This window comes from Periplaneta americana, chromosome 4 (genome assembly GCF_040183065.1).
Source record: "Periplaneta americana isolate PAMFEO1 chromosome 4, P.americana_PAMFEO1_priV1, whole genome shotgun sequence".
Classification (NCBI taxonomy): domain Eukaryota; kingdom Metazoa; phylum Arthropoda; class Insecta; order Blattodea; family Blattidae; genus Periplaneta; species Periplaneta americana.
The window spans coordinates 163,654,219-163,724,960 of NC_091120.1; the positions used below are offsets into that span (position 1 = coordinate 163,654,219).

The window sequence follows — 70,742 nt, forward strand, 5'->3', positions numbered from 1 at the left end:
ACTTAAACCTATTTATTGGTAACTTTCTCGCCTCCAATGGTAGCTTATTAAATATATTTATGCCATTAAAAAAGCAAGTATTTGAGCTCACACTCAATCTGCACCTTGTGTAATCTAATTTATCTTTATTTCTAGTGTTGAAGGAATGTATATCTGATCTAGTCTGATAAAGATCTATGTTGGATCTAAGGAATATCAAGGTTCTGTAAATGAACAGATTGTAAACTGACATTATCTTTAACTCTGGAAATAGTGGTCTACATGATTCCTTGGTACTTTTTATTGAATATTACCCTCAGTGCTCTTTTTTATAGTAATAAGATGCTATTGACTCCTGTTGCACTTCCCCATATATGAATTCCATAGTTAATGTGAGATCAAACAGTGCAAAATATACCTGTCTGAGATTTTCTGTTGAAACCAATGGCCTTAACTTCCTAAAAACAAAAATTACCCTCGACAATTTAATACATATACTTTCTATGTGTTTGTTTGTTTCACGATATCTACGTAAATCCATGATTAAACTTTCTGTTTATTTAATCATAGAGTCCTGAAACGTTTCTAAATACGTTTTGTTAATTGTAAGTCTCGTGATACAATGCACATACTGGCAGCAGTGTGCCAGCAGTACTGAATGCAGGTAGCATGGAAGTTGCCATGACAACCCACGTCATCATAACTTTTAACCAATGAGGGACTCCTCACGAGACTAGTAAATGTATATACCCCAAGCAGCCGGTAGCCTGCCTGGGCTGCGCGAAGTCGAATGAGTGTAAAACGTACTGTTTCTCTCGGGTTTGTTTGTACCGGTATTTTGTACCAGTTACATTGTGTACCGGTACGTGTATATAAGTGCAATAAAAAGTTTTGATTATATCTGGTGATAATAATAACTTAATTTAGCAACAAAAGCTAAATACAGTAATTTAACTAAAGCAATACGGATCATGATGTTGCTATTGTACATATTCGTGCTTCTAACGTACTCACGACTTTTGGAACTGTGCATATTGAAACTGAGCTAAGTGACAAAACACAACAAAGTATTATTCTACATAATAAAAAGGTAACACGCAATAGAGACATTCTGAAAGGCTTATAAACGCCATTTGTTTACTTGCAAAACTGACACTTTCATTTAGAGGAAATGGTAAGTCGACAATGTTCAACAACCGCGGTAATTATTTAGAACTTTTGGACTACACCGCCCAGTACGACTCTCTTCTAAAAAATCATTTGGAGACATCTACAGTATTCAAAGGTGTATCAAATCGTATTCAAAACGATTTAATTGAATCTGTTGCCAGTGCACTTAATAAGGAAATTAAACAGGAATTACAGAAATCTGATTTTTTTTTTTGCCATATTAGCTGATGAGACAACTGACGTCTCGAATAAATCACAATTGTCTCTCGTTTATCGATATACGATTGAAGGAAGGGTGGTAGAACGGTTTGTGTGCCTCCGTGATGTGAGGGCAAAACAGCGGCAGCACATTCTGATCTTATTTTTAAGACATATTCAAGACTTTTCAAACTGCAGTAAGAAACTGTCGCACAGAGCTACGATGGAAGTAGGCCTACAGTGATCGCCTCTTCATTACATGGTGTCAAGTTAATATTAAGGCATCTTTTCCACAAGCTTTGTTCACTGCTATGCACACTGTTTAAATTTAGCACTGTCCCAAAGTGCTTCAAGTATTCCTGAATGCCGTATATTTTTGCTACTCTTTCTGGGCTTGCAGCGTTTTTTTTCCAAATCATCAAAGCGCACATTTCTTGATGAATTTCTCGGTTGACGATTACCACATGTTTCCCCAACAAGATGGAATAACTCGTCACGACTTACTAATACTTAAGAGTAGTCTTTTATAATAGTATTTTTAATTTTAGGCCGTAGTTGCAGTAGGCCTAATCTTATAGATTTTATAAAAAAAATTGGTACCAAATACCAATGTATTTTTATAATTAGTAATATTATAAGTATTTTAATCAAATATAAATAGTAAGAAGGAAAAGAAAACTTGTCTACGCGACTGCTTGGGTAATCTGTTGGGCCACCGCACGTCACTGGGGGCTGGTGAGGGGAGAGGGAACGTGGAGAACAGAAAGTATATGGGGTAGGAGAGGACTGAGAGAACATAGAGGAAAATGACAGAAAGATCTGAGGTAGTTTGAACTGAGAATATTATTTTCCGAATTTGATTCTTGTAATCTTGCAATTAACTCGTAAGGGAAAGAAGGAATGCCTGAAAATAAATAGCAGAATTTGTAGACATAAGTTCCTTTAAACTTGAAACTTCACATTCGGAATTTTTAACTTTGTTAATTCTGTTTTATCACACGCAAAAAAAAAAAAAACATTTAAATACCTAGCCAGTATTTACACCTTAGCTTCGCCATTGTTAAAGGCTGGTTCACAATAAACCGGGAACGGAAACGACAACGAGAACGAAAATAATGTTAAAATAAATGTACCGGTATTTAAATGTGAGCATTCACAATAGTTAATTGTGAATGCTCACATTTAAATACATTTATTTTAATAATATTTCCGTTCTCGTTGTCGTTTCCGTTCCTGATTTATTGTGAACCAGCCTTAATTTGTCTCCCTTTCTTCTGTTCGTCCTGACTTTAGGATTTCAATCTAATGTTGATATAATAGAAAATCAGTGGCGAAATATAAGTTTCCAAAAGTGGACAAATAAGTCTTCCACATTCGAATTTTGCAAGAGGTTAATAGATATAAAGGTGCCGCAGGAGGAAACTCTTACGCACAGTTGGTTTCTTTGGCATTTTCTGCGTTAACTTTGCTCCATTCGAATGCTGAAATAGAGAACATTTTCAGTCAAATCAGTATCCTTAAAAACAAAGTGAGAAACAGGATGAAAACAAAAATATTGTCGGGTATTTTGAACGTCAAGTTTGGATTACGTTGTGTGAAAAAGTATTGTTACTCATATAAAGTTCCTTCTGAAGTTCTTCGTCTTGTGGGAACAACTGTATCCTATACCTCATCAGAGAATAAGCCTAGTACCCTAGATCATACTGTCTAGACTAGTACTTCTGAAAGGGTATTGAAAACGAGGGACGAGAAAGATGGCAGCATTTATCACCTGGAAATCCGTCAGAATCCGTCAAAAAAAAAAAAAAAAAAAAAAGCAAGACCCACTCAATATATCTATATACAAATAAAAGCAAATATTAACGCAACTTCCTTACCAGTCTTGATTAAAATACCGGTAATAATAATAATAATAATAATAATAATAATAATAATAATAATAATAATTCATCCACATCATCTTCCTCTACTTCTGCAGTTGATGTGCTTTGTTGATCTACGATCCCCCCAAAATTAAACAATCACAAATGACAGCAGCTAAAAAAATCAAAGGACGATGTAAATGGTAATTTCCGCCAGAAAATCCGTCACCCGTCAAAGCCATTCTTATCCTGTCTGCTACATTGAAATTCCGTCAATTTTGATGATGATGATGATGATGATGATGATGATGTGTTTCTATTAGGTGAGTTATAATTTTGTCTATTTCTCTAATTCCTTCTCTCTCAGCTTATTATTACGATACAATACTGTATACTTTTTAAATGTGTTTGTACCAGAGCCTTCATCAGTTACAAGCCGGAGTCATGCGTCGGCAACACTGTAATTAACTGTCAAACGAGGCCTACTGTCCAGAACACGTGTTTGTGCTAATGCCGATTTTCAATGTAAATTAATGTTACAATATAAATGTGTGTCGATGGAATTATGTTCGAGGTCGTACCAAACGTTCATTGTTGATGTATTACAAACTAAGTGCGTGTTGGCGGTAAAAACAAGACAATAAATAAAAATATGGCTGCAGTCTTTAGCAATTTTTACGGTTATTATTAATGACAAAGTGATTGACAATTCTTCTAAATATTAAAATAATATTGTATAAACTACATTTTTATAGTTTTACTTGTGGTTTGTGGTGTATCAGAATTCTAGCCAAATTGTTGGGTCTCGCCTGCTATATCAATAAAGTTATGCCGTTGATTTTCAAGTTCATTGTAAACAGCTGTTTGTTTTGTGATCCCATAAATGTTGCAGTTTTGTTGAAGATTCGGAATGCCTGCTATACATTTGAACTACCTATAATTTGTAGATGCATACACTCACTTTGTTGGTTCATTTATTAATATTATTTCTTTTGTAATAAATTAGTTATAAACATTACACCCCATTATCTCCTGGCCTAGTTGCCTCATGAGTGATGCCTTATTGGTGTTAATTATGAGGTTCAAACCTATCTTCGGACACTTGACTAAACAATATATATATATATATATATATATATATATATATATATATATATATATATATATATATATATATATATATACCAAGGTACGTTATGGTACCGGTACCTATTAAATGTGTACGGGGTTAAATTATAAACTTATAATTACCGCATATTCTTTTCCGTATTGTCCTTTTTCAATACAAGAACTGTAAACGTCATCATCAACTAAAGTTTTATAATGTGTAGCCCTATCAATTTATTTCTTTTAACAATTATTTTGATTTTTCACTCTACTCTATTTTAATAGCTAATAATATTTTTATTATTAAAATTTAGAACTGGTCATTTTATAATTATTTATTAACCTCATAAGCTACTGTACCTAGTACCGGTATATATACAAGGTTCATTATTTTGACTACTGTGGACTGTATATGAATGCGAACAACAAAAATAATACACTATGGGCATGTTCTTAAACTCAGCGCACGCTCGTACGCATCCATCGACAATTTATCAGAACGTTCTGTAACTCAACGCTGAAATCCATCAGCTCGTTCCTATTTCCAGCGCTGTATGCCTCGCTGAACCATTGGCTCCATCGTTCTCTGGAGACTGATGAAAGCGATGGATACCTTCCACTAACCTAAATGTGCAGAGTGCAGACAGCCAAATGAGTTGATTGAATATGGAGCTCGCCGCTTGTAACATTTTAGTAAATAAACTTACGCACGAATCTTCAGATTCCACTGTTTCTAGCGACAGTGATAGCGATATTGATCTATTATCTGCTATCCGCGAGAAACATGTAAAAATACATAATTATTTTTCCATAATATCACAGTATAGCGATTTTGATTTCAAATCGCATTTCAGGTTATCAAGAAGTTCAATAGAGGTAAATATAAAATGAAATTAGATTAAAACATTTAATTTTGTATTATGTTACATAATTATATTGCAACTAAATAATTTAATTGAGTATATTTCTTGCGTTACAGATTTTGATTCAAGATATTGGGAGCCACACTGCCAAACCAGGCCGGACGGGAATTCCCGTCAAAGATTCGCTACTACTGACGATATGGATATTAGCTAATCAAGAATCTTTTCGTTCAGTTGGAGATAGGTTTGGCTTAAGCAAGGGAAATGCCTACACCATATTTATTGACATGTGCAAAATAATGTCACAGAAAATTGGGAAATATATTTCATGGCCTACAGGACAGAATGCAGCGAAAAACGTGAACGATTTTAATTCATTGAGAGGACAAAAAAGTTTTCCGCGTGTTTTCGGCTGTGTTGATTGCTCACATATCCCAATACCCGGACCTATCAATGACAATTCCTTCTACAACAGAAAAGGTTTTCATTCCATATTATTGCAGGGAGTCTGCAATTCCAAGCAAGAATTTATTGATGTATTTTGTGGATGGCCTGGTTCTGCACATGATGCTCGAGTGTGGCAAAACTCGCCAATTTTTGAAAAATTAGATGCAGGACATGTGCTACTTCCACCAAATTCATACCTCTTGGGTGACTCTGCATATCCATTAAGAGAATTCATAATGGTCCCTTTCAGAGACAATGGACATTTGACCCCCAATCAGAGGAAGTTCAATAAGAGGCTTTCCAGTAGTAGGGTTGTTATTGAACAGGCATTTGGACGTTTGAAGGGTTTGTTTAGGAGACTGAAATATTTGAATGCTGTCAGGTTACAGTACACAAAATATATAATATTAACATGTTGCATATTGCACAATGTATCCCTTAGGGATGGGATTGTTTGTGAAGAAATTGACGAATGTTGTTTTGATGATTTCGAAAATGGTCCTGAAAATGGTAATTTGGAACCAGTAGGTGCAGTGCAATTAAGAAACACAATAATGAGTACATTAGTATGATTCTTTATTAATATCATTCACAAATGTAATGGGTCTTCAAGTATAGGATTAAGCAAATGTTATTAAAAATGTTAAATTAACAAATTAAATATCTTCATCGTGTTAATTAACACTAATATTCAAATTGTTAATTTAACAAGGTTAATATCATTAGTCATTCATATTATCATTAATGTAAATACAAACTGACTACGTTATATGAATTAATTGTGTGTTATGGTGTAGTATTAAGATATTGTTATTATTATTGAACTTGTTAAATTAATAAATGAAATATCTTCACTGTGTTAATTAACACGTATAGGATTAACAAAAAGAAACAAACTAGAACTGGCGAAGAATCAATTGGAGGTAGATCATAATGATGAAGTTTTAGGGCACAAAGCTTCCACGTAACGGCAGACAGAATTGCTTCAGGGAAAAAGGTTTAATTTCTTAATTTAACAAGCTTAATAATACCATTAGCGATTTGTTTGATTCTTGATTAATGTTAATCTAACAATGACTATGCTATACTAATTGTGTCCTATGGCGTAGAATTAAACTAATTATATTATTAAGCTTGTGAAATTACTAAAGTAAATATCTTCACTGTGTTAATTAACACCGTGAAGATATTTAATCTGTTAATTTAACAAGCTTAATAATACCATTAGTGATTTATTGATTCTTGATTAATCTTAATCTAACAATGACTGTGTTATATCAATTGTGTCCTATGGTGTAGAATTAAACTAATGATATTATTAAGCTTGTGAAGTAATTATTTTCACTGTGTTAACACCGTGAAGATAATTTTATTAATCTGTTAATTTGACAAGCTTAATAATATCATTTGTGATATTGATATGCAGTCGTTAAAAGTGTGAACCTAATCAACAATAAAAGCAATAACAACAATAAGATTAATATTCTAAACTTACTTCTACATTTATTTTCTACACATTTTTTCTTTTACTCCTTCCTTCCTGAAATTGCTCTTGCTAATTCTAAAATAGCTTCTATTTCCCTCTCCTTCAACCGTAATTTCTCCCTCTGCATTTCTTCCTTCCTCTTCTCCCTTTCTTCATGCAACTTCAGTTTTTTATGCAGATAATCACTGACAGTCATTTTCCTTTTATGGGTGGATCCTGATGATGCTGTTGAAGTTGATGCTGAAGCTGAGGAAGATGATGTTGAAGCTGAAGATGATGATGTTGAAGCTGAAGAAGTTGAAGAAGTTGATGCTAATGATGATGTATCTGTATCATCTTCCATCATACTTCCCCCAAGCAATTCAGTCTGTGGCGAACTAGATGCCTTGTGCCCTAAAACTTCATCCATAATCGAGAAATATTCCCAATTAATTGACCCTTCACCAGTTTTTGTCTGTTTCTTTTTATTGGCCCTGTATGTGGCCAACAAATTCCTATATTTTATATCGCACGCCTCCCCAGAAATGGAAACAGTCGTAGCTTTGGAAATTTCATGTGCAATGTCGTTCCACAGTTTCTTCTTTTTACATGTGGGACGATTGAACGACGATTCATTTTTCAATCTTTCATTTAGCAATAGTTTTGTCAGATTATGCGTCCACTTCAACGCAGCGTCAGAGGAATCCGAAACTCTTTCAACATGCAGCTGGCTAACATCGGATCCGAATTCTTTTAAAGAACCATTTGCCAACGCAGCTTCTATGTAGTTTCTTGTAAAATCATCATCTGAAATGAGATGTGAATACGTGATTATATAAAAAAGTTATAGGTTAGAATGTGAGAGGCTCATTAAATAAGCTCGTCTTTAATTAATTTGCCTACAATACGCAATTATCTGATAGAAATAAGTTACATTACCTGTACGAAGGAGGTTGATATTTTCATCTGTATCTTGAAATATTATTTCGACTCCATTTATTAAAAATTTTGCCATTTCCACTTTCGGAACTTTCAAGCGTCTCTATCGTACCGTTCTGAATTCCAGCGATTCATCGTATCTATCGAACATACATCGATGACGTCACTGAGGGAATTCAGCGCACTTTTTCCAATGCATTTAAGAACATGCCCTATGACTAAGTGGAATTTCTTTTGATTCCAATGGAATTCATTCCATTGTAAAGTGACGAAATTCTAATCTTGCCCGATAGTCGGTTGTTTACTGTTTTTGTGGCCTGTATGGGCAGTGATTTTATACATTCATTTCACAGACATGCAGTCACGTGATTTTGCAAGCGATAAAAGTGGAAAAGCATCCGGTTGCACTTAATAATAATTGTTCTGACCATGAACGTCATAAATTCTATATTACCATAAAGTATTATTCCGTAGATAAAATAGTTTTTGTCATGCGCTCTTGGCTTCGTTATTAAGGATTATTACAGAGTGTAAGAGGTTATGTCATTACCGTCGACTACAACAAGAAGAGAGCAGAAAAGTGACAGTTCACCATTTTCATAGAAACATTATTAAATATTAATTTTATATCGTCTTTACATCATTTATTTGTAGAAAAGCTGTTATTATACGTGTGACGGAAAAGAAGTGATGGCTAAGTGGACAGTGTTCATTGAAAGTTTGTTGTGTTTTGTTTTATCATATTTTAATATAGCTGGATCAATTTCAGACCATCCAATTATATTAGTAATATCATATGACGGATTCCGCTACAATTATTTTGATAAGAATGTTACACCAAATTTGCAGAGATTGAAATACAGTGGGTCCCATGCCGAGTATATGAGGAACGTTTTTATAACCAAGACGTTCCCTAATCATCATTCTATTGCGACGGGTGTATATCCTGAAGTGCATGGAATACTTGCAAATGATGTATATGATCCTTATTATAATAAAGTTCTGAATTATAGTGATGAATTTTGGCATTTCAGTGATGCTGTAATACCGATATGGGTAGGTATAAATTTATCTATTTCCTTTTAAATGTGGTAGAATTTAGAATGTGCATCCCCAATATCGTCGATTAGAGCACCACATTTGGGGGCCAATCTTTGATATCTCCCCACACCACACATGGGACTGACTTCTGATTTGCATTTCGTTAGGGATAACTGGGGGGATAATGTGACAGGGTTGGTGGATTGGTTGAAGGGATATTTAAGTAAAGTGAGGCCGAGCAATGTGAAAAGGTTCAATGATTTAAATACGTTTTGTCTCCCGAATGTAGTATGGGGTGATATCGAAATTTCACCGACACCTACTGTTTCCAACCTAATAGTAATAGGCCTACAGTATTACTTGGACAAGAGAAGTAAAAACTCATCATTTTAAGCTTATAAACATGTTTAATAATCAGTCATACTATCAGTAAAAAAAAGATGTAATTTTGAAAATAAATGCAGGCACACTTTAGTGAAAATATTAAACGTATCATCATCATCATCATCATCAGCAGCAGCAGCAGCCTGTCGAGTCCTAAAAGAACTGTTATGGCCTGAAAAGGTGATTTTCATGCCATCTTTTTATGGGGAATCCCAGAGAACATTTTCCATTTACACGATCTTTTATTATTGCCTTAGGAAACCTATGAGTCAATTCTCCTTCCAGTTCTTCTGATATCTATGTAATCTAGAACTGGTGATGTATTAGGTTCTTGTAGCACATCTTCATTTTTCTTCCGATCCCATTTGGTGTAACAGTTGTTTGGCACATGAATCTCATCTCACATGCTGTTAGTCTCTGCTTTTGTCGCTTTTCCTGAGAGTCTATGCTTTACTCCCATAACAGAGGACTGGTCTAGCCATTATTTTATATAGACTAATAGGAGTAATTTTTTTTTAACTAGGCCTACTGTAATGTTGGTTTCAGAACTCGATTAATGATGCCTATGGATTTATTAAATTTCAAAATTTTCTCTAGTAAATCTAAATTTTCAAGAAAAGATAACTTAGTTTATAATCCAAATAAGTAATCATGTTGAGCTGTTCTAGTAGTTCACTGTTTAGGCAAATTTTGCTTGGTACAGGATTTACCACAAAAGGCCATTATTTTTGTATTTTCTGTGAATATTTCCATAGATCACTTCTGGACTACTAAATTGAACTATGTCCTGACCATTGCAAATCATCTTCAGATGTGGCCAATAAAACTAGGTCGTCTGCAAAAATGATTTTACCAGTATCTAATTTTAAATTTCTATTAATCAGGATGCTTCCATGTCTTCTTTTCCTTGCACCATTGCATTCATGTAAGTATTAAATAGAAGAGGTGAGAGTCCACATCCTTATCATACGCCTGAATTTATTTCTTTCCATTCAGATAGGCCTATTTTATCTCCTATTTTGACGGAAATGAGAGTTTTATATATAGATTATAAATACTGTAGATGATCTGTTGTGGTATGTGATTTTTCACCAATACTGTTCTCCAACCAGGAGATCAACCGTGAAAGGAATGTGCTTACTATTGCGTCATCTATTGGAATGAAATAGACAGACGATATTACCTTTATAACATCAGTTTAAAAACCATGCGCTCTCCTCCATATGTTATTTCCTGTATGGAGAGATTAAAAGACCAGGAGATTAACCGTGATTTAATTTTGTAACTAGGGTAGTATCAATATGTGTGATCAATGCTATGGTTTGTGCTGTGAGAGCTAGCCAATAGAGATAAGAGTATCCACGTGTGTGACCTTAATGATATCTTATGACATCAACATTCATTCATAGCATTATCCCACTTCGTCTCAGTCCCCGAAGACTTTCTCGTGGTTGGAGTGCAGTAGGTCTATATCTAATAATAAATTTCTATGCAGATACAGAAGTCATTATAGTGCAGCCTAATTAAATGTTACAGGCCTACAGTAATATCTCAACTGAAACGTCACATTTATAGAAGCTTTTGAGAAGTAGACTATTTCAGTGAGAATCTAATTAGCCCATAATGTTCGATATTTCGAAACAGATAGTATTTTGAATTGTTTCACTTTGGTAGATACAAATTGTTCTGTGACCTCACTAAAGTAGACAGAAAACAACAGCCACTACATGACAGTACGTTCAGCTCATTTTTATGGAAGTGACTTACTCCACTGTCATTCTGACCTCAGTGTTTATAGGTCTAATTTGAGTTATGCAAAAAGTTGCACTATTTTTAGGCAAGTGCAAGAAATAAAAATTATATCTTGTGTATCTTTTATTTGGAAGGAGGCGACAATGTTTTTTTTTTTTTTGTTAGTGTCATAAGGATCCCTAAATATGGCCATGGATGCAACACATTTGTAATACTAAGATTGGATAAAAAGTGATGGCAACAGTTCGATATTTCTGACATGGCTTTATTCACAGGGGTACAACATTTACGTACCTTCGCCGCTCTCCCCTTATTTATTACCTTTTGCCAAATGTTTGGAAGGCATTGTACACCATCAGCGCGTTCATCTTTGTTGATATCCCGTATTGACTGCCCTATAGCACGGATAAGTTCATCTCTGGTATTGTACCGAGTCTCTCATAGTGATTCTTTCACTTTGGTGAAAAGATCGTAATCGCATGGACTCATATCGGATGAGTACGGTGGATGTTCCAGAATCTCCCATTGGCAGCGGCGCAAAAGGTCCTTGACAGCAGCAGCGGTGTGACTCCTTGCATTATCATGAAGAATGTTGGGATTCTGTACCACCAAGTGTTGTCGTTTTCTCCTGAGGACTGGACGAAGGTGGTGCTGCAGGAACCTGCAATAGTAGTCCGCGTTTGCATCTGCCTTGGAGGTACAGCGTGGTGCAGTATTACCCCATCAATGTCATATGCCACAATGAACATCATCTTCACAGCATTTCTTGGACGAGAAGAACCTGGATGCTTCCATTCATTTGATTGACATTTCTAGTTTGGTTGGTTCACATGAGTGAGCCCAGGTTTCGTCCATAGCGACAATTCGTCCAAGAAAGTCATCTTTCCTTTGGTATCGGTCCAACAAGGCCTGTGCGACTGCATAGCGGTGCCATTGTTAAACCTCGGAAATTTCATGGGGTTCCAACGCCCTGTAATTTTGCTGTAACCCAGAATGTCTTGCAGAATGTAGAGTACAGTTTTGTGACATACTCCGACTTCCGCTCCTAACTCACATGCAGTCCATCGGTGATCAGCATCCAACAAGGAAGCAAGGAGTTGAACTGTGTTGTCCTCCACACGGGGTCGTCCTGTACGGAGGTTGTCCTGAACAGCATCCCTGCCTTCCCGGAACGCTTTAATCCATCGTGCCACTGTGCGATATGGCAACGCTGCATCGGCACATGCTTCATGCAGTCCTTGAAAACATTCTTGTGCACTACGACCTCGTGTCACTTCAATTTTGATCCAGGAACATTGCTTTAGTTTTGTACGTGGTCTTAGGGCGCTCGCACTATCCCTATGAAAGTCAACGTTCTACACACTGCAGTAGATTGACAGAGTACTGTCGCCGCTGGCTGCACTAACTCATCTAACAATCCATGTTCATGTCCACACAGCTGGCAGCTCTCGAACGCACCATCGTAACGTGACAGCAGTGTTGCCATAACTTTTTATCCAACCTATGTATATCAATTAGCCTCAATTGAAATGTGCAATTTCATAGTTTTCTCTGTTTCATTTCAGACACTGAATCAGAAAGCAGGAGAAGGACGTCACAGTGGTGTGATGATGTGGCCTGGTGGTGGGGATGAGGTGTACTTCAAAACGAACTTGACATTCGCTCACGAGTACGAATCATCTATTCCATTTAAAGAGCGCATTGACACCGTTCTTTCTTGGATTGAGCATCCAGAAACACCAGCCAATCTTGTTTTTCTTTATTACGAGGTATTATAATTATAATAAACTTCAGAATTGGTTGGTGCTAGTTCTTAAAGTAACCATCTTCAGTGTTAAAAATAGAGTCCTTTATATTAAGTTATAGAATATAATGTAAAGGGACCCTATTAAAATAGAACAATGAGCACCATCTAGTATTGTAAAATCATACATTTACAACCCTCTTCGTGCCTAAATATGTAGCCTAAATTTTACGTGTTTATTTTGTACACATATTTATCCGTGTAATGGATGCCCCCTGCATAATGGACGCATCGCAATTTTTCGCGTTAAAATTAAAAAAAAAAATTCCCCGCGTAATAGACACATAGGGGAATGTGAATTTGTGACAAATGATATCAGTGATGCTAAACCTGACAGTGAATGGAGTAAGGCTAGTGTTAATAATAACAATAAAGTGTCTTGTCTTATTGTCACTGTATTCATTGTTACAAGTTATCGACTGTTTATATAACTGCTGCTACTGTCGGTCATCTCAAGTGTTATGCAATCATATATCAATTAGTTGTGGCCCATATATTGTTTCGTATTCTATCGATTATTTCAACTGGCGCACCTTTTAACACTTTTTTTCCCTCTCAAAAGGGACGCACCCTTGTTTTTTGTTATAAAAATCGAAAAAAAAAAAAAAGCGCGTCTATTACGCGGATAAATATGGTATCAGATTTATGAGCAAGTTAGTGAATACTTTAAGCACAACTTTAAAATTAGTGATGATATTGAAGTGATAGGTTTATTTTTAGGTTCTCGTGGTACTATCTCAAACTTGTTTGTTGAATTTTGTAAGAGATTTAGTGTTCCAATCAGTACATTAAAAACTGAAGTTAAATATTCAGTACAAATTCTCAGAAATCGTTTATATGGACAATGAACTCTCGAAAAATTACTTGTATGAACAGTGAAGTGATGAGAAATTATTATAACAAATTTTTTTTGGCTTAGCTACATTGAAAACTTTTATTTTATGTTGTGTTATTTTGCAGGAGCCTGATAAGACTGCACATGTGTATGGACCAGAATCACCACAGGTTCGGGATGTCCTTGCTAAGATTGATAACTTGACTGGTTATCTAGTGGAGAAACTGGAAGAGAAGAATCTCACAAAGGCAGTTAATGTGTTCCTTCTGAGTGACCATGGTTTTGACACGGTCGTACCTTCAAGAATAATAAATGTAACAGACTTCATCCCACCTCAACTGAACTACACCATCGTTGGAAATTCACCCACCCTCCATATTTTTCCACAGCATGGTAAGATCTCGAAAAATTTTAATTATTTTCACTGTTGCAACTTCATTCATAACCACACAGTAATGAAAAGTCTGGATTTTGATGAACTACTATAGAAAGCCTTTATAAATTATATGCAATTATAAAAAAAAAAAAGAATGAACTTAAAATATTAAAAAAAATTGCATTAATTCGAGAATAACATAACAGCCACTATCTCTTCACATCATTTGATTTCACTTTTTTGTTTTCTTGATGACATTTCTAAATATATATATATTTACTAATTTAATATTAGCACTTGGGGTGATAAGGTGATTCAATACTGATATGGTCATTTAGCAAGCCGCTATGACGTTGCTTCAGGACTTTATGCAGATTTATTTTATGCCAGCATTGATGCCTTGATCTACTGTTGGAACGAGTGTTTGGTCAAGCATGGTGACTATTTGAAAATTAATGCATATTAATTTTCTACTACTGTGTGTTAGTATACAGTAGCGTGCAAATTAATCCGAACAACGTAATGACTTATGCAAAAACACTCAAACGGGATAAAAAAAAGGATCTAAGACATACCTCAGTAATCTATGTGGCCTCCCTTGTTCCTAATAACAGCTCTGAGACGATTTGGCATGGATTCTACTAATTTCCCACAAATATTCTTCATTTCTTCATTGCGAAACCATACACCAATGAGGGCAGAAATCATCTTCTCCTTTGTAGAACAATCCATGTTTTGCATTCTTCTTTGCAAATTGACCACAAGATTGATGTCGAGTGAGTTGCCTGGCCAGGGGAGTACCTGAATATTCTTCTTGTTGAAGAATTCTGTAGTTTTCGAGACGTATGGCATGGTGCCAGGTCTTGTTGGAACACACCTCTGCCATCCGGAAATGATTTTTGCAGCTGGGGTACGATTCTGGTTTCCAATAAGTGAATATATTTGTCAGAATTCATCATTCCCTTGATAGGTATTAATGCCCCAGGCCCTTCATGTGTAAAACAACCCCAAAACATTACTTTAGGGGGATATTTGGGTGCTTGTTGGAGATGAGCTGCTGTTACTTTTTCGGATCCTTTCCATACGTAAGAAACACGGTGGCCGTAGACCTCGACATGAGACTCATCGGAAAAAAGTACATTCTTCCAGTCATTCACTGTCCAGTGTTGATTTAATTTTGCCCACATTAAGCGTTTTTTGCACATAACAGGGGTTAGCAGTTGCTTCTTAATAGGCTTATGAGCCCTTCGTCCAGCTTCCAAAAGCCTACGCCGCACTGTTGTGACGTGAATATTCGCCCCAGTGGTAGCCATTAACTCACGTGTTAAGTCGACAGCAGTTAGTCTAGGATTTAATTTACTTTTCCTGACAATTAAACGATCATCTGCAGGTGAAGTCTTTCTTTTCCAGTCACAGTTTCCTTTTTTCTGGGGTGTGATGGATCCAGTCTCCCTGTATCGTTTTATGATCGAATTAACAGTAGCCAAACCAATGTGACATTCTGCAGCAATTTGCCTCTGTGTCATAGAAGAATGCTCTGCTAATGTTATAATTTTAGACCATTTTCGTGGAGTTGTATCCATTTGTGAAGATGACAGAATGTACACAGGATTGCAGTATTGTCTTCAACACAACTGAAATGCTTATAAGTACAAAACGACAGGCAAAATGTCACATATTATAAAAAAAAAAAATAATAACGACAGACCTTCAACAATGGAATTACACGTACTACAGATGTCAATTAAAGCGGTATGAGCAGCTGTGAGGCCAACAATGACAGAAAATGTAAAAATATGTCGTGTTCAGATTAATTTGCACGCTACTGTATCTGCCTGTGAAATTAAGTTTGTCCATGATATCTCTTAGTTGGGGGAAAAACAGTTGGGGTGAAACAGTTAAAAATCTTGGCATTTTTATGGATAGCGATCTAAATTGGAACACTCAAGCAACACACACTTGCAAAAAAATATTTTCTCAACTTCACTCCTTGTTTCATATGAAAGAATTTCTACCACTTAGTCTAAAAAAGAACCTTATTCAGATGCTTGTAATGCCCCATTTTGATTATTGCGATTCCTTGCTATCTAATGTAAGTTCACTCTTAGCTGAGAGACTACAACACATGTTCATAATGTGTGCATACGATTCATCTGCAATACTCGTAAATATGACCATATAACTCCTTCCCTCCAGTTACTTTCATGGGTGCGTCTGAAGGAACGAAGAACAATACATTCACTGTCTCTTCTATTTAGAATCATGCATACTTCTACTCTGAATTATCTGTTATCGCGCTTTCAATTTCTTACAACTCTTTGAAACCGACATCAAGCACTTCTTTCTATCCCTCATCATAGAACGTCTTTATACTCATCTTCCTATGCTGTAGAAATACCTCGCTTCTGGAATTCATTACCTAATGACGTCAGGGCAGTAGCGGCTCCTGTGTATTTCTTAAGAGGAGGAAAGAAGATAACAGGACGAAATGACACCTTCTTGAATGAAACATGCTACAAATTAGCCAACATGCATAGGCCTACATGCAAGACCAGGCAGTGTTGGGGTTGTCTTCCCTTCTGTATAGCAATAATTTGTTCCTGTAAACTGAGTTTCCTAAATTTTCCAAAATATATAATGTTTTCACTTCCATTCATTGTTGAATAATTGCACAAATTAACAATTACAGGAAATTCACCTCGCAGCATTTTTCGAGCACACTACAGCATCACACGTACTTGGAAGAGACTATAGCTACTAACACGTAATCAGAACTGCGGAAATGAGATTGGGAAATAATCTGAGGAAAGCGAGAACACTGCACCTACCCACGTGGTCTGTGTTGCCACATGTACATTTTAAAAGTTCAGCATCACATTCTTTTGAAGAATACTCGTATCAGTTCATGTAAAGTCATACTATCATTATTGTTCAAAGTTGCCGGTGGACAATTGATTTTTTATGTTAAAAATAATGTAGTTTGGAATACCTATTTTCAATTTCAAATATATTTGTACAAAACTGACAATTGGCTGTTGCCCTGTTTAGTACACAATGAATGGAAGTGAATTTCAGGGGCCAAACTACTTCCTTTTTGTTTTATATAAACCCAACTTTAACTTTCAAATATCCTTGAAAGTTTCAAACCATGAATAGTAGCTTATATAAAGTGCAATGAATAATATTTTTGATTTATAATTTTAAGAAAAGTTTATATGGTGTCTTCCATAGTGGTGCGTTAAAACATTTTTTATTGTGCCTCCTCCTAGAATAGTTGTAGTCTGGTTGAATGCAAGATCGTTAGATGGCAGCGGTAGCGAGCTTGCTGCACGACCAGTCGGTTTCTATTTCCCGCCCATGCGCTGATTCAGAGGAGGATCTCCTCCCTCTCCATTCATTTACTCACTTTAAAACTCTGCTTCTTTCTCTGGCCGCTAGTGCGCTGTTGTCTGTGTGTGCTAACTGCAGTAAAGGAGGAATGGATTGACTTTCCTCCACACAAACAATCTCGCATCTTTCTCACAGTTTTCTAGCAGCACATGAGTGCACATCGTTTAAAACTCGGTCAACCGAGGTTTTCATATAGCTGTGAACTTAAAAATTATGGAATCTTCCTTGAATTTCAAGGAACATATTTTATTTGGTATTTACTTTCAAAAGAAGAAAAATGTGAGGAGGACGTTCCTCCCTTCCCTCCCCCGAGGAACCGCCACTGCATCAGGGACTGCTGGACTTTATCACAATTCAAAATTAAATTGGAAAATTTTGTCTTAGTTAATGTTTTTTTAGGTATTGCTAGAAGTATTGATTTGTGTTTTTTTTTTCCTTTTTCTTTTTTAATCTAGATTAAAATTGCAAGTTTCTTGTCTATGTTAGTTAATTAGTTAGGATACAATTAATTATGATACTTAAATCACTCATTTAAAGTTTGTGTGACTGCAACCTGTGTATATTTTTGTGTGGCTTTACTTTGTTTATAGTGTTTTTTTTCTCTCTCTCTCTCTCTCTCTCTCTCTCTCTCTCTCTCTCTCTCTCTCTTTATTTCTTGTGTAGCTTTACTTTGTATATAGTGTTTTTTTTTTCTCTGTTTATTTCTATTATTGTATTTGTATTCCTCTTGTTGTGGAAGAGAAGGCCCGATGGCCTTAACTACACCAGAATAAAAAATAAATAAGTAAATTATAAAAAGGGAATGAACTTAAAATATTTAAAAAAATTGCATTAATTCGAGAACGACATAACAGCCACTGTCTCTTCACATCATTTGATTTCACTTTTTTGCTTTCTTGTTGACATTTCTAAATACTATATATATTTACTAATTTAATACTAACACCTGGCTGGTAAGTGATTCAATACTGATATGGTCATTTAGCAAGCAGCTATGATGTTGCTTCAGGACTTTATGCAGATTTATTTTATGCCAGCATTGATGCCTTGATCTACTGTTGGAACAAGTGTTTGGACAAGCATGGTGACTATTTGAAAATTAATGCATATCAGTTTTCTACTACTGTGTGTTAGTATCTACCTGTGAAATTAAGTTTGTCCATGATATCTCTTCAATCTTCTTAATGTATCCAGCTGTTTGCTGACAACATAAAGTCCACTATAGTCCACTGTAGCCTATTCAGTTGTTGTTTTTCACGAGAAATGAGGGGTATTTTGATCGGTGTTCATTATAGATGCCTGTTGCTAGTAGCCAGAGGTGGGGTGTAGTCAATATATACTGCAGGGCTGTGTCTTCTGCAGCTGGTACTGATGATTTTAATTTACTTGTTTTGTGGTTTATGGATCGACAGTATAGCAAATGTGTTCCAGATTTTCATCATGATTATTACACCACAGACAAGTAGGATTATCAGAAATATGAAATCGGTGTAGGTACAATTGAGTGACAATGTGACCTGTTCTGGCTCTTGTTAAAAATGTTTGAACATGTCTGGGCAAGTTTTTGTACATTTCCAGGTCATTTGGTTTCTTTTGTACAGACTGTAAAATTTTTCCTTTGTCAGAAGAGAGCCAATTGTTGATCCATAGGTCTGTAAAATGAGACTTTACTGAAGCAAAAACACTGGATAGAGATATCACTTGAAGAGGTGTTGGTTGCAAATATGTTGCCTGTTTTGCACCAGGTATGCCACAATGACTAGGTGTCCATTGAAATGATATTTCCTTTTGGAGTTCTTTTAGTTTACTTAGTTGTTGTTTCTGAATTGGAATAATTCTATGTGCATATAGGTTTGGTACATATTTAATTATATTAAATATAGCCCTCTTGGAATCGATAAGTATGCAAATAGATTTTTCAGAAATTTGAGTAACACACTGAAGAGCAGCATCAATAGCTAGCAATTCAGTGTCAAGACTGGAGGAGGATGAACATGTTATGAAATAACTTTCTTGATATTTTGGAATATAATACCCTGCTCCTGATGTCCCATTATTAGGATTTAGAGATCCATCTGTATAAATTTGAAGGTGATACTTATATGTACTGCAGATTAGTTCCATGGAATCTAACTTAAGAATGTATGGAGGATCATTTTTGGAGTGATTTCCTGGAATTTGTATGCTGTGTTCTGGAATCACCCATTTCCATGGAGGAATTTCGTTCGCAACTGGAGTTTTAGCAATGAGTGTGTCTGTGATATAGATTGGTATTTCTTCTCTTAGTTGGGGATAAAATTCATCCAAGAAGATCAAATATACATCCGTATTGACTGTGGTGTCGAAGAATATTGGACCGTTAATGCTTTTCGCAGTCATAGTGCACCAAAAACCGATCTTTTGGTCGTGTAGGAGTTGCTCGTACACTAGGTCAGGATTTTTTGTCACTCAATACCTGGTATTGAATATGTCATGCTTATTCACAAAACAACTCTTTACATTACAACAACATACAGAACAGTTTATAAATCATTTGTAAGTTATAACATGTAATAAGCAACAGTGTAACTAAACATGTGGAAGAAAGGATGGACAACATAATTTCAAATCAAATGAAATGAGACAGGACAGTTTTATCTGCCCAACTCTGTATTAACACTGTTATTGCACTCAGCTCCTCAGTTATGTTATGGCGATGTTAGTTGATGTTTGCTGTATTTGTCGTAAAAAGTTGTTAATGTATCATTTCAGGTGACGAGGATGCTATCTACGAAGCTCTGAAGAATGCATCAGAAGAGAATGGTCATTTTTCGGTATATAGAAAAAATGAGTTGCTTGATCGGTGGCACTATAAGAAAAATAGACGTACACCTCCCATCTTTGTTCTGGCAAATGAGACTTACGGGTTTCAGGATCTGTATCAGTATGTTGGGGAATACGAAAGGAGAACCAATAAAACAAGTGAGTGTCATTTCTTATTATTGAGTAGTAGTCGAAAATTAATGACATAGTGTAAATAGGCTACTACCTGCTAGACACAGGGCGAAGGCGAGAGGTGGGGTTCATTTGTCATAGTAAGCGATAACTCAGTGGTAGATTGTGAACACTATCTCTACCTCCATTGTTCATAACAAGTAAAAAATAAGAGGAAGGTAAAGGTAAAGGTATCCCCGTAACATGCCAAGAAGGCACTTGGGAGGGCATGGAGTTAGAGCCCCATGCTTTCCATGACCTCAGCACTAGAATGAGGTAGTGTGGTCGGCACCACGCTCTGACCGCCTTTTACCCCCGGGAAAGACCCCGGTACTCAATTTTATAGGAGGCTGAGTGAACCTCGGGGCTGTTCTGAAAGTTTGACAACGAGAAAAAATTCTGTCTCCACCTGGGATCGAACCCCGGACCTTTCAGTCTGTAACCAGCTGGTGTACCAACTGAGCTACCCGGCCGCCAATAAGAGGAAGAAGAAATGAAAATCTGTTTAGTATTATATTCTTCTCATCTGTTTTAACTTATTTTGTTGTTTTTTTCATTTAATTGTCTTTTTTCATACATCTTGATTACACAGCTTTTAACACTGTATCACTTCGGAATATGTATGATAAGAACTTTCTTGTGTTAAATATTATTAACGTACCTTGTTAACATGTTTCGATCTATTTTCGGTCATCTTCGGAACTGGTCGTTGTTGGTCTTGGCGTCTCTTGTTTCCTGTGTGGGTGCGTTCGAAGTGTAGAGTCTTTGACTCAGGAGTTTTTGACTCTACACTTCGAACGCACTCACACAGGAAACAAAAGGTGCCAAGACCAACAACGACCAGTTCCGAAGGTGACCGAAAATAGGTCGAAACATGTCTTTTTTTATTGTCATACTGGAACATACATCTTACTTACTTACAAATGGCTTTTAAGGAACCCGGAGGTTCATTGCCGCCCTTACATAAGCCCGCCATCAGTCCCTATCCCGTGCGAGATTAATCCAGTCTCTATCATCATATCCCACCGCCTTCAAATCCATTTTAATATTATCCTCCCATCTACGTGTCGGCCTCTCCAAAGGTCTTTTTCCCTCCGGTCTCCCAACTAACACTCTATATGCATTTCTGGATTCGCCCATATGTGCTACATGCCCTGCCCATCTCAGACGTCTGGAGTTAATGTTCCTAATTATGTCAAGTGAAGAATAAAATGCGTGCAGTTCTGCGTTGTGTAACTTTCTCCATTCTCCTGTAACTTCATCCCTCTTAGCCCCATATATTTTCCTAAGAACCTTATTCTCAAACACCCTTAATTTCTGTTCCTCTCTCAAAGTGAGAGTCCAAGTTTCACATCCATACAGAACAACCGGTAATATAACTGTTTTGGAACATACATCTAGGCTTTCAAAATTAGGGGTTATCTCATAAGTAGCCACTGTTATTAAGTTATGATCTTTGTGATATGACACATAATGTCATTGCATATTACTGCTGTTGATATCCATGAATATTTTAGAGCAGTGGTTCCCAAAGTGGGAGATTGTGTAAAAAGCTGAAGGGGGTCGCAAGATGGTTTACAAAATAAAACGAACGCCTTTTTAACATACATTTATTTTGTATTTACAACGCTGAACATAAAAAAATAAATGTTTCAGTTATAAAATAAAAAATAATTAGTGCGATGAATGTGTCTCTTTTTAGAAAGTATCCCTCAAATGTGAACTCTACATTCCATACATATGCACTAGTATCATTTTCAATTTCAAGGAAATTTCTTGTTTTCGTTTCGATGGCAATCATAGATGAGAAACTTATTTTGCATAAATACGACTTTGAAAGTTCTATAAAAAATTTAAGAGCTTGTTTTGTAAGCTAAGCTCGAGATATTCTTGACTTTTTGATCCAGAACTGGCTTATGCTCTGTGTTTAAAAAAAAAGTATAGTTTCAACATTCCATCAGTAGGTACATGTTCAATGAGTCTTTCGTAATATATATATATATATATATATATATATATTTTAATTTAAGCCATTTGAACAACTGTCTAAAAACGGATTCAGTATCCACCTGTGACTGTCGTAATTGTTTTGATTTCTTTCAAAGCATGTCGGAAAAAACAAACTCAGTATTTGTTGTATCATACGTAGCAAAATTCCATCAGTTCTTTAATACATTGGAATTAATCAATTCTTTTTTTTTTTTCTAAGACGATGTCGACCAGAAATCAGGTTTTCTTACAATTCAGTCGATTTTATCTCTAGTTGTAATTATGTTAATATCTTTGCCTTGCAAACTACTACCAGTATTCAAAGTGTTTAAGTGTTTGAAAAATGTATCGGCAAATAAGGCCAGTTTGAGAAGTCAAAGAGAATTGGAAAATAGGTTCCTGATTTCTCGTCTCGCAGGTACAATTATATTAGAAGTTGGATGGTATCCACTGATTGTTTTCGATTTTACACGAATTGTATTTTTTATTTTTCGAATGGAGTTAAGTACTGGTACGAAGCCATTGGCGTGGCTCAGTCGGTTAAGGCGCTTGCCTGCCAGACTGAAGTTGCGGTCGGAAGTGGGTTCAATTCCTGCTTGGGCTGGTTACCTATTTGGACTTTTTCCGAGGTTTTCCCCAACCGTAATGTGAATGCCAGGTAATCTATGGCAAATTCTCCGCCTCATCTCGTCAAATACTACCTCGCTATCACCAATCCCATCGACACTAAATAACCTACAAGTTAATACAGCTTCGTTAAATAATCAACTAAAAAAAAATTTTAAAAAAAGTACCAGTACGATAATTGGGTGAGGTCGCAAACAGATGTCTCGTCCAAAAGTGGGTTGCACCTTAATAAGTTTGGGAACCACTGTTTTAGAGAACAGTTGTTGTTGTTTTCTAATGCCAGGCCTTTGACAGTAAAGTCATTTGACCTCTTGCACTCCAATATTTTTCAAAGATATTATCATGGTCAGCCACTGAAGCACAGATTTTGAGGTGTTCCGAATCCATTTCTTGGTTTAAGTTGCACAGTGGGTAGTTAGGGGACTGATATATTCCAATTCTATGCAGGTCTTTGGCCAAACAATCATGGCCTGTTGCCAATCTAAATGCAGCTACAGACGATTTTCGTGGTAAATCGGGAATTAACTGTGGATTATGATGCAGAGAGTTCTATTTTTTCCCTTGAGATTGTGTTACCAAATTTTGTTTGTTGAAGTCTAAGTATGTAGATTTAATAAATCTTTTCACAGAGTAATACGTAGTTTAGAGAAGAGTGAAATCTCACTTTCTCATTAGGACTATAGAAATAATATTTATCCTCCCATTCCATCCTAAATACAAGTTTTCGTGAATGTTTTTGTGGTTTTGAAACTGACATTTCAGTAGATAGTGTAATCTCTAAACAACATACACAAGCCACTGGCATGCCTCAGTCGATTAAGGTGCTTGCCTGCCGTTCTGAAGTTGCGTCCGGGCGCGGGTTCGATCTCCACTTGGGCTGATTACCTGGTTGGGTTTTTTCAGAGGTTTTGCCCAACCATAAGGTGAATGCCAGGTTATCTATGGCAAATCCTCGACCTCATCTCACCAAATACCATCTCGCTATCACTAATCTCATCGATGCTAAATAACCTCGTAGTTGATACAGCATCATTAAATAACCAACTAAAAAACATACACAATTTTCAAACAGCCCGTGGGGGACCTTGTAACCCCTATCGGGCGCGTCCCCTTGGTGGCGGATGGGGGATCCCACTAAATATGGTGGGGTGGTCCGAATAACTACGGTAATAAGGACCCGTGGACCAACAAGGAGCCCGGTTTCTGGGGGCTTAAATACTGGAACACCCTATCTCCAGGGGACATAAATATGGAGGTCCCATGCCCGGGGTTAATGGGTGAAGGCCTCAACGGTGACATTCACAGCGGCGGAAGAGGCAGCCCTTCATATGGGGATGATACATATGATAGACGTGACTGTTAGTCTATGAGCTGGCAATCCCAGCAACAGTCTTACTCTGCTTCACGCTGGTAACGTGTCCAGAGGACAGTTAATTCTACTCAGTCTCTTCAAGGAAACAGAAATGGCCGGATAAACATTATGACGAACCAAGCTCAGAAAAAGGACAAAAGACATGGAATATCGGAAGAATTGAAATTAGGTGTTTGGAATGTAAGAGGTATATGTCACAAAGAAGAAGAATTACAGAAGGAACTTAAACAAGCAGATATTGATATAGCAATAATCCCAGAAACAAAAAAGAAATTAAAGGGATCTGTAGAGTTGGAAGATTATATAATGTTACATAGTGGAGTCCCACAAAATAAGAGAGCGTCGGCAGGAATAGCAATACTATTGAAGAAAAAATGGAAAACAAAAATACAGAACTACGAATTTATTAATGAACGCTTAATGAAACTGAGATATAAAACACCTAGAGGACCAATGACAATAATAGGATGCTATGCTCCAGAGGAAGGGAGATTGGAAGATACAAACGAATTTTACGATCAGCTACAAACTATATTGGATAAAACAAATAAAAATGACTATATAATTATAGCAGGAGACTTAAACGCCAGAATAGGAAATATACCAATTGGAAAAATTATAGGAACAAATGGAGAACCCACAATCAATATCAATGGAAATATCTTAAGAAATTTTGCATTATATAACACACTGAAAATCACAAATACATTCTTCCGCCATAAAGATATACATAAATATACTTGGAGTGCTAGAGGTAGCTGTACAATCATAGATTACGTGATCGTAAATGAAAAAGTATCAAAACTGGTAGAAGACACACGAGTGTACAGAGGATATGATGTGGGTACAGATCATTTCCTATTAATATCAAGAATATCAATACCATCTAGATGGAAACAAATTAAAAGAAACATAAATGAACCAAAACAAACTTTTAAAGTTCATCTCCTACAAGAAGAAAGTATACTACAACTGTATCAAAAGCGACTTAATCAATATATAGATGAAAGACCAATAAGTAATAATATAAATTCAGAATGGGAAGAAATTAAACGTATAACTATAAAGGCTGCATCAGAAGTATTGGGTAAGAGGACAAAAAAATATAAAAATAGAGGACTCAAAGTTTGGAATGAAGAAATTGCGAACATAATAAATGAAAAGAAAAAAGCATATTTACAGTTCCTAAGTAATCAAACAACAGAGAACCGAACAGAATATAAGAGGTTAAATGCTGTAGTGAAACGCGAAGTGAGGAAAATAAAGCGACAAAGTTGGGATAAATATGTGAATGACTTACAACACGACCTACACGGACGACAAGAGAAAGTATATAAAGTTCTAAAACAGTTGAATGAGAATGAGAAAGATAGACTACAGCATAATCCAATTAAGAATGAAGAATGGAACAAATATTATAAGAAATTATGGACTGATCCAGAAGGAGATAAATTAGTAATAACAAATGTTAATGAAAATGTAGATTTAATAAGTATGGACGAACTAAAAGAAACTTTAGAAAACTTCAAAAACAAAAAAAGTCCAGGAACTGACGGTTTGAAAATGGAACTATTTAAATATGCGTCGATTAAATTCCAAACGAGGCTTTTGAACTTTATTAATATGTGTTGGAAAAATGGACATTTACCAGAAGAATGGAATATTGCATTGATATGCCCGATTTTTAAAAAGGGAGATCGAACTAAATGTGATAATTATAGAGGAATCAATCTTTTGAACTCAGGTTATAAGATTTATGCAAAAATTATAACACAAAGAATTGCTCCAATCTCAGAAACTATACTGCATGATTCACAAAATGGATTTAGAAAAGGACGTTCCTGCAATGACTGTATCTTCACGATAACACAACTTATGGAGAAACAACGAGAATATAACCTACCAACTCTAATAGCTTTTATAGATTATGTAAAAGCTTTTGATAAAGTTAAAAGAAATTTGCTATGGGAAATAATGATTAAAAACGGTTTTCCTCAACATCTTATAAGAGTAATACAAAGTATGTATACAAATACAAAGTTTAAATTGGAGAAATCCATAGAAGAGGATAATTTAATAGAGATTAATTTAGGAGTACGACGGGGGTGTCCATTATCGCCTACCCTATTTAATATATATATTAATGACGCAGTTGTACGATGGCAGACTATGCTTAAAACACATTTTAAAATAAAAGGGAGAAACATTGATACACTGTTGTTTGCTGACGACCAGATCTTAATTGCAGATTCGGAAGATAATTTACAAAGAGCCATACATGAATTAATTAATATTACAAGTGAATATAATCTTCAAATCTCATATGAAAAAACGAAAATAATGGCTCTTAAAGGAAGAGATCTGTTAAGAGCAAAAATTTGCATAAATAATAAACCCATCCAACAACAAAGTGATTTTAATTATCTTGGTTACATTGTGTCATATACCGGCAATAGAGATGTGCAAAATAAATTAAACAAATTCCAAACACTATGTGGTACAATAAAAAGAACTTTTAAAAATTGTAATAGGGCAACACTGTTAAAACTTTACAAAGTAATGGCGATCCCAACCTTGCTTTATGGGTGTGAAAGTTGGGTCTTGACTATCTCACAACAGAAGAAAATAGAGGCTGCTGAGATGAAATTTTTGAGACAGGTGGCAGGTTATAGACTCATAGATAAAAAGAGGAATGAAGATATTAGAAAAGAATTGGAAATTCAGAGTCTAAATGAAACAATCATTGAATACAGACAAAGATGGCAAGATCATATACAAAGAATGGATGAAGATCGTATACCACAAATAATAAATAAGTATAAACCTGTAGGTAGAAGAAATGTCGGCAGGCCACGGATGAGATGGTCGGATCAGTTTTCTTGAAGACGGAACGAGCCACAAGGCTTATGCCGTGATGAAGATGATGATGATGATGAATTTTCAAACAGCAGTGGATAACAGAATGAGTCTGCCACTGATATTGTCTAAACCCTAAACCATACATGGGCACAATTTTCGGTTACGTGAGGCACTCGATTTGAAATAGTTTGTTTAGTAGGAGAGGCGACTGCAGCGTAGGATGGGAAATATAAACTGCTGTGACCTGCGTCACCTTATCATAATCGCTAAGGCGGTCAGTGGCGAATTATTAGGAAAGCGCTTGGTTAACGTGAGACTCTCGAAAACTTTTATTCAGTTTGACAAATTAATTCGGCAGCCTTAATCATAAACCTCTTTACTGTTTCTCCGTCGCTGAATTGATTTAAATCACAGGCGAGAAATTGCGTAACTAGCTGATAATATTCCATCACGTTGTCTACGTTTATTTTCTTGAATATTCTGGCGTTCATCAAGATTACTTAATAGATTTGCACGTTCTCGACGTAAAATAATTTCAGAAAATCGTATTTCGTTGTCTACGCACATTTGATATTTTTTTTTTTTATAAATTTCTTTTGGAAATAATACATACAAACAACATTTAATTCCTCGTACCCTTTAATGCAGCGTGTTTAAGGTATAATATCGTATTTAGTATACTATGCAAATGTTAAGATCGTAAATTTTCTTCAGAATAGTACGAAAAAATAACCTTTAATTTGTCTTACCTTCGAATTCAGCATGTTCTTTATGACGTCGTTGTATATTAAATTTATTAATGCCTAATAGGATTTTCGAGCATTTATCCCTTTCTAAATAGCAAAAAAAATCTTCCTCCCATTTCTCATGAAATAATCGTTTTCTAACGCGTACAGACTGCTTTGATAATGCCATTATGCCACCACTGATATTGCTTATGAAACTGATATAGAACCTGCCCACGCCTAGGAGCTACGTGAGGGAGGAAAGGGGACTGTGAAGATGATGTCACTCAGAGCGATAAGCTCTGTGAAGGTCAGTGAGGCACAAGTTCTCAAGTGAGGCACAATGCCCAAGTATGCCGTAAACTAAGCAAAGGGGTGGAGAGGGTATGATGTCAAGGTTCAAGAAACAGCATACAATCTGTCACATATTCTACGCTTTACCATTTCCTGTTCTCAGGATTAATTCTGTGACGCATTTTTTGGAAAATAATTATTTTATTTTATTATGCAGTTGTATTAATACTTGTAATCTTTGATCAGTTTCAGACAATGCGACGTTTGGCCTCCATGGATACGACAACATTGAAATGAACATGCATCCATACTTCATTGCGTTTGGCCCACTGATAAAGAAGGAATATAAGTTGGATCCGTTTGATAGTGTGGATCTGTATTCCTTATTTTGTTACATGCTGCATCTTGACGCACCTAAGACAAATGGAACTCTGGACAATGTGAAGTACCTGCTAACAAGTGAACCAGATCCCTCCTTACCATATATACGTGAGTACTCCACTTCACTTTTCTGGAATTTATGATTGCTCATGCATTACTTATCATGTATTACATTAAATGATTAGTATGGGGACGCCATTATAAAGCAGAAATCACTTACAACTAGAGCCCGGATGTTTAGGCATTTATAACAGTTAAAATAGGCGGGCAAAAAAAAAACAATATAAAGGTAAAAAAAAGGCACAATAATCTTTGAAAAAGGCATTATAAATTATAAAAAGGCATAATATATTTTAGCAATAAATTTAAATTGTATCAACACTAGTGGCTTGTGCAGCAAATGCTACTAAGTTCATTAGAATTTCAAATTTATTTCCAATGAAGAATACCAGACATTTTGATAGTTATTTGCTTCCATAATAATGAAACATACTCCTCTGAATGGTTTTCTTTATGCTAAATACTTTATATTGAACCTATACATCTTCAGTTCTTGAGTTTCAATGCGAAAACGCAAGTAACAATGTCAGGACGATAAGTTGGTTCTACATGTGGGAGTGAAGGAATAGCTATTTCAGGTCATTGTGGATTTTAGGTTAGAGTTATAAAAAATATTAGATTTGCCATGATTTCCAACAATAGACATAGCGTCTTGGTATAGCTGCTGCATGTTTCGTGAACTACCTTGAAATATAGAGAGTAGAATCATTTTATCCTGCCAAGAGATCTTGCTAAAGTGATCGGGGCACTAGAACATTTTGTAGGCCTCTTATTTTATCAGTAAGTAATACCTTTTGGTCTTCCCTTAGGCATTATAATTTTTGCGCTTCCTCCAGACAATACTGAAGAGAATCGCATAAATAAATATTTATATCACTGAGTTACAAATAGCTTTTAAGGAACCCGGAGGTTCATTGCCGCCCTCATATAAGCCCACTATCGGTCCCTATCCTAGCAAGATTAATCCAGTCTCTACCATCATATCCCACCTCTCTCAAATCCATTTTAATATTATCCTCCCATTTACGTCTGCCTCCCTTAAGGTCTTTTCCCTTCAGGTCTTCCAACCAACACTATATGCATTTCTGGATTAACCCATACGTGCTACATGTGCTGCCATCTCAAACATCTGAATTTAATGTTCCTAATTGTGTTAGGTGAAAAATACAATGCTCATTCATTCCTCTTAGTCCCAAATATTTTCCTAAAAATCCTATTTTCAAACACCCTTAATCTCTCTCCCTCTCTCAAAGTGAGAGTCCAAGTTTTACAACCATAAAGAACAATCAGTAGCATAACTGTTCTATAAACTCTAACTTTCAGCTTTAAATATCTACACCACACCACCATTAAATATCATATCTAAAAGACCCATACCACTTGATTAATAACTATAAAAATATTTCATTTTAATAATATTGTTACCTTATATAAGTTTTGTATAGACTACTATACAGCCGTCACTCATTAAATATTATAGAAGGTCTAACTTCAAATATTCTCTACGCCTACGTATATAAACCCAAAAGGTTTCACTTTCATGTCATCAATAAAGCATTAATCTCTGTGATTAGTGACAAATACATCATGGCATTCACTATAATAATATTTTATTTTTAATGATAATAATGTCATCAAACATTCTTAAGTTTTGTAGTTTTTAATATCCAATACACAGACAGCTGTACTGAGAAAATTACACACCAGAGAATCTGACCTGTAAATTCTTTTTAATAAGTCATAAAGTTTTTAATAACCAATATTACAGAAACGTTCTGAAAAAGTTATACAAATGAAGATTGACATATTGGAATTATGTCAGAGAATCTGAGCCATCTAAACTCTAAATATGTCAGCAATCCTGCAGGTCGTAGCCTTCGTCTGATATTGTTTATTGTAGTGTGTTTGTGTTTTGTTTTATTCTGAAAACCCATTATGTATTTCTCAAAATTGACGACAGATGGATTTTGGAAAATACGAAAATGATGTAGGAAAATTGACATTTCACTGAAAAGTACTATTTTTCTGAAAAACTTTGGGTTCCAAGCTTCAAAATGAGGGGTCATTTATTAAAATCCGTTCAGCCGTTTTCCCGTAATTTCCATTACCAGTTCAAATTATATATGTACATAACTCACATTTCTACTTCGTAGGTGACACATGTTGACTTATAAAAAACTTTTTTTCGTGATTAACTGTCTTTTCACAAACCTTACATAACAAAATTGTATCAGTAAGATTTGAAAATATGAAAACAAACAATTGGAAATGCTGCGTGACAACTTCTATGAGAAAGAGCTTAATATTTAAAATTATAAAGCTGATTGTTGGTATCGTGAAGACATGACAATTTTATATTTGTAACTGTGGATTGTAGATCATTATTCATATTACACCAATTGTATTAAAGCATGACTATTAGTAGATTAAGTACCGAAATAAATTACTTTTATTTGCTGTTGTTAGTAAAGTTAGTTATTGTTTAAAATATTTAAATTTCATACACATTACGTTACAGTTAATTATAAAATTGCAAATAAACAAGAGATATTGCTTTAAAATGACAAAAAAAAAGGCATTTATTAGTAAGAAACACCTTAAAAAGGCAAAATAGGCAAAATAAAAATTAGCCCTATCACTTTGATTTATTCCAAATCACATTTATATCTATGCAAATAATAATTACTTCCACCCAGTAAAAAAAGGCATTTTACCAAACATCTGGGCTCTACTTACAAGATACCTATGACGTTAAAGAAGGCACATTTCTTCGTTACCTCAGTCACAAATGTCCATCTCAAAATAAATATATCTTCTCTTTTGAACGATTCACAATCATGCATATTCACACAACTTGCAAAATCTCTTGGTAGGATAGGTCATAGTCAGAATAGCAGTAGTGGCAACATCTAAAAGAAGAACTGTTTCTTATTTTAATATATTTTATTTCTTCTGTTTTGTACACCATACTGTGTATATGCTCCTTGAAGATTGATGAACACGGCTAGAATACTCCCATGTTTGTTAAATGCCTTTTTTGTTTTTTGTGTGAAATTTGTTATTTGGGGACAATATTATTCGCGATCGTGTTCCTCCACAAGCCACACTTGTCCCCTGGTTGGTACTAAATGAACAAGAATGCAGTGGACGCAAAATATCTCCAAGCCTGGCCTACATCACAGAGAAAAGAGAGCGAGATAAGGAGAAACAAATGATTCTGTAATGTGGATTGTTATGCATGTATGTTAAAACTCAAAACATTGACTACTTACGCTATCTAAGTTGCTTCTCTAGCCCAGTGAAGTAAATGAGTCTGATAGTGACAGTGAGCTGATTTTTTTAAATTTCAGCAGTTCACGTGAAGGATTTTGTTTTCATACAGATAATGTCGCCACACCCGTCCCACCTTTTTCAAGTTTGCTTCCAGAAATCAGAATTGTTATTGTAATGGTCTTCAGGCTTGGAGATATCCTACGGCCACTGCACTGACTTCTATTAAACCTCCCGAAACATGAAAATGAAGAAAGCTAAGAAAACCAAGAGAAAGGTTCTCCACAGAACCAAACAAGACCTAATATGCAAAATCCTCCAATGAAATGCAGGAGGCCTATCAACTACTTTGCGTACCTTCAGTCTATAATTAATATGGATTAATGTGTGTGTGTGTGTGTTGTGTGTGTGTGTGTGTGTGTGTGTGCGTGCGTGCGTGCGTGCGTGCGTGCGTGCGTGTGCGCGCGCGCCCACTTGCTTGATTCGGGTTGCACATACTGCAAATAGATGGCAGGACTGTGACCCATTTTCAAGTTGCACACCAATTTGGCAGACCACATTATGTATGATGTGTATCTGTGAAGAGTTATGTCGTGTATTAAGGTGAGTGTATGTGTAAGTGTAGTGTAATATACATTTCTATCATTCGACAGTTGGTGGTGTTGTGGTGGCAGCCCTATCCATTACTGCTGCTGCAATTGTTACAATCTGCTTGCTGCGACATCGGAAGAAGAAGTCAGATCCACTGGGACACTCCTACAGGTAAGAAAGCAAAAATATTTAATGTTTTTTTTTTTTTTTTAATCCAATGCCACCAGGTTGTCTTTTCGACATTTCTGGTCTTCTCTCCTGGCCGTGGCTTAGTTGTAACCCACTTCTGAGGTTGGGGCGCCTGGAAGGCGGAGTTACATTACCCCGATGATGTGATAGGATGATTATGATAATGTGGTACCAGGAGAGGTCTTAAATCTAAACTTAACCTAAATTCCAGACCATGGACGAACACAGGAATAATCCCCTTTAAGGAAAAATTCCTGTGCTCTAACCGGGCCAATCTGTTATATGTGATCAGGGCTATAACATAGATTCATTTCAAACCACTTTTAAAATCAAGAGCACCTAATGTCACCATACAACATTCAGGGCTATCAAGTTAAAATTCTGCAATAAGCTGGAAATCGTATTCAAAAAAGCTGACACCACTAATTATTTTCATAAGACAAATTATAAATAAATACATTACCATACATACAATAATAAATTATTCAGCACTGTAAATGTGAAAATATAGTGCGAACATCATCATAAAGACAACAGATTTCATTGACTGCAATGAATTCTGTGATTCAACTGTGCCAACTGAAATTTTCTGGCTTCTGCGTCTGGTCACATGATACATACCTAAGCATCGGTTTCTCACGTTGGAATCTATTCTATTTTCATTGCCGTGTTTTGTGTGAGAAAGTTTCAAGATTTTCGTGAAAAATAAACAGAATATTAAGTCAGTAATTTCGCAAGAATTTCTTTATTCTTTTTAAAATGTATTACAGTATAATGTCATACACAAACTTCAGTTAGCAATAATCTTATAAATGGTATGTATGTATTGCGAGTAATTTTACGGCTCTCGCCGTCTCCTGCTTCTCAACTTCCAGGTACTCCGGTTTTGCCAATCGCCCACTTGTAGACCCCTGCAGACAATATCCTCCTGAACCTCCTTGCTCCATTTTTTCATTGGCCTTCCTCTTCTCTTTTTTTCCGGGGGAGTTCAGTTGAAGACCTTATTAGGCCAGCAGTCAGCTGACATTCTCTGGAGATACCCATACCATATCAGGCATTTAGTTTCCACTGATTGTAAGATATCTCCTGATAACTGCATTATATTTCGGACATCCTGATTCCTAATGTGGTCCATCCTCGAAATTTGACCACTACGGTGCCAGTAATCCATTTCTAGAGCCAACACTTTCTTCTTCACCCTGTCTCTCATTTCTCAAGTTTCAGATCCATAGGTACATATACGTTCTATTATAGTTTTATATAGCCTATACTTATCTTAGTTTTCCTTGTTACCTTGTCATTCCACAGGAGAGTATTTAATTGTCTTATGGCCCGCTTTCCTTGACCAATCTTATTATTAATATCTTCATCACTTTTGGCCTGACTGTTCAGGATAACACCCAAATATTTGAATGACTCAGAATTTTCTATTTGTGTATCCCCAGTATCTAAATTTACCTTGCTGCGACTACCCACAACCATGTATTTTGTTTTCTTGAAATTAATTGATAGGCCCCCTTCCTTATAAGCCTCATTCAATGTACGAAACATATAGCTGGAATCTTCTTCATCTGCCGCTATCAGCACTTGATCATCAGAGAAATGTAGGCTATATAACGTATCTTCCCCAACTGGTACACCCATCTGACCACAGTTCTTCCTCCACTGTTCCAAAATTGTTTGGAGATAAATCTTGAAAAGAGTTGGAGCAAGTGAGCATCCTTGGCGTAGGGTGGAAATGGAAACAGGGGTGAACTGGACTCCTTAGTTATGGCAGACAATAAGTTTAGGGGAAGAAAACCCCAACAGAAAATAACCTGGTCCTTCAGGTTGAGGGTTGTAGTGACAGACCTGCACTCCGTCCTTCGTAAAAATTTTTTTTCTTGCAAAAGTTCTCAAATTAGCCTCAATCTTATAGATAGTACTGTGTTTATAACATTCTTGAAAATTAAAGCTCACTTATTCTATCCTGAAAAACAATGTAAACTGGCCTGTTTTAGATTCGTATAGCTTAATATAAAAATTGGGATTTAAGCAAGAGAATGTATATAAAACAATGCATCTGATGTTTATTTTCAGTCTTCAAACATCAGCATACCACATGTTATAACACTTTGCTTCTTCATACAGTATTACTACTCATATCTGACATTACAACATAGTATTTTTTTTTACTCATAACTAATATATTTCTGAAATAAGAACAATTAAGGATTTTTCGCAGAAACTGCCTAATTTCGCAAAAATTCGCATAGAGTTTGTTGTCAAAAGTCACTTACATTTAAGATTAAGTCTGTATATACATAGCAATCGCCAGGAAACAGGTTTTGCTCAGATTAATGCTGTTCGGCCTTTTATTATTATAAATTAAATGTGACTGTCAAGGAAATAATGTGTACATTTCCCCTGGATTAAGCATGGGAAGTTTTGTTTTGCATAATATAGACAGATGATACAGGCTGAAGAGATGTCGAAGTTAGAGCATTAGTATACAATTGAGTTCCATTTAATGAAATTCAGTTTAGTTTATGGAAATGCAGTATATATTAGAACAACAAATGTTCATTTATGATTAGTATATTATGGAGAAGTCATACAAATAGTGTCGTGCTATATTTTTTTTGGTATATCTTGGAATTCAACAATCCGGAATTTAGTGAAAATATTGAGAGAAAGTGACTCATATTTAATTTAAAAAAAGGAGGTCATAAATCGTGTTCTATCTGAAGGAAAACTCGTTGAGATAGGCTATAGGCTAGAACAGTCTCCCACGAAATTGTTAAGAAAGTTAGCTCAACAGATATCAGCTTGGATAGTGACGAAATTTTTAAAACTAAAGACTTATAAGACAACAGTCCAGAAATTGGCGAAACAGACCATGCGGCTAGCATTCAGTTATATTGATTGAGACAAAATCCAGCACGCATCTAGAAATTCTTTTCAAAAGGTGTTCAATGTACATTAGGGAGGATGATCGACAGTTACAGCACTTATTATAAGGTAAACCAGCCAATTACATCTGTAGTGTAATGTATAAGTTAGGAGATTTTATTGCTGAATGCTGATGCACTGAATCATAGCTAAACTGGCTGTTACTGGTCTATGTCACTTTTTGAACGGTGCTGTAATAAGCAAAATCTGTTTCTAGGCATACAGCTGTTACTTCTTGATGAATCTATGTCACTTTTTGCATTTATCACTAATATAAAAAAAATTTCGGTTCTGTCTGTTTCTGTATTATAATATGGAATTTATCCATGTTGAATCTTTCGTACACTACTTTTAACACTTGAATATAAATAATTGATTAAATGGCGATCTTACTCGTGTTAATTGTGTAAGCATGTGCGGCTTACAGCTGTTTCGGTGCTTCTTCACACCATCCTCAGAGCCTACTAGATCTCGGCGTCATCTCGAACTTCGCTGCCTGTTGTGTGGGTGCGTTCAATTGTTAAAAAGTGTTGAAATGTGGTATCAAATAGTGTGTGTGTTCTGAAATTGATTTGTGTGTTGAGAGTTTGATCAGGGTGTGTTTTAGTGTGTCCGTATATTTCATATTGTTCTAGTGTGTTGAGTTTTTGGTTTTTGGGTTGTATGTGTAGGATTTCCATGTCTGTTTTTATGTTATTGTATGTGTGGTTAGCATAGCACAAGAAAATGGTTACAACCCAAACATAATAGACAACATCATAAGGAAGACAAAACAAAAACTCAACAAACACAAAAACACAACACAAACACAAGAACACAAGAAATACATCACACTAACATACGAAAACAAAAACACACACAAGATCGCATCCTCATTCAGAAAACAGAAATACAACATAGCATACAGAACAGAAAACACACTACAAAGACATCTCAACACACAAACAACACAAACAAATAAATACAACCACACAGGCGTATACAAACTCACATGTAATAGTTGCGATAAGTTCTACATAGGACAGACAGGCAGATCATTCCAAACTTGATACAAAGAACACATTAAAGCAATAACCAGAGGACACAATACATCTACATACGCCGATCACATAACCAATGCTAACCATACATACAATAACATAAATGCGGACATGGAAATCCTACACATACAACCCAAGAACCAAAAACTCAACACACTAGAACAATACGAAATATACAAACACACTAAAACACACCCCGATCAAATTCTCAACACACAGATCAATTTCAGAACAGACACACTATTTGACTCCACTTTTCAACACCTTTCAACAATCAAATGCACCCATATAACAGGCAGAGAAGTTCGAGATGAAGCCGAGATCTAGTAGGCTCTGAGGATGGTGTGAAGAAGCACCGAAACAGCTGTAAGCCGCACATGCTTACACAATTAACACGAGTAAGATCGCCATTTAATCAATTATTTATATGGAATTTATATTTAAAGACTTAATTTAGGAGTTGAAATCTCAAACTGATGCAGAATTTGAAACTTACACTATTGTAACAGTCTATTTCATTACTTTATTTATATTTATATTTATATTTATTAAAGAGAAGAGCTGATAACTGCAACAGTCCGGTACCAGTACTAAGTTGTTTTCATTCTTGAAGTGAATTTTATTTAAATAAAGAGGTTTACTCCTAAAATATACGCTAATATTTCATTGTGCAGTGTCAATAAAAGGTGTGAAATAATTGGAAAACATGTAATTTTAGCTCTTTCGATCCTAAATATCCTGGGATTATTCATATAACATTGTTTAAATGGGCAATGTGATTGTTAGTCATCCAGCAGGAACATAGGAGTATATGATCACGGATCAGACATAGACGATGGTTAGTAGAATTTTAACAATAACTGAACATAACAGCAGTAAACAATCCACTGTTAGTAGAAATTATAGTTGGAGACAGTAATTGTAATTGAAATGCTCTTGTAATAGAGTAAGAGAAGTATGTTTTCATTTTTGTCACTGGTTTTCTATAATATTTATTATCTCTTTAGGTAAAGTTGGAAAAATAAAATCAAGTCAATTTCAGTTTTTGTACGTGCATCAGGTCATAAGTGTTTGTATGATGATGCTGTATTTTCTATTCAGGGATGTAAGGCAGATTTTCAGCAGACTGAAGAGGAATATCATGGTGTAGGGGATTGTGGGAACACATTGCACCTCTCAATAAGGAACAACACTAAATTTTAGATCTGATCTGTAGATCTGTTGCTTATGATGCAGGAAAATCAAGATCTGTTGTAGACTAAACGTCATAAAAGACTGTCGTTTTTTGCTCATATGTATAAAATTATTAACGCATTAAAGTATTTTAATAAGAACTATGTTATAACAGCAATGGCACAGTGAATTGAATTGAACCTTTTGTTTTCACACTATTGTTGCCTGATTTGTAGAAAAAAATTACGCATGTCGTAAATATTTTGTTGGAGTGAAAATGTTTGACAGTACTACCAGCTTTGGTGGTCTCATTTCGATATATCTTTAAATGTGTAAGAAGTCATAAGCTGTAGCCTTTGCTACGTAAAATTATAGTTTTAAAAAATTGAAACATCGAAATGTTGCAGTAAGGTAGGCATGATACATATAAAGTGTGTCCAGAAAGTAAGTTCCAGTTGGCTATAAAAAAACGAAAGTCTATTTTCAAAATATTTTATTTCCATAGAATTACACATACCTCAAAATACGTTTCAATGTCATTTTCAGCTTAGTTTCAATCATTAGTAAGACACCTGTCATAATGGGGAACCAGTTTTTGTACCTTTATATCACTGTGATAAAAACCATGTATTCACAGCTCCTTTTACATTGTCACCTTCAAAGAAATACTATCTGGCCACCAAGGAACTACTTCATATATAGGAACAAATGTAAATCAGTTGATACCAAGTCTGGGCTGTAGGGGAGGCGAATTGATTAAATTGTTTCCGACCAGACAGTCGGCTGTTTTGCTAATCATCATGAACATTTTCACGACTTTCATCAAAGTTCCTAAACTATCTCCTTACCGATACTATTGAATCACTCACACTTATTCTCGTCACAAAGTTGATGTTGAATTATGTATTTCATATTTCTTGCATTTAAGAAATGGAAAACAGACTGCATTTCACTTCCACTTTATTGTTTTGAACATTTTAAACACACAGAATGATGTATCAACATGATCTGATTGTCTCCAAATGGCGTCATTGGCTTGACAATGGATAATGGAACCCAGCACACACGTGCAAAATCGTGACTGCAATGCTATAGTGGCAATATTTCTAATTGGAACTCACTTTGTGGATACCCTTCATACTTGAAACAATTTGTCATGTGTATGAACCTTTTAAATATCTCTTCCAGAAGTTTACCCTTTCAAGAATTAAAAATTCTCTGGACTTCATTTGTTGCTATAGAAAAACTATTAATATGGTAATGTTTTGTTCTCATTAATCAGTAGGGAACTGTAATTTTGGAATGCTTTCTATCAAAACAATCTCAGATAAATAATGAAATCATTAATTCTCAGCATTTTGTTTTCTCGTTACAATTTCAATAACTTTGTTCACAGCTAGAGAATAAAATATTGACATGAATAGTTCCTTTATTACAACATAATAAATCCAGATGAAATTAAGTATAGTTTTTTCTTCTCTTTAAAATTAATTTCCATCTCATTTGTGCAGTAACTGTTAAGTAATAACACACTAAACACACAGCACTTTAACCTGTATCTATCTGTGAATCACATTCCCTGTTTTGATATAAATGTTACATGGTGTTACCAGTATGGGTATAATTGTGTAGAATTTTTTACTCACACTGAACAAGATTACGCTTGAAATGAGATCTTATTACTTGCCTTTCGCATGTGTTCTTGTGTTCACTATATATGAATTTTCGGGTAAAATTATTTTCATTTCTGAAGTTTAAATGTTTGTTCCTTTGAATATATTTAGGAATTACTGTATACACAGTTTGAAATGTGGAATTTGCTTAATGCTTTATTGAAATGTGGAATTTGCTTAATGCTTTAATATTTTGTTATTTTCATATTAAGGATACGGATTTATGGGAAAAGCTATAATTACTTCTTGAAATTTATATTTATGGGCAGTCCACGAATCTTCAGTAAATTCTAATTTTTAGGTATTACTGTATACACAGTTTGAAATGTGGAATTTGCTTAATGCTTTCTTGAAATGAGGAATTTGCTTAATGCTTTATTGAAATGTGGAATTTGCTTAATGCTTTAATATTTTGTTATTTTCATATTAAGGATACGGATTTATGGGAAAAGCTATAATTACTTCTTGAAATTTATATTTATGGGCAGTCCACGAATCTTCAGTAAATTCTAATTTTTAGGTATTACTGTATACACAGTTTGAAATGTGGAATTTGCTTAATGCTTCCTTGAAATGAGGAATTTGCTTAATGCTTTATTGAAATGTGGAATTTGCTTAATGCTTTAATATTTTGTTATTTTCATATTAAGGATATGGATTTATGGGAAAAGCTATAATTACTTCTTGAAATTTATATTTATGGACAGTCCACGAATCTTCAGTAAATTCTAATTTTTAAATGCATTTACCTTAGTATATTTTTTTCATGTTTTTCATAATAATATAATATTTATTGCAAAGTTATATATCATAAGCAAAGAAGAACTAAAAGAGCAAAACAAAGGCCATAAAAATTAAATATGTTTAGTCAGATCTGTTAAAAACAAATCCAAGAGACAATTATATCAGTTTTTTCGAAAGATGGGCTATGCTAATTTATTATGAGGCTGTACTTGGAAGTACAGCGCTACATTGCCAATTTTGGCGACCACGTGATCAACTGATGTTAAATGGCTGACTTTAAAACATTCATTGACAATTGATGCGAAGGTATAACAAAAATACAAAAACAATGGATTTATCCATGTACTTTCAAAACTATGATAAGAATGAAAATGTCAAAAATGATGACATAGGCCATTTTCAAAAATTAAATTCAACCGAATATCACATAGAGAGGGATACCTGTTGTTATGGTAACACCAAGAGTATCTGTATTGAGCATTCACCATGTGGGAACTGTAGAAGTAGAAGTATAAAAAATGGTCCAGAAAATTGGAAAAAATTGAACAATTCGCATTTTCGCATGATTGTGCTCATGAATTTCATGGATGTCTGGTGCTCAATATAGAACATTTTCATCCAAAAGTGTAGATAGTAGACTAACGATACTGGTATGCACGCAGTTACTCTATCAACATTCCCCACAATATAACCATTTATAATTGCTTTCTATGGCACATAACAAAGTATTTAAAGTGCCTCTGCTTGAATGCATCCATGCATCCGATGGCTGCTTATACTGCCATGCCAATAAAGTATAAAACAATAAATAAATACCAGCCTGAAGCCGTTCAGGCTGGCACGGTAAATATAAGGAATTTTACTGTGGATATTTAATTTCCTATTAAAAACGTTTGATTAATAAATGAAATTTGATGTGATCTAACAATCATTATGATTGTTAAAGTTAACATTGAATAGATTAGAAAGTGCTCTTTCAATGGTCAAACATGTAACTTAATCTATATATTATGCCTATATCCTCAAGCGACTTCACTGCCATATAGCGACAATTTTTTTCTATTCATTTGCTCAGTTACAAAAGCTGCTATGTGACAGAATTAAAGCAGTTTTCAAGTTAAAATTGCAAATTAACTACTAGTAGGACATTTTATGGAACTTGTAAGGTTGAGTTATTATTTTTGTTCTTAAAAAAACTGACAAAGACTATAGTACAGTAAAACCTCGATAAGACGCGCCCACTTATTACGCTATCCCATGTAATACGCTTTTTTTGTCTGGTCCCTGCACATTTCATATATAACACCTTAATAAAATACCCCGTTTGTTGCACTCAAGTCCCGCATAATACGCGGTTTTTGTGGAATATTTTCGATGGAATTTTCAGCAATGTACTTTAACAGCAATGAAACATCTTGGTCATTGGACTCACTGGTGCCATTAACTTGAAAAGTATTGGCATTCGACTCTTTACCTGCGCATTTAAACCTCCATACTTCATACCTTAGTATACCCCACCCTCTTGCTACGCTCTCTTATTCGACTCCTTACCTGCGTGGTTAAAGCCTACATACAGTTACAATACCTCACTCTCTTGCTAACCCTCTCTCTAAAACAGCATTCCTCACTCAGCCGTAATAAAATTCTGGAAATTTTTGCTGGGCAGTTTGTTGTCCTTTAGTGTATTGAAGTGTCTGTGAATGTGATTTCAATGAGTGTTAAACGAAAAGCGCTTTCTGTGTCGGAAAAATTGAAAATCTTACGAAAGTACGATGAAAACAGCACCCTTACTCAGAAACAACACTCTGATTCATTAGGAATCCCATCATCGACATTAAGAACGATAATAAAAAATCGCGACTCAATCACTACAGCTGCGACATGGGGAGGATGTAATCGCAGAAACTGAAATGTAGTAAACATGAGGACTTGGAGAACACGCGCATGGCAAAAAACTAGAAATGACTTTTTTTTTTCGAAAGAATTAAGTACAGTACATATTGTAAATGTCTTTGACGTACAGTACAGTCATTACATAATGGAGTAATACTGTATTATCTTTCATGAATCATGTATTTCAATAAAGAAAAATGCTAATAGATACTGTATATAAGTCAAAATTAGTATACCCGCCTAATACACGATCCCAGTTAATACGCGTTTTACACCTGGTCCCTTGAACAGCGTCTTACTGGGGTTTTACTGTATATTTGATATTTGTTGCTGCCACCTACCATTTCAGCGAAAGCATTGTTAGAATGGTCTTAAGAGCAGGCAGATAAGCAGCCATCAGATGTGTTCAAGCAGACAGTGATTTGAAGTATACATTGTTTTCTTCTTTCTTTCTCTTTTAGTTAATTTAACTCTGTGGTGTTTTGTTTCTTGTTTGTTTGTTATTCTGTCTACTTAAGAGTTGTTTACAAACAACCTAACCTAACATAATGCCAGTGGTTCATGCACAGATCATGAACCATTAGTCCACTTGTTATACTTCACAGGACAACTGGCAGAACACAGAGGGACATGGAGGCTCAACATCTTTTGGAGACCAATGACGCAGAAGACTAACATAAGTACAACTGCTTGGCTGAGTTCTCATTCTGTTGTAATGTCTGTGATGTCCTCGTTTAAAGTAGCTTGTTCGACCTTTTCCATCTCTGAACTGAGACAGTTTCACATCCCTCCCTCCCCCGCTAGTTAAGCTTGGCAAGTAATTGAACACTAATATTCGTGTATATATCAGTTTTAAAGGATAAGCACTGAAGAGGGATTTCAACTTATTACATTACTGAAATATTATAGGAAAACATGATGTTTCGCAGATTGAATCTACTGATGTTAACACATGGAAGGAAGGAATCTTATCCTACATCATACATACCCAGATAGGTCGGCCTTATAGGCTTTGAAGTTAACAACTTTTGTCAGGTTTACTACGCTGCCATCGAGTTGTTACATAAGGAGTCACGTCATAATTCCCATTTGTATTGCATTAGTGACTGTAATGCCATCTCGTGTTCGTTTATGGCAGACGGGTGGCAATCCTGGTGGTTGTTCTCTTCAAAGTGCTGCCAATTTTAACATAGCGATGAGTTATCTGTTACATATATGATCTAGGATCTTACTCATTGGTGCTGTTACAACTGGTTTGTTCCAATTTGTGTCCTTCACAAAAATAACCATAATCCTCAAGTATTCATTTGGAGAAGAAAACTGTCTTCAGAGTTGTCTCTGAATGTATTTTTAATTGAATTTGATTTAAATGTAAGTACAGTGTGGTCGCGTCACTCTTGATCTGAAGAACGCAGAAAGATACCAATACCAACTGCTGATTGCTTCATGCTTCAAGGCTGCATAGGCCTGTATGTTACCGGTTGTTGCTACAGTTTAGTTAGTACAGTCTGAGACGTGTGTGCTTGTGTACTTCTTTTAAATACGTTTGAAGTGTGTGTGCTGTGTGCATTTAATTAGTTTTTTATATAATTGAAATGCTGGCTGAAAAGTTTACTCTACGAGAGCAAATATTTATGTACGGAACTTACATCAAAACAGATTCATCGTGACAAGTGTGTAGGAAATTTGTAGAGAAATTTCCTGATATTCGACCCATAGGCGGAGAGAGAACTGTTTCCTTGGGGGGGGGGGGGGGGACAAAGCAAATCCATTGAATTCCGATATAACGAGATTATGGGGTGACATCTTTTATCTTCTACCCCCATTATAGCTTGACCTTGATACAGTTTATCGGAATATGATCATTTAATAAAGGTATTGTAAAATAAAGTAAAATTGTAACAAAATATACCGACAATTTTACTTATTTTTTCTTCTTGTAAGGAAGAGGGACCCAAAGGCTTGCACTGTAGCCTGAGGCTTATTGTGCTTACCACTCCTATTCTGTGAATGATTGGGTAGCTGAACAGCCGCACTCTTGTATAAGTACAGCACGCCATACCGTGAAATTAACCCGGGTTATTGTATGGATGATGATATGTGAATTAATGATGGCGAAATGAGTCCAGGTTCAACATCGAAAATTACCCAGCAATTCTGCTTCATTTGGTAACCAAGTAACTTGTCCAAACCGCTTGTTTCATGGCCAGACATGCTAATCATTACTCCACAGCAGTGGACCAATTTTATATTTACTTTATCCATTTATTTAAAAGAGCAAGATATCATAATATGAAATGTGAATTCTAATTATTTTATTTAATCTCATCTTTAAGTTTAACCGAGATCACTTTTCTTTTTTCTGCATTGTTGTGCCTTTATGTTATTCATATTTCAAGTGGCTGCTTGAACACCTGCAGAGTTCTAACCATCAATACAGGCTGTTACAAAAAAAACATTATAGTGCTTCCATTTCTCAGATGAGGTATAGAAATTTTTACACATTCAGAAATTTAAAATGAATATTATAGTCCAGACATGGTCTGAAGACAATAATTCGTCAATTTAAGCACAGAAACTTAATCATAAACAAAAACAAGAAAAATCTTTTGAATTCAATATTTTCCAACATTAATAGAAAAAAAAAAGAGTTCGACCCCCCCCCATGCCCCTCCCCCCCCCCCCCCATAACTCCGCCTATGAGTTGATCTCCAAATAGAGGTACAGTTCGAAACCTTGTCATTAGATTAAGAGAAACAAGATCGCTGAACTCTAAAATTCGTAGGCCAAAACGAAGGGTTCTAACAGAAGCAAAACTTGATGATATTGGAGCATCACTTGAACGCTCTCCTAATAAATCTTTATGTCGTGTTGCTCAAAAAGTAGGCGTATCAAAAACTTCAGCCCATACAGCTACTAAATTTTTAAAATTGAAACCTTACAGAGTTATTGTAGTCCAAGAATTACGCCTGCATGACAACGAAAGTCGAGTGAATTTCTGTAATTGGGTTTTACAAAACATTGTTGACGGCATTGTTGATCCACATTTAATCATTTTCTCTGAGCATGGTTTCATTTATGTGGTTATATATGTTCACAGAACAATAGATTCTGGTACGATTAATTCACGAAGTGCATGATTGTGTGCATGCCATTAATTAATGAAAGTTATATGAGTGCAATACGCCAGAGAGTACAGATCTAGAATGCTGCGTTTTACCTCACACTCTACAGGCTTGCTCCCATCCGCATTCTTTGGATCAAGCGTAATGCGAACACACTGTATAAGGATTATTCATTAATACAAATACAGTTCACTTATCTTTTCTTTTTTTTTATATATATATATATATATTTTTGCTGTACTCTGTACACATAAAACTTTAGTATTTTTCTCGTTTATGACGTTTAAAGTCTTTTGGTGCCTAGAAAAACATGTTAACGAAATTCCACTATATTTGTTTTATTTTTATTTTATGGTTGGTATTTTTTTTTTTTAATTTTTTAGATTAAAGTTTCTTCGTTATATTGATATTCTGAGAGATGAAATTTGAGGCGAGAGATTGAAGAAAACTATTTCCTCCTTGAAACCATTATGACATTTTGTTATGGACTGGACAACAAATGAAAACGAAAACAAGAAATACTGTTTCATATTGTCATTTCTTGATACTATTTCCATTCAATTGGGTAAGATAGTTGCAATAGCACCAGTAAATAAGATTTCTCCTCCTCTTCGCCCTGCTCACATTTCTTTTCTCCCCTCTCTGACCTGATATTTCCCCGCCATCTTCCTTTATCCGCTTTTTCTTCTTCACTTTCTCGTCGTCATTTTATTTTTTTCTCTCCCCTTTCTTATTCTCCTTTCATTCTTCTTCATCCTCTCGCCTCAAGAAAAAAAATGAGTAGTTTCTCTTATCTTTGTCGAAATATCATATCTTTTTCAGCAATTGAAAAATACCAAACCATATCTGGCCTCACTTGAGTATACACGAGGTTCTCATGTTGTAATTATATTTCATTTATCTTTTAACATTTTTGTATGAAAATGGAAGGATACTGTCGAAATTTTCACAAGTTTCACAGTTTGGAAATTTTAACCCTTAACAGAATTAAGGCTGGTTCACAATAAACTGGGAACGGAAACGACAGCGAGAACGAGAACGGAAATAATGTTAAAATAAATGTATTTAAATGTGAGCATTCACAATTAACTATTAACTGTTGTGAATGCTGACATTTAAATACATTTATTTTAACATTATTTCCGTTCTCGTTGTCGTTTCCGTTCTCGGTTTATTGTGAACCAGCCTTTACAGGAGGCTTTGAGAACTGCCACTTTGACAGAATAAGTATCACCATAAACATTGGTTTGACAATGTACATTAAGCCTTTTTTTGTTTCTCTTATATCAGTTGTTGAAAAGAGATGGGAAAGTGTTGTATGGTTATGTGATGTTTCTTACAAGTTATGTGCAAGTACGTTTTGTTAGTAGTAAATATGTTTATCTTATATTATCTAATTGTGGTAGTTCCGTAGCTTAGGATGCGAAACTTTAACTGTTAGATGACACACGTAGCTAGCATTTTTTGTCTTATGAAATTCAGAATGTATTTAGAATGTATTATGCTAGAATCTTTTATTTATTTCCTCTAGCCTTTGAAAATATCTTTTATTTGACTTTTGCTTAAAAATACATATTACCGGTATTCAATTCTGCCAGCTTCCAAAAACTCGAATGGAAATATTTCAGTAAACAAGAATTATATCTGTAGGTACCTGAAAATCCATCTTTCTTCCATTTGAAGTAATTCTTAATTTTAATATTTAAGTTTATTTCTAAAAACATTTTAAAGTCATACGTCTTTATAAATATTTCAAAGTAAAAAAAAAAAGGATATGTGTTTCAAAATTTTTTAAAAAGTGGTTTTCAGATTAAAAGGAAAATGCGTTTTTCTATAAGAAATATGGTAAAGCATGTGAGAAGAATTGAAGATAGGTACATGACTGAAGGTATTTTTGTAGTGAAAGTCAACATAATATGAAACCGAAGAAAAATGTATTTTAATGGGAAGGTGTTAAAATATTATAAATGTTGGCAATCAGATTAACTGGGTTATTGTACAAAATATTATAAATGTTGGTAATCAGATTAACTGGATTATTGTACATATTACTAACAAAGACTGTGTTGATGTATAAATATCTTGGAAAGTAACTCATCTTAAGGAAATATCGTTTAAGCTTCTTTGCATATGCTTGCACATTGATACTTTTATTTACACATTAGACTGAGTATGATATGGAGAAGGTTTATGATGGCTCCATGCAACCTTTTCATGTTCTACAAACATATTGTTACAACGCACATTTTTTAAGCGAAGCCAGAGCAGGTACTCTGGTGCAGCTGTGAGAGACTGAAGCAGACGGGAGAGACAAATTGTGTTCTGTCTACCTCACATGCAGTATCCACCATGGCTACAGGAAACTTATTTCTGAGGCAGCTAAAATAGGTTACGCGGAACTTTATTAACTTTATAAGCTGTTTAGATATAGATATAAAAATAAAATATAAGGAAATTGTAATAGATATCTGTAGTGTGAATTATTTCGTGACTTTTGGGTAGACAGTGTCTACCCTATCTCCCCTGATGCTACGCCACTGGGATTGATGTAGTCTGTGTCATGATCCAGCTATCTTTTAGTCTAGGAAAGACTAGTGCTTAATTTGAACCTCAGAGTCATACCAGAAGTTAATAAGAAGCGTGAGAGGAGAGGTTAATATTAAAATTGTTTACAATTTACATTATCTGTTTTTTTTTTTAATTTTATGTATTATTATCAGCTGAGTTTTCACAGTGGGATGTGAAACTGGTTCTGGAAAGAATGTTTGCGACATAATCATCACACTGCGGCTGCGGCTGTGAAGAAACATTTGTCAATGTGAAATTTTCACTAACCTCGTGAGAATCACTACGCTATTTTTTCATAAAAAATTGTAAAATTGAGCTTTGCGATCACTTAGACATATTAAAGAACCCCCAACAATAACATGAAGTTTATATTAAAAATATGAATTGTCAAATGCACAATATGTTAAATGAACTCTCCACAATGAAGTCAGAACTGAAACTAATGAACAGATGAATACCATTCTTAAAGTGAGTTTAAAATCGACAATGCGCAATATTTAGCATCTACACTGCAGAACTGTTAAAACAACCTTTACAATATGTTTCACAAGTTACATTTCCTATTGTGGTGGGTTCATTTTATTACAAGATCGGTAGGCCTACTAGGTGGTAGGTCTCTCTATAATAAAGATAGTATTGTTATAATTCCGACGTGCCACAGCACCAAGCACAGGGATTTTATTGAAGGAGGATTATGTCTTATGTCGATGTAGATTTTGTTACTCTGACAGTGAAAAATTAGAGAAGGGAAATCATTTTTTTTTTTTTTCAAAAAAGTTCAAGGGGGAGGTGAAAGCTGGTACACCCCTGGTTACATCTTTCATTAGCTTCTGAAGTTCAGTTCTTCGTTCATTGGTAGTAATTTAGGTTGAAAACTTTACAGCATATCATGGATTTGCAAGTATATGCTAGAAGTTTGAATGCATGTCCTTCGAGTTAGTTTGAAATGCATTTAAAGAAAATGGAAAATCTATGAAAACAATGGAAAGACAGAGCTACTACTGATTTCGAATTAATAGCTCCTTAATTATTGAAACAGTTGATAGTAATACGTGTATATTTTTTTTAAACATCACAATTTAGTATCCACATAAATTCAATTTATTCCATGTTAACTATTTCACAGTTATGATAATCTTCTTTAGTGTTTTATTTGATATTGGCTGTCTTAATTCTTTTTTTGATATGTCCCATGTGTGGAATCTCATTTTATTTTCTGTTTATAAGCCTATCATAGAACATCCTCTTGTTGTATATATGTATCTTGACTTCTTTCCTAGAACTCCGGTCAAAAGTGTGATAAATTTTCCACAAAATATCTCACAAATATGAGCGTATATATTAATTGAGAACTAAGTTCATCTAGAATGTCCAAGTGGAATTTGTAGTGGATAAAGATAGTGATGAAGATTTTTCGTGGTTCTCCGTACCATCTTCATAATTACATAATTTCTTTATACTGCACTAATGTAGCAAGAAATTGGATATTACTACATCATATCATCTTAACAAGAGAACATCTCTGTTGGATGAATATAGCAAACTCTCACACAGTAAGTAACCATAGAAATCCTTGAGTTGACACTGATACCTAAGCATGGAACTCTGAGATGACATGAAGGGTGCAGCAGAAACAATTGGATGAGTGACAGTTGGAAAGAACACTTACTGGTAAAGTAAGAATTTTGTACTTGCATAAAAGTGAGCTATAAAGGAAAGCATTATGTTGTGTAGTCGTTCTTAAGATAACTTTACTTAACTAAGTTCAATTCCAAACACATCTCAGCATGCTGTTCAATAATCTCTCCAACATGTTATGTGAAATTCATAGAATTTTAACTTAAATGACATTCTTCAAATCATAGTTTAGTCCATTCACAGACGTTTTGTTACTATAACATTACTGTAAGTCGCATGCTGATAAATGTGGAAAGTATTGATGCTACACCATGTTCCTGAAAAGCATTTCTCACCGAGTGTTAATTGAGTCTGTTATGATATTGGCTTAGCACCATTCTTTTGCAATCATACTCTGGAATAATAATAATAATAATAATAATAATAATAATAATAAATATTATTTTACCTGGTGGAGTTGAGGCCTTCTCTTGCACTCAACTAAGTGTATAAAATTAATACAAATACATAAGTAATCTTTGGGCGGTTGGGTAGCTCAGTTGGTAGAGCAGCTGGCTATGGACTGGAAGATCTGGGGTTCGATCCCGGGTGCTAAACTTTCAGAACAGCCCCGAGGTTCATTCAGCCTCCTATAAAATTTAGTACCGGGTCTTTCCCGAGGGTAAAAGGCAGTCAGAGCGTGGTGCTGACCACACCACCTCATTCTAGTGACGAGGTCATGGAAAGCATGGGGCTCTATCTCCATGCCCCCCAAATGCTTTCATGGCATGTGACGGGGATACCTTTACCTTTTTTCTTTTTTACATAAGTAATCTTTATTGACATGTTGGCTCTGATAAGTTAATAAATGACACCAATAAGCTTCATTTGAAAACCGTCTGTAACTTATCATACATAAATTTATTTAATTATAGAAGAATTATATCACATAATAGGTAATGACAGGTCAAATTGGGATCATTTAAGAACACATCATAGGCAAACTATTGTACTACGTACATAATTATGAATGTTGTTATGAATGAAGACTTAATTGTGCAATCTATAAGCATATACCATATACAAGTTAATAAATATATAATTTATTTCAAGAAATAGTCTGCCCAGGCATCCTGGGTTGCCAAAAACACAGAATAACACACATATAAGAATAGTAATGATTACAGTAAGATAGATGAGCCAAATTTAAATGTGAACTAGGAGCTTAAGTTTAAGAAATAATAAATTTGTACATATATTTGTAACAATCACACACTAACGAATAGAAAAGGGGGGGGGGGTATTATGATATTCCGTATAAATGATTTTTCAGAATTGCCACAGACCCTTTAATGGTTGAAGTAATTATTTTTGGAATGATGTCATGGATTCCAAATGTTTTGATAGTGTTTACAGTTGATCGTGGGATGGTGCCCCTCGCTCCGATCATTAAACCATGTACTTCCCAGGTGCCTTCCATCTGATATTTTTCTCGAAAATACGGAATAGTAGGCTCATAAATTTGTTGTTTTTCTTTGTTGACCTCGGATGGTTGGGTCTGGCTCATCTCAAATCTAACAGTTGGGTCCAGTATAAAGCCTTTACTATTAGTCTTGTCTAGAGCCATGATGTCCGCTCTTCTAATTCCGCCGCCTTCAGACGCAACGCAGTGCACCTCTTCATGGACCTCGAAGGATTTGTTTCTAAGGGCTTGTGCTATTAGTTTTCGGATGTTATGATGGCGTGAATTTCTCAGGAGTTCTCCATGCTGACAGGATCCTAGGACGTGTGCTAAGGTTTCAATCTCGTTGCAGTATCTGCAACGGAAACCGTCCAAGGATCTCCCATGAAGACTTCTCACTGGTGCTACGTTAGCATTCATCTTAATTGCGTCCCGCCATTCAGAGGAAGTTAGACCCTCCTTAGAAAAAATCCATTTATTTCCGGGAGTATATTCTTGAAATAAAATAACACCTTTTCCTTTATGTGGAAGCGCACACCATTTGTCGTACTCTTGTTTCCTAAGATTTTGTCGTAGTTTATGGACATTGATGTTACTTATATCCAGATCTTCAGGTGGAATTTTTAACTTCCTGGAACATACTTTCTTTTCTGCTGCTATGTTCCTTGTAGAGGCAATGAGAAAATTATTAAAATTATAATTAAAATATTAAAATACATTGCTATGTGCTGTTACTGCTGTAGTTGAACACTTTAAAAGTTTAAATATAGGCCTACAGTAAGTTATATATGTGAGTACGTGGCATTAAAAATTAAAATATAATTTGAAAATAAAAGTTACGTTCTACGTACTTTCTCTTTTTGTATAAATATGCTAAATTTGACCTGAAGATGATGACTTTTAAAAGTCGAAAACGTTTGTCATTACCCATTATGTGATATAATTATTTTATAATTAAATATATGTCTGATAAGCAGGGAAAGGAAGTTCATGCCCTAAAAACGTGAAGAATAAGTATGCATTTATGCTGTAAAAGTACATAAATATGCTACAAAATATGCATTATCATTCTGAGATTATTTTAACAGAATAATAAGGTATAGGTAACTTACGTTTAGTCTATGGATTTTGGTGCTTGCCTCATTGCTGAATGCTCCATTTATGCTGTTACAGTTCACAACTAAGCAGTGACGTATGTTTTCTGTTGTCATTCTTCGCCTGTTGTCTCTCAGCATAGCTTTGTAGTGCGAAAAACTTCGTTCTACGTCACAAGAAGTAAGAGGGGCTTGCACAAAAGCTGTGAGCTATTATATAGAAAATTTTGTTGGTTTTTGAGGTGTTTTTCCTTCGAGAATATCTTGAATTTCTTTAAGTTGATAATAGCCAGGGTTTTTGGAAAGAATATTTGCTGTTTCCTCATTCACTTTAGCTCCTACATTTCCTGGAACTGATGTTAAACTGGATATTGTTCTATCGAAATCTGCTAAAGACTGCAGTAAAGGAATACCAATTGCTAATTTGAGAGGCTCCCTATGAGGGCATCATCGTTATATTCAAAATTCATAAGCATAATTAATCGTGTTTACGAGGTTACACACTTTTAAAAATGAGGGAAAGGCTAATAAACATACATAATATGCAGTTTCCCTGCATAAATATTAAAATATGATGCTTTTATAAATAAAGGCAAAATATGCAGTTTTGTGCACAATAAAAGTAATATCATTGTATTCAGAAATTTGTGATTTATGTAGATAATCTTTCAGCATATTCACACAACGATAGAGAACAAATATGCAAATGCATGTACTTCCTTTCCCTAATGATAAGTTACAGACGGTTTTCAAATAACTTAAAGCTTATTGATGTTACATAAGTAATAATAATGATGATGATGATGATAATAATAATAATAATAATAATAATAATAATAATAGTACTAATAGATAAGTAGTAAAAGACTATTATTGAAATTCAATTTACCAGTTAATCTGAATACATGAGAAATATAAAGACCATTACTTAGAATTACCGGTATCATTTATAATTAAGTAAAATTATTTAGACATTTAAATATAATCACTGTTAACATATTAAGAGAAAATCAATTCAGTAAACTAGTCTGAAAACAACAGCTCATTATCATAATTATTACATAACGATATAATAATCACTGTCATTGGCTGAAAAATTAGTATTCTCAAAAAAGTAGACATCAGAATACCAGACATACCAACTCCACATCATATTGTGACTTGTTTCCTATACAGAAGAAGTATTTGATTGAACAGTCACGGATTTTCTGATGCCCAATATCTTAAATCTTTTCGACTCATGGTTCTCCTCCCTCGTGGTTGAATGATTCAGAAAATGTAGAAGTATGTCCGTGAATTGAAATAAATTTTTGCAAAAACCGTACCTAATAATTCCTATTATAAAGGAATAATTCTTGTAGAATTTTAATGTTGCATAATGTATATCGATTAGTCTTGTGTAAAATATTCTGTGCTCATCTACCCAGTATACTTACTTACTTATGGCTTTTAAGTAACCTGAAAGTTCATTGCTGCCCTCACATAAGCCCACCATTGATCCCTATCCTGAGCAAGATTAATCCAGTTCCTACCATCTACCCAGTATGGCTAAGATTATTAAATATTAGTTACCAGAATATCTGGGACTTCGCTGCAATTCTTGTCAACTCCTTAATCCAACGGAAAATATGTGGCATGAAGGAATATTCCTATTGCTTCCAATCTCAGAATGACTTCTACATACATGTTGTGTTCCTGTGACATAATCCTCTTTTTTTTTTTTTTTTTTTTTTTTTTTTTTTTTTTTTTTTTTTTTTAATATCTGCTGCAAATGACTGATTTCGACCCTCATGCTGACAAGTATCCTGATACTGACTAAAACTATAATGCTTTCTGTAAGAAGTCACTTTCGAGATCTGCCATGTAACAAAATATGGGAGTAGTGCCAAATTTAAATTGTACAATTGTTTCTGTCCTATAGCATCCTATAGATACCTATCTTATAACACTAAATTTTCAGACAGTTTTTACTACATTGATGTTGAAAATTACTAACAAATTTTTTTATCACTTTGCACTGCTTGTTAACAATATTAACAAACTGAGTGAAATATTTTTAACACATCTTGTTTCTTGAATCTACTGCATGTATATGTGTATTGAATTACGCATTATCTATTAATGGACAGTCCGTCTCTATCCTTCCCCTGAGCTATTTGTGCCTTGTGTGTGCTTTTTTACTGCAGTTTTAAAGGCTCTAAGTGACTTAAAAGGCTGAAGTTCTTTGTACACTACATTTCATTGTTAAGAAGTTGATTTCTACGGCTTGCAGACTGACCCAATAGTGTGTTGAATTTATAATGTTATATGAGGATGTTATATATTATCTAATGTAGATATATATGTTTAAATTTGTTATGTATGTAGGTTACATGTAAACTTAAAGAGTAGAATTTGCTGTAATTTCTGGTATGTATTTTTTGCCTTGATGAATTGTAACAGTATGTAAGAGTTGCCAAACGTTCTAGAAAACCAGAAATGTGCCCATTTTAAGTGTATAAGGTTGTTTAAAAGATTTTACAAACTCTTATATTTAATTTAAACTATTAAATACAATGATACTTAGATGCGTGGTAGACATACTTCTGGTTTTTTAAGTTGGTATTAATTTTGTTGTTACTAAAAGATTTTTTGTTTTCAATTTCTCCTAATTTACAATTCATGAACTGTGTAGTGAAATCACAAACATGATCAGGTTTTTAAGAAACGAGATTGTAAATATATAAAAACAATAGAATTGGTTCTTCAGTACATCAATATCATCAATACATGGGGATTACGAGTGCAATCACTACTTTGGTAGAGTAACTTAATAACTTTTTCGATACCTTTTAGGTTTTAGGGATTCTCTCTCTCTCTCTCTCTCTTTTTTTTTTTTTCTTTTTCGTTCTTTCTTTTTCAGCAATAGATTAGGCTTCCATTACGAAATTTATGTGATTATGTAGTAATTTATAGCCATCTCTATTCCACGTTTTACAGAAATGTCGCATCTTTTTGACTATTCAAATGTACTGTATAACATTAGATTATAAAATTATCCTTGTCTCTGGTGAACTAAAATTTTGACTAGTCCGGGTTCTAGTGCTGTGTAATAGAAATTCCTAGAGAAATAGACATAATGTATAAAAGGTTTAGTATTGCCATTATCACCTCAGAATGGTTCTGATCAGATATCTAACTAAAATTGGCCATGTTCGGTATTCCTTACTGGTTCTTAAAAATAAAAGTGAGGTGCGGAATACACGAGTAAAGTATTATTAAACATAGATGACCCAGTGCTGCAAACAATTCTAGCCACTATTGTTAAAGTGCTTTTGTTGCATAAAATACAAGGCTAACTGAAAGGATTAAGAAAACTGTAATAAAGTAATTCTAATATAAGCACACTCTCTTTTAAAGTTGTTAATTTCGAATACCAAAACTCTAAAACCAGATGTCATTAGTGAGCATCGAGAATTGTGGTATTGACCCATCAGTATTAAAAAATAGAAAAGCAGTAAAATATGCTTTTTGATGGGGAGCAGTAAAGGCTGGTTCACAATAAACCGGGAACGGAAAGAAAAACGAGAACAAGGATGAAAATAATGTTAAAATAAATGTATTTAAATGTGAGCATTCACAATAATTAATTAAATTAATGCATTTTTTAAACAATATTTCCGTTCTCATTCTCGTTATCATTTCCGTTCCCGGTTTATTGTGAACCAGCCTTAACTTACATTTTCAGTATATACGAGTACTCTCCTGGTTTCAATCCTATAGAGAATATGTGAGAAAGTTGTATGTTGATACTTACAAAACGTGTATAGTAAAAACTTTATGATCATGTTTATGATTTAAGCGTGGTTGCATGATGAGGTAGTAAAAGTGTTTACGGTTTAAAATTATTCTTATTTGAATAAATAGTATTATGCTGTGAGTAATGCATAGTCATATGATTTAAAAGTAAATTCATTCTATGTTCTGGTTTTCTTCAGTCACGTTATGGCAACCCTATGAAACGGTATTTTTTATTATATCAATATTTACTACATGCTGCAGAAAATCGGAATTCCGCATTTTATAAGACACTTGATTGCAAAAAAAATGCTTGTAAATAATTGGACGATTATGGTCAGTTCTTTTCCACTCATTTTCTTCCACTTTTTCGGTCAACTTTCTCATTTCGCTACAATTGCAGGAGCTGAGTCACCACACTCCTAAACTGTCGCGTTGCTCGTTGAGGACTGGGTGGCAATATGACAAACTCATTGTGACCAACCTTTAGATTAGGTGGTTCCTAATGATAAAACTATTATATCTGATTATACAGTTAGAGACACCATTGTCTATAGTTCCTTACTCTCACAAAACTCAGATAAGTTACTTTTTCTGAACAGTCATATTTTGCCAGTAGATTTCAGTAACATTCCTTTACATTGCATTCGTAAAAATTTTTGGTAGCTTTTATTTTCGTATTTTAATAAAAGCCTGAATTATAGTATTAGTATGTGATGCATTCCATATTTTTGCTTCTCTGTAAGTCTGATTCATGATGGTAATGCTAGGTTAATGACTGCTGCTGTACTGTATTGAGACTGCTTTATTGTTTAATTCTCTTTGACTTAGATGTATTGTGAATATAGGAAGAGTTGTGCTTAATAATGAACTTATTTCGTCTTTAAAACTAGACTTAATTTACTATGTATTATTAACGTACAGTTTAGTACATGTGATTGTCTGCAAGTTGCAATGGAAATCTAGATTGTTGCACTGACTGATCCATAATTTCTCTGATATATTATTGTTAAGTTTTTACATTGTTTGGTGTTTGAGATTATGTGACTGTATGTATGGTATACACGTTCTGAAAGAATTGCACGAGTTGACCACTCAATCAATCTTAACATTCATTTTAAACTACAAGAAGTTATTCAGAGATGGTATGATAATAAAATATGTCTGTAATGGAAGAATATTATAGCAACAGAAATTGAGTTTTACTTTGTAGTGTGGGTCCTGCTTTAGTGGATGCCAATATCAATGATATGCACTTATTTAGGTTCATTGCTTCTTTCTAGTTTTGTTCTTAATAAATAGAAGGTTGCCTTCTAAATGCATAAAAACCAATTAATTTTGTTTGATAGAGATTTTCGGCGCTATTGGTCAGTAGTGAAACATCTGTGGAAAAGTTGTATACAAATGTTTCAATGGAACATGCACAAAGAAATATCACTAATTCTTATATATATTTCATGAAGTTGTAGCATGCTTCATCTAAAACTAACTTATATAGTCATCCTAGAAGTCTACACACACCATCTGTAACTTAAGTATACATGTTCTAGACATACGATTTAGGCTGTGAGTATATTTATTATTTATTAATTTCTGTAGCAGCTGTTTTTTTTTTAACACGCAAATCATAATCTATCCAGGGTGTACTGAGTTAAGAGATGCGAACATTTTGCTGTCTGCAAATCTGGCTTTCAGCTATAGCTCCCTGTGAAACAGACTTGAATAATTTCAAGGGAAAAATTGTTTCAGGGCCTTGAAATTATTCAAGTCTATTTCACAGGGAGCTATACTTGAAAGCTAGATTTGCATAATATATACGTCATTGTAGGTACGTTAACAGAAAACCACAATTCAAGCCACACAAAGTTTGTGTGCACTCTTGTCAGCCTACTTGAGGTGTGTGGATATAAAGGGGAAAATTGAGGCAGTGTCGGTTGTAAACGACATTTCACACAAGTTGAGAGGATGTGAAGGCATTTCTTTCCCCTTCTACTTGCCCTGAGTCCCTCAGTGACAGACCAGTAGCTGTTACTTCTTATACCTGCACCCCCAAACTGTACACAGAAGAAAATAAAATATTAAATAAAGTATATTAGTGAATATAAAATACAGTGACACAGATGTTTGACGATTATATGTTTGAGTATATTTTAGTGTCGTTCTTACAATATTTTCAACTAATAATTAATCAAGTTAAGGAATGCTAGTTTGTATTATGAAGTCAGGGGGGGAGTGACACAGTGCAGATTGTTCCATTGTGTATGCTGTAGAGTAGCAACTAGCGGTGGAAAAAACATTTATCTTCTGGACTTAGTTGCTTTTTAATGTGTCAGTTGATATAAACAGCAATAAAATGAAATATAAACGCTTAGTATAGACTTTTGAAATATAGATTACCGGTAAACGCTTTCGATAATAAAATTTGTCACTATGTTGAAAGTCAATTAGTCGAATGTTTGTGAACTGGACAGTAGCATCTTCCCCTTCACTGATGGTAAAGAGTGTGAGTAGAGGGGAAAGGCCTATCAACCAAACTGAAATGGGGTTTAGTTCCTGGGTAGCTCAGTTGGTAGAGCATTGATGCATTCAGCCAAAGGTCCCGGGATCAGTACCCAGCCCCAGAACACTTTTTTCCTTGAAATTATTCATTTTGCTGTTGCTTATCAGTGGTTGAGCATTCTGGACCCAGCTGTTTGCCATGTTTAGCCAGTTCTGTTCGAGCTAATGGAAAGAAAGTATATTATTAAATGTACTCACTTCTTATAGACGTTGCTGGAAGTGTTGTCTCGGCTTGTGTACACTGCTGACATATGCAGATAGTTTCTATTGACGTGACGCAATTCTTGTTCATAAATTGATGAAATTTCATGTCGAGTGTTTTCTTATAATTCTTCCTTGGTGTATGGATTTGACTTATACATTTCTTTTAACTTCCTCACAGATAAAAGTCGCAAGTATTGTACTCGGGGAAAATTGATTGGCTATACATTATCTGCAGTTTTATCTTAAAAATTTTTTAACAAGAGGAAGAATTTAAAGAAAATGACATGACATGTAATAATGGTTTGATCTTCTTCACAACCTGTAAGGTTTATGATGAACAAAATGACTATGATTACTGTTGAAATATTTAAGTTTTCCCTTTTCATTGTTCCACTACTGCCTTATTATGTCATCTCTGAATAACTTTTATGTAGTTAAATATTTGCCCAATATACATGTAATGAATGTTCAAATCAGGAAAATTACTTTTTTGCAGAACCCCAAAATTAGCATAATTATATGTAATTTGTCAAGATTATGATGACAAAACTTAAATTGTATTTTGATGCGTCAGAAACTCGTGCACTTATTCATTTGGACTAACGAATTTTGTTACAGTAAAGATAATGGATGTTTACTATTTTTTATTTGAAGTTGTTTGTACACTGACCCATCTACTTTGTGAAGGAATCTAAAGTTTTTTTAATTATTTTTTTTTTGTACTCCATCATTATAAACCATCTTTATTGTTAGTTAAAATCATGCATAATATGCCACATTATTATACTAGTGCCGTAAAATATTACCATGCCAACTAAAATGTCATGACTTCTATCATGACAGCATAAGTTGTGTCCTACGTTATTACAAAACATTTGCTGTGCAATAATATATTTAATATATCATTGTTGTCATAGCAACCCTTTTCCTCATAGACAATGATATCAGATTTTTTTTTTTTATAATTTAGTAAACTTTATTGTACATAAATAAGTACATTATAATGTAATCTTCATCTTACGATGTTTGGGTGACGTATATACGTCCGTTGATGTGACATATTAATGAATTAAATACTATCATAGTCACAATCATGCCATGGTATGAAAGAAAAATTTCACAACCTCGAGCGGGAATCGAACCTGCGACAGCCTTTGGCGTGAGACGAACTCGATAGCTCAGTGGTAGAGCGCCTGACCAGAGACCAGGAAGTCGCAGGTTCGAATCCCGCTCGAGGTTGTGAAATTTTTCTTTCATACCATGGCATGATTGTGACTATAATAGTATTTAATTCATTAAGTACATTATAGTTGAGAATAACAAGAACAGAGAAAGGAAAAACAAAAATAAAATAAAATAACTTGACACTTGTAATCAGATTATTCATAATTACAAATTTGATTTGTTTATTAATTGTTTTATAATGCTGTCGTACAAAAAAGAATGTCTAAATACGTTTATAATGTTATAAAGTTATTGTGTTTGTCGAAATTAGGAAACCAGTTTCCACGTTTCTTAAACATTGACTCATGCAATAAAGTATAACTTTATAAACTTGTTTCATAATATACTACCAGTATTACACAGAATTTTATTTTTTTTTTTTACAGAAATATTGTTATTTTTTATGTCGTCATATTGTATTCTCTCAAAACTTTTGAATTGGCAAGCAATCAGTATGAAGCAAAAATGTGTTTGTTTTATATACTTCAGGATTTATTTAAAAAGTACTCTGCATGTTCTATCAGAATTTAATCGGTTTTTCTGTCTTTTAACCATTATATGTTAAGAGTTTTTGACAGACGAACACAAAGTCTATGCATGCAAACTATAAACTATATTAAGAGAATTTAATTTTTCTGTATTAGTTGTTATTTACAGTACCATGTTTCATATCCCTTTAATGATATCAATAATCAACACTTAAGTCAATCAGTAACAATATTTGTCTTAAATTGCCAATTTAGAAAAAAATATGTATAAATAATTTGTATCCTTTAATACAAGCAATTCGGGAATATCTTGTTCAGGTACTGGTAGTTGATACAAAGTGTGTACCGGTAGTTACTGCAATTTGCTCTTGTTAATGTTGATATAAATTTGTTGATAAACTACAAAACCAACCCAAAAAAAAGTCATGTGGGTTTAAAAAACCAAAATAAAAAGAGAACAATAAAACTCGCTTATTTAAACTTCACTTATCTACATAATTAAATAACAGACAAGATGTTACAGATATGGGCTTGTAAAATACCGGTAATACATCATATTTATTTAATATAAGAAATTAACCACCAAATATTATTTGATTAATACAGTGTTTTATTATAGAATTTGTTGGTGCTTTGAATCACCTGTTCATAAAATAAGTAACTGTTCAAAGTTAAAATATCAGTGTAAAAGAACAAACCATCCAATAATGCACAATAAAGCCCAATATCAAATCATTTAACTCATTGGTTCGTGTTTTTTAAATCTAGTTTATCTAAACTCTGATACGAATATATAACACATTGTTATTCATTAATCTTATGTGTATGATTTGATTGAAGTTGTATAGGCTTATGTTACAATAGACCCAGAATCCGTTTATATTACTTCTTACTAGTAAATGTAAGAAGGCTTGGTTCTATTGGGTAAAAGCATAATTTAAAGTGTTCAATATAATGTTGCTTACCGTATCCTAAAATATGTTTCTAGCTTTCTTATTATATTAAAATCCGTTTAATTCAGGCATATTCAGGTATCAGGCAAAAGACTAGTTCTGAAAATGTTTTAGTTTAGATTAAATTAAGTTAGGTTAGGAAAATGAAAACTGTGAGATACACTTTTTATTCGTCTAGGTACTATACTTGGCTCGAAAACATGACGACCTTCCCTCATCCCCTTCACCATTTAACTGCAGGCACGCGCAAGGGATAAACCCTTAGCCGAGTTGCCAATTCTTGAAGTCATTGTCATATGCAAAAGTTTTACAAACGTGTTCCGTGAAACCGAGATTTTCAGTGATACCATGATCTTTGTAATATACGTTAATTTATAATTACTAAAGCAAAATCGGTATAAAAATTAACAAACTTACTTAAAAAACACTGTGTACTTATATTTCCACTAATGTTTTTCCCAAATAATAAACAAAGATATTCAAAATTATATAATGTGTAAAAGGCTTATGTTATTCAAGTTTCATATTTAACTAAAGGTTTTGTGCGGGTAAAAATTTCGGAAACTTTGATCATAAAATAGTAATTTATAGTTCTGTTTACTCTCGTGTGCTATACAATATTTTATCCATTACTGGTGTCTAAATTTAATTTCAAATTGTAGGCCATTTTTTTGTGATGTGTTGTTTGTGAAGAAGCTATAAATTAAAGAATATGAATTCTGTTGTTGCTAGTGTATTGGTTGCCATGGAGAGAGTAACTTAAAAACTTAATTCAATGCTATGAGTTAACTTTTAAGTCACTGCTATGAATAAAGTCATTGTTAGGTTGCTAAGGACGGTGAAATAAAGACCAGTTTAGATACCAGTTGTGAATAAATTCCTTGTGCATCCTTTCTTTCATAACACAAAAATCATACTAAACCACAAAATAACACACTTATTTCTCTGCTAGTTTAGTTGCCTGATGTCGATGCAAATTTTCTGTAAGCCTAAGAAATGTTATAAGATGCGAAATGTGAATGAATTATTTATTAATTAAGAGAATATGTACAGTTTTTACACCTTAAAAGTCTGTTATATAAAATACAATAAAACATTTAAATTTCTACACCAACTTCTCGTAAAAGAAGCTGTATTAGACCTGAAGTTATGATTTTTAATGTCAGATGCGGCATTGGTTATAGAGATGTAAGTGGAAAACGGTATGAGTTTTTTTATAACAGACTATATTTCTGAAAACCGTTTCTCTGATAATTCCGAAACTACTGGATGGAACCGAATGAAATTTTTCTGCATTCTTAACACAACGTACAATTCAGGCCAGAATCATGCACCTATCAAATTTACATTTATAACATTTTGTCTAAAAAAAATAAGCACTAAAATACCTTGAAAGTTCATTACAAATAAATAAAAAGTATAATTAATTTCGTTAGAAACATGTAGATGCGTGGAGCTATCTTTAAGCTTCCAAACACACAAAAAAAAATTATTTAACGACGCTCTATGAACTACTAAGTCATTTAGCGTCGATGGGATACGTGATAGCGAGATGGTATTTGGCAAGATGAGGCCGAGGATTCGCCATATATTGCCTGACAATCGCCTTACGGTTGGGGAAAACCTCGCAAAAAACCAAACCAAGTAATCAGCCCAATCGGGAATCGAACCAACGCCCGAGCGCAACTCCGAACCGGTAAACGAGCGCCTCAGCTGACTGAGCTATGTCGGTGGCTCACGAAAAAGTTAAACTTTGTTTGAGTTACAAGGAAATAATCAATTTGTGACATAGAAAATAAAAATGGCCATAGTATAGTATAGTCCAGCATCTTCAGGTGAATTAGAAGGCCCTGGCTGCAGATAACCTACTCCACCACTCGTTAACCACGGCCGAAAAAAATCAGACATATCGAAGCACACAACAGTATGAAACAACACCTCGACTAATAGCTGAAACGACTGACTGTAAGTGGGTAAAAGCCATCAGGTATTAGAGGCAAAGACAGCTAGATTTGGCAATGCTGGGATCTATTGTATTTCTGCCACGCGGCTAGGGGTTGAGGAGTGGATGGGGGCTTATGAGAGTTTAACAGTTCCAAGAAAAGAGGCCGTCATGTTTCCGAGCCAAGTATACTGCATTAAGTAAATCTAAATTAAATCAGCATTAGTATGTCCTTATTTTGCTACTAAGAACTAGAATAAACGGATTTTTTAATGGTTTATTACATGTGAAGGGAACTGTTATGTAGTAACATGAAACTAATCAGAGGAATGTTATGAATATTTTGAGACATCTCCTTTTGTGATATTTCGTAGTTATTCAAATAGTATCAGAGTTCATTCTATATACTTAAAAATACTGGACAACTCGTAATATTTCTTCTTCCATCAATTCAAAAGGCAGCTTTTCGTAATTTTTTTTGTACCGGTACTTTACATAGGCTAATGAAATAGTGTTATGAACATTTTTATTTTGTTTTTGTCTGCTGTGTGCAAATAGATTTGCTTATAAGCATCATGTGCTGAAGTTATTATGCAACATTACTTGTACTGTACTATGTTTATACATAATTGTGTATTGGCTGTGATCAGTTTGCAATGCGGAGACACAAAATAGATCCAAGGAATATATACAGAAACTTAGAAGATGAATGATCTAACATTTGAATGTTCTAATTCGTCATATAGTAGTAATAGGTTATATTATAATTATGTCTAGTTCTAACAGAAATAATTTAGGAATAAATATATACTTTGACAAGGCTAGAGATACAACTTTACTACTTTGCATAAAAACGACTTGCCTGTAATATCATTGTAACAACGTAAATATTTAAAATGAATTAGGATTTGAGTATTGAGAGTAGAGAATGCTCTCATTACACTATGTTAATATCCCTTTCACATAGTAGCTCAAATGCTGCAAAGTGGTGTGTCATTACCTAATAAACTACCAGCTAATTTGCTTGATGTAAAAATTGGTACATCAAGTTACCGGTATTTTAATTTTCAGTAAGAACCAGAATCTCAATGTGGAGATTGTTTATTATAAAAATCTTTCCAACAATACAGTGAAGTCTTGTTTCTTGATTTTGGAAATTTTGAGACGAATATTGCCTAAACATAATGTATGAAGGTTGTTGACACACACTTCTTTCTTTCAGTATTCTTCATTAGTAGAAATTGGAAGGATTCAAATTCATGGTTGAAGCAACTGCAATATTTACCTAATCACAAAATCATTGAATATCTTACTAATTTTGTTTACGGAGAAATTTTAAGTACTGTATCTGCAGTTGCGTTGTTTTGCATAAAACAGCTTTTGTCTTGAATAATTTCAAGGGAAAAATTGTTCCGGGGCCGGGTATCGATCCTGGGACCTCTGGTTGAACGTACCAGCGCTCTACCAACTGAGCTACCCGGGAACTCCCGGAACAATTTTTCCCTTGAAATTATTCAAATCTGCCTTACTGGGAGCTTTACCTGAAAGACTAGATTAGCTTTTGTCTTGTTTCAATGTTTTCTGTTTTTCTATCAGTTTTCTAAAGAATAGAGTTAATGTCATTTCCTTGTCTTTCAGAATTCACTGTTAGCTTATTCTACGTGCATTATTTCTACATCAAAATTTGATTTTCTCGTTATTTAAGGAAACCTTTTATCACATATTTGTAAGTAATAGATTTGTGTGATAAATGATAATGTGCAATTGGCATATGATGTTTTAGCTATGAATTGAATATTGAGAGTAGAGGTGTAATATCTGTCCAGGTTGGAACTGGTGAAGTGTATCGGTATATGACAATTAGAAGCAAATCAAGTTCGGTTGCAACACATTACTTGAAAAAAAAGATAGTATTCTTCACTTACGAGCTGAAACGAAGTTTTGTATTGGAATTGATTGAAGTGTAAACCGGTTGTTATCATGTGGCATCCTTGAGAGTGTGTGTCTCGAAATATGATAGTGATGATGAAAATGATGTGTGTTATCAATTGGACGCGGTAAACCCATATATGCACAGTCAGCTGAAACCATTGAAATGTAGCCTATATGAAAGGACAATGTCATGACCCACTTGCAAAAATCATATCTGTGACAGGAATACCACGCTCATCATGGATTCAGTGGTTCTGTGTTATGAAATCTTGAATTTAGTACCTACCCATTGTTTTGCTACTGGAAGCACTAAGAATTTTGTTTGTATTCAGGGTGGTTTGATTTGCATAAAATTCATACATTGTTCTTCGGACTACTAAATTGATTTTACACTAATTTTTTCTCCTATTTTGAGCACAATTTTTTTTTGTATCTAGCGTAACTATTTTATTCAATATTTAACGCAGTACTCCTGTCGCAGTAATAATAATAATAATAATAATAATAATAATAATAATAATAATAATGATTTATTTAACCTGGCAGAGGTTAAGGCCATACGGCCTTCTCTAACACTCAACCAGGAGTAAAACTGCGTTACAAAAAACACTACAATTTTACACACAAAACTGAATAAGATAATAATAATAAAATGTAAACAACAAGTAAGTAAAAATCAAACATAATATATAACATACAGAAAGAAAGAAGAAAGCTTAATAAAATGTGAACAGCAGGTCAAAATAAATGAGACATACAAAGTATAAAGTATAAAAAAAAATAAGACAATTATTGATGATAATAATAATAATAATAATAATAATAATAATAATAATGATAAAAATAAGAATAGTAATAATAATAATAATAATGATGATAATGATAATAATAATACTAATAGTAATAATAAAATAGTGCAGTATAAAGCATACAATGAATGAATACAATATTTTTAAGTACACACAGTAAGGAAAATTATGATTATATATAGCTCAACTTATCACATTATAGATATACCATTATCGGAAAATATGAAAACAAAAATATAAAAAAGTTAAATATCACTAGAACATAAAAAAAAAATGTGAATACGTGGAAACATGCAATACAACACTTGTCTTAATAGTTAGTTAGTTAGTTTGGCAACTCGTCATAAGATAATTTTCTAACTTGGATTTGAAAGATTTCAATGTTCGGCAGCCCTTGACTTCAGGCGGCAGAGAGTTCCAGTGACGAGAGGTAGCAATAGTGAAAGATGAGGAATACAGAGATGATATGTGAAGTGGAATTTCTAGCGTGTTAGCAGTTTTTGCAAGTGGGCCATAACATTGTCCTCTTTCCTCCTTAAAATATTTGGATACATTTTGAATGATTTTACTAGACTGTGTATGTATGGGTTTACCACATACAATTGGTAACACACAACATTAATGTTTTCAATGTTTCGAGGCACTATAATTCAAGTTGCTGAATCAGAATAATACAGCATGTCAGAATGTTTCTTATACAGTATGATTGAAGACTTTCTTGTTTCCTATCTCAGTGCCAAAAATACTGCATGATTTTCCTTGCGAACTTCATCTTGTATAGTAGTAAAATATGATACTTGTACATATTTTAAAGTTGATGTTTTGTACTTGAAATTGGATCTGTTTTGTGTCACCAGCCCAGAGAAATTTTGTAATGTATGAAACTTGTTAATCATTTATCATTATATGCAAAATATAAATTTATGTTTTAAAACTGTAATATACTTCTTCATATCATGTAACAGTGGCCCAAATTTTCGTACTTTTTTTCCTAACTTAAGTGTGACATGTATGGAAGAATGAATTAGGAGGCTGATGGCTGAATCAAAAAAAAAAGTTGTGACGATTTAAAGGTTAATTATGACCATACTTTAGCCCTAGCTCACAGTAAAGAGAAAGTTATTGTTGTATCTAAGAACACGTTTTTCAGTTTGGCATTTATATAAAAGATTCTTTTTACAATATCATACTTATGTTGGCACGAAAATAATGCTTCCATTTTTCTTATATCGAAAACTTTAATTGCTAAAATTATGGTGTTTACACGAAGCATTCCTGAACCTTTCTTAAACATTGCAATTGCATTTGCGCCATTAGTGAATGAGATGCTGTATTCAGCCTTATAAATTCCTTGCTGAGATTCCATAGGTCATCAAGAACACTATGTTTCAGCTCTTCGTTGCCCACAAAATGGCGACTATGGAGTGTATCCCGCAAAGGGGCAAACATAGGTAATTAACCATAATACAGCATTGACTCGCATTTGCCGCTTTGTACTGACAATGTGATATGCGTGAAAATATGGGGTTTACTTTACAATATATATTTTATCGTTTATTCCTTTTATCTTCTTCCTCCTCTCCTCTACTTTTTCGCATTCTCTTTCTTACACATATTTCATGTTAATTTACCTTATGTGCAGTCACAGGGATTCGATCCAAGAACCTTTCGATTGTAGTCAGACACTTTATGATTACACTGTGAAGCAAGTTGAAGGATTCTTCTTAAAATATTCCACTTAATATTATTTGTTGTTTATAAATACACATCAATACATAACACCAAGTTAATTAAGGGTCACTTCCTGGAACTAAGGTGAGTAGAAGTTGCTTCGTATTAGCTGTGTCTCTTTCAATTCTGAATGTCATTTTGTATTTCGTTGCTCCTCCAAAGCCTCCCGCTTGGGGCTGTCGCCCCCCAAACCTCCACTGGTGTATAATAAAAATAAAAAACAGCATTGAAACCAATGAAATAACCAGGGCCAGAAGTGATATTTCGAGGGAGGTTAAGTAAAATTTAAATTTACAAATCACATTAATTTATTGATTTAATAAATAAATTTAAGTTTTAAAATAATAAAATTTCTATTGGCACATTTACATTACTTAATCCACTGATGATAAAGACAGCAAACACGTATAAGGTGAGTACAAAACCAGCATATGGTGCAACGGCGTATTATGATTAATTACCCATATGATAATCAGAAGGTGCCAGATCTGGGCTGTAGGAGATTAAGAAAGAACGATCCGTCCCAGTTGCCCTGTTTGGAAACTGATGTGAGATCTTGAGTTGTTACGGAGAAGCAGGATGTATTTCTATTGTAATTATATTCTGTATATTTAAATAAAAAATAAAATAAAAATAAAAATTCTTGTTTCTCATGAATATTAGAAACGTCCTCTATTCTGAACTGCTCACATGCTGCACTCACATCGTACATGGCATGACACTCAGTGATGAGGCAAAAAATTGATTTCAATATATTTTTGTATTACGTAATTTATCCCTGATATTGACAAAGTGCTTCTGACCGTGTCGTCTGCTGTGTACAGTGATTTTTCTCAAACTATTAATCGGGTTTTGTTCATATTCGATATCTACTAGTCAGTTTTACTTTGGAACACATCATGAGCGGTTTTTCGGCAAATAATGAATAAAGACCATCACGAAGATTGTTGATAAAGTTTCTAAGCAAGAAAAGTACTCTTTGGATGTAAGATGGCAAATGGAAGATATTCAAAGTCAAGAGTTTTAACGAAGAACAACAACAATATCTTATAGTCAATTTATTAGGGGATGATGCATATGAAATAAAATAATTTGTAATAAAAAATTAATGTGTCTTTATCTGAAATCTAAAACACATTGGCTTTCCAGTCCAACTATTTTCTTTGTCAGTTTTTGTATTGCACACAATAAACTGGCAAATAAGATGGGTTACTTATTATACACGGAAAACCATTTATTAAGAGACAATTTATTATTATATAAAGAATTACTTCTATATTTCGTTCATTCATTCTAAGTCTCAATACTCGAAACTACAGTGAGTTCCAGCAAATGTTCCCGATGTTTCTGTCCAGCCGAACATTGGCAGGTCCTTCCTGCTATTCCCGCTGTTTGCACCCATGAACTCAATGGCACTTCACCAGATTAAAACTTTTGTACTATGTTATATTAATAACATTCAGAACTCACCCTCCTCATAGTAGCTGCTGGAAGTGTTGCCCACCTTGTATGATAGGCCTACATAATTCATATTGTTCACAGAACCTGTTCCATTAAACCTATTCACTAAATGTAGTATTGTTTTTCTACATGGAACCAGGCAGCCAAGAAATTTACATCTGAAGTTTTCCCTTACTCTGCCACACTATTTCTTTTCTGTAGCCTATGTACGTTTTTAAAATGTGCAATTTAATTTGACTTTAAAGCTGGGTCAAATTTTCGAAGTTGAATCTAAATCTTTTAATAAATGTCACTTTAGTGATTTTAGCAATTTGAAATGTCCCCAGTGAGTATAGGATCCTTTCTCCTCCCCTTCCCTCTTTTTATACTGAAGTGGAGGCAGGTCCCTATTTATATATGAGCCTGGGCCTAGGGCAGCAAATTAGTAGGAGTCAAAAAGAAAATAAAACAACAACATTGAGTTGAAAATAAATTTTCGATATTCTCCTACTTCGCAGATGCCTACTTTAGATAGCAGCATATGTTAAACCGTTGTTAAAGCCACTTCTGTTTTTTACTGTTTGACTGCTAAATGTCTCGGATTTGGGTAAGTTATTTGATTGGGTGCCAGTAGTGGCTGGTGGTCGAAATAATGAGTGTGCTACAATTTCTATATTGGCCTATTGTATAAACTTATATGTATTTATCTTAATTTGAGACTCGCCTAGTGACGAAATATGAAATCCATACGACGTTCCTTCCTACTGCAGAACTTGTCATTTACCCTGGTGTTAAACCCCTCCATCTTGGACTTCATACTATTTTCTATTGACAGTATTGCAAGAGCAGTGAGGTGATCCTGGGACATAGTGTTCCTTAAAAACGTTTTTATGTGTTTCAAGGAAGAAAAACATCTTTCTGGCTCAGCAGTGGTCATTGGTTTTGCAATCAAAATATTTAACAACTTCGTTACTTCACAGAATGGATTCTGTGAATTGTTGGAGACTATGTATTGTAACAATTGAACAGCTCCATCTATATTCTGGAAGTCGCGTCTTCCATATAGAACTCCAAGTTGGGTCTTCAACACTCGTTTGTTCAGTACAGTATAGCTGTTGACAGCAACTTAAAGTTCGCGTTCAGGAAAATTATGCGAAAAATTGCTAACAAATTTGCTGTTTAACAATTTTGTTGCGTCTAGGTAGCTTAAAGACTGGAAACGATGAGTAGTTTCCTGAATTATAAGGTTATATACTTCCTTGGCTTCAATTTTCTGGGATTCCATTTTCCGCCGCTTGCTGACTGATTCAGGAGGAACCTCAAAAAACAGGTAGATGGCAGCAGCAGTCGGACACTTGAATTATCAAATGCATTGTACACAGTTCCGAGTTCTTCCACAAACAAGCATTCTTTCGTTACGC

At 34.4% G+C, this 70,742-nt stretch overlaps 1 protein-coding gene across 2 annotated transcripts; it reads left to right on the plus strand.

The window, feature by feature from the left end:
- The first annotated feature begins 8,243 nt into the window (after positions 1-8,243).
- LOC138698382 (bis(5'-adenosyl)-triphosphatase enpp4-like) lies at positions 8,244-47,943 on the plus strand. Of its 2 annotated transcripts, none has more exons than XM_069824253.1 (7): positions 8,244-9,086; positions 12,773-12,976; positions 13,972-14,239; positions 20,364-20,573; positions 28,698-28,940; positions 32,816-32,924; positions 43,002-47,943. In XM_069824253.1, the coding sequence occupies exons 1-7, from the start codon at positions 8,721-8,723 to the stop codon at positions 43,069-43,071; spliced, it is 1,470 nt and encodes a 489-aa protein (XP_069680354.1). In that variant the 5' UTR covers positions 8,244-8,720; the 3' UTR covers positions 43,072-47,943. The 2 variants fall into 2 exon arrangements, with proteins under 2 accessions (XP_069680354.1, XP_069680355.1); XM_069824254.1 differs by lacking the exon at positions 43,002-47,943 and adding an exon at positions 38,015-39,449.
- Positions 47,944-70,742: the final 22,799 nt, after the last annotated feature.

What these genes read in the sequence shown, in the direction of transcription:
- LOC138698382 (XM_069824253.1), top strand. Translation starts at nt 8,721, where the DNA reads ATGGCTAAGTGGACAGTGTTCATTGAAAGTTTGTTGTGTTTTGTTTTA. An exon ending in ATGCTGTAATACCGATATGG is followed by an intron (nt 9,087 to 12,772) that starts GTAGGTATAAAT and finishes GTTTCATTTCAG; the next exon opens with ACACTGAATCAGAAAGCAGG. An exon ending in TTGTTTTTCTTTATTACGAG is followed by an intron (nt 12,977 to 13,971) that starts GTATTATAATTA and finishes GTTATTTTGCAG; the next exon opens with GAGCCTGATAAGACTGCACA.